The sequence below is a fragment of the Schistocerca cancellata genome, chromosome 1 (genome assembly GCF_023864275.1).
Source record: "Schistocerca cancellata isolate TAMUIC-IGC-003103 chromosome 1, iqSchCanc2.1, whole genome shotgun sequence".
Taxonomy (NCBI): domain Eukaryota; kingdom Metazoa; phylum Arthropoda; class Insecta; order Orthoptera; family Acrididae; genus Schistocerca; species Schistocerca cancellata.
In genome coordinates, this window is record NC_064626.1 from 211206835 (window position 1) to 211278923 (window position 72089).

Below are 72089 nucleotides of genomic sequence, written 5' to 3' on the forward strand. Positions count from 1 at the left end.
CTCTTCAGCGGCGGTTACTGCAAGCTGTAGTGGAGAGGGAGAAAACCCGCAAACTACTTTATCTCAATGTGATGAAGGACTAAGACCAGTTCGATCATTGTAGCGTGACCGAGTCAAGTACATGGTTGCTGATAAGTAACTCCAGGGTTATAAAGGACGACTGCGACAAAACTACACTGTTAAAGGCAAAAAATTACGACGACTACCCACCGCGAGGCTGTATGTTGCCTGGTGATGTTGCGGGTGCCTGACTCTGTAGCAAAAATATGTAAGTGGAGCAGAGACAGGGGAAGGATCGACCCAGCGAAGATCCGTTGAGATAAGCTACTTAGACAAGAGGCAAATTACACTAGTAGCCATTAAAATTGCTGCATTATGAAGATGACTTGCTACAGACGCGAAATTTAACCGACAGGATGAAGATGCTGTGATATGCAAATGATTAGCTTTTCAGAGCATTAACACAAGTTTGGCGCCGGTGGCGACACCTACAACGTACTGACATGAGGAAAGTTTCCAACCGATTTCTCATACACAAACAGCAGTTGACCGGCGTTGCCTGGTGAAACGTTGTTTTGATGCCTCGTGTAAGGAGGAGAAATGCGTACCATCGCGTTTCCGACTTTGATGAAGGTCGGATTGTAGCCTATCGCGATTGCGGTTTACCGTATCGCGACATTGCTGCTCGCGTTGGTCGAGATCCAATGACTGTTAGCAGAATATGGAATCGGTGGGTTCAGGAGGGTAATACGGAACACCGTGTCTGATCCCAACGGCCTCGTATCTCTAGCAGTCGAGATGACAGGCATCTTATCCGCATGGATGTAACGGATCGTGCAGCCACGTCTGGATCCCTGAGTCAACAGATACGGACGTTTGCAAGACAATAACGATCTGCACGAACAGTTCGACGAGGTTTGCAGCAGCATGGACTATCAGCTCGGAGACCATGGCTGCGGTTAACCATCACGCTGCATCACAGACAGGAGCGCCTGCGATGGCGTACTCAACGACGAACCAGGGTGCACGAATGGCAAAACGTCATTTTTTTTTGGATGAATCCAGGTACTGTTTACAGCATAATAAAGGTCGCATCCGTGTTTGGCAACATCGCGGTAAACGCACATTGGAAGCGTGTATTCGTCATCGCCATACTGGGGTATCACCCAGCGTGATGGTATGGGGTGCCATTGGTTTACCGAGCGAGGTAGCGCAGTGGTTACACACTGGACTCGCATTCGGAAGGACGACGGTTCAATCCCGCGTCCGGCCATCCTGATTTAGGTTTTCCGTGATTTCCCTAAATCACTCCAGGCAAATGCCGGGATGGTTCCTCTGAAAGGGCACGGCCGCCTTCCTTCCCCATCCTTCCCTAATACGATGAGACCGATGACCACGCTGTCTGGTCTCCTTCCCCAAACCAACCAACAACCATTGGTTACACGTCTCGGTCACCTCTTGTTCGCATTGACGGCACTTTGAACAGTAGACGTTACATTTCAGATGTGTTACGACCCGTGGCTCTACTCTTCATTCGGTCCCTGCGAAACCCTACATTTCAGCAGGATAATACACGTCCGCATGTTGCAGGTTTTGTACGGGCCTTTCTGGATACAGAAAATGTTCGACTGCTGCCCTGGCCAGCACATTTTCCAGATCTCTCACCAACTGAAAACATCTGGTTAAAGGTGGCCGAGCAACTGGCTCGTCACAATACGCCAGTCACTGCTCTTGATGCACTGTGGTATCGTTTTGCATGGGCAGCTGTACCTGTACAAGCCATCCAAGCTCTCTTTGACTCAATGCCCTGGCGTATCAAGGCCGTTATTACGGCCAGAGGTGGTTGTTCTGGGTACTGGTTTCTCAGAATCTATGCACCAAAATTGCGTGAAAATGTAAGCACATGTCAGTTGTAGTATAATATATTTGTCCAATGAAAACCCGTTTATCATCTGTATTTCTTCTTGGTGTAGCAATTTTAGTGGCCAGTTGTGCATTATTACGCAGAGCCTGCGAACGAGTATCTCGAACACGGCGAAGCTGGTCGAATATTAACGTGCTATTGTGAAGAGCAACTACAGAAAGAGGTAGAGGGACAGTGAAACTATCACAAGGCTTTAAATGGTTGGACTTCCGCAACTCTTAACAAAACAAGGGGTTCGGAAATGGCTGGCTCTGAGCACTATGGGACTTAACTTCTAAGGTCATCAGTCCCCTAGAACTTAGAACTACTTAAACCTAACTAACCTAAGGACATCACACACATCCATGCCCGAGGCAGGATTCGAACCTGCGACCGTCGCGGCCGCGCGGTTCCAGACTGTAGCGCCTTTAACCGCTTGGCCACCACGACCGGAGGGGTTCGGATGCTTGACTGCTCTGTTAACTAGGATAGATGATGATGTGTGGCATTTCTGCCGAAAAAGCACAATACTGGTGCAAGCACAAGAAGTTTCATCGTACATTGTACCTTGTTGAACATGGACCTCCGCAGCAGGCCGCCCCTAAATGTTCACATACTGACCCGACGACATCGTTAATTATTATTGCATTGGGCATGAGACCATCGGGATTCGACCGTCGATCAATGGAGACGAGTCGGTTCTTGGAGTGAATCACAATTTTTGCAACACCACATCGATGGTCGTCTCCACAAACACCGGTTCTAAACGTGCAGCGCACCATTGTCGCAGGCTAATGGGAGTATTATTACGCTATGGGAGACGTTCTCCTGCGCTTGCATGGGAGCTATGGTAGTAACCGAAGACACGCTGACAGCTGCGAACCACAGCTGGGAACCACCTGCATCCCTTCCTGCTTGATGTCTTCCCCGATGGCGATGTAATCTTTCAGCGGTATTATTGTCCGTGTCTCGGAGTCAGAACAGTGCTACAGTGGTTTGAGGAGCATTATAGTGAACTCCCTCCAAGTTTTTAACTCGGACTACAGATGCTCAGTGTGAGCACTATGCGCAGCACAGGCAACGACAATACATGCATACAATTCACTTAAGTCACTGACACGAATTGCTTGGGAAACTGGGACAGCAAGCCACTTTGGAAACCTGGTTGTTGGGCTACCTATCTGCAAGTATGGACTAATTCGATATAACAGTGAAGAACGGATGATTTGTCTGTATGTTCTGATACACTTGAGCCGTGCACGGCACGTGTTCATGCCATTTATTGTTTGTCATCTTCTCTTACGGTACTGCCGCCTCGTTTTCTTATTCCATTTACTGGCGTAACTAACTTCCTGACTTATTTTTCCGTGAGCGGCAGCAGCAGCGCGTATCGATAAGTGTACTGTCGTACCATCTCTGGAGCGACCGATAGTATTTCCGGGTCGTCGTGTGTCTGGCAGTCAGTTGGAGACGGACCAGCAGTGCAGTCGGGACGCAGCAGCAGTGAAGTCGGGGACGGAGCGCCGGTGAGGCGCCGACAGCCAGTGCTCGCCGACCTCTGGTGACACACATGAGCTGTCCGACGGAGGGGGATTGGAGTGGGTTCAAATGGTTCAAACGGCTCTGAGCACTATGGGACTTAACTTCTGAGGTCATCAGTCCCCTAGAACTTAAAACTACTTAAACCTAACTAACCTAAGGACATCACACACATCCATGCCCGAGGCAGGATTCGAACCTGCGACCGTAGCGGTCGCGCGGTTCCAGAATGTAGCGCCTAGAACCTCTCGGCCACCCCGGCCGGCATTGGGGTGGGACGACGGTTGGTCGGTCGTTCGTTCGGTTGGTCGTCTCATCGGCCGACGTATATTTGGTCCTTTCACCGTTTCCAGGCCTGGGAGTCGGTCAGTTGGCGTGGAGCAGTAAGGAAGTCTCCGTCCTGCATACTCTGGCCGGGGCCGCTGGCGGTGTGCACGTGTGGTTGGAGTGTGAGGTGCTGCTTGCGAGTGTTACGAAGTTCGTCGCCCGATCTTGGACATGAAAGTTGAGTCCTCACTTAACCTACTATCCAGCCTCAATGGTTTACCTTTCTTCGTTTGATCATCGTTGTCGCTTTTGGGACATTCCCACGAGCAACAATGTGTGTGTTTTTAAGTCGGCTAAGATTCCAGCCGTCTTCCTGGGGAGTTTAACTTAACTTATTCCCTGTTTTTGAAGTTGACCAGTGGTACCTTATGCCTTGTGGCCGTTGACGTTCCGGTTACCTCCCCTGGTCATTGATGTAATTTTCGGCAGTGTATTTTCCTCGTCATGTTCTTGCTGTCCAGTGCGGCGTGTAGTTCGACAGCTGAGGTGTTGTTTGTGGGCGCCAATATTTTGTGTGTCGTTGTAATGAAATCTTTTGGTCGTTTTGCTGGTTACGTGGAGCGAAATTGATTTTGTTGATTGGTTTGCCTTCAGATTAAGAAGTCGTTGGACAGACTGCCTGTCTCACCTAAACGTGCGTTAGTGTTACAATCCCAGGCCGACCCTTGGAAACTTCTGAGCGCAGTTCCTTGTGTGTTACATAGTAATTTCCCTGTTTAGGTTTTAGTAATTTCGTTGATGTGTGGCCTTCAGTTGAGTTTCTATGTCTCTTAAATTAACGTTCTTGTCTTGCCCTTAAGGCATAAGACTGTTATGCTTTTGTATGGGTCCTTCAGCCGAATTTGCATGAAATGTTTTCAGATGAGGCCTTCTGCCTTTTGATTGAAACTCTTCTTATTGCTTAATATGCGGCCTCCAGCCACGTTCCATTAAAATTAAGTTGCTAAGGACTTCAGCCTGTTTAGATTGAAGAGTGTGGCCTTCAGCCGATCTAAAGTTAATCATAGGAGGTCGATTAAAGTTTTGAGTGGTTTGCATCCTTGTTGTAATATTGTGTGTGTGGTGTCACCGCCAGACACCACACTTGCTAGGTGGTAGCTTTAAATCGGCCGCGGTCCATTAGTACATGTCGGACCCGCGTGTCGCCACTGTCAGTACTTGCAGACCTAGCGCCACCACATGGCAGGTCTAGAAAGACGGACTAGCACTCGCCCCAGTTGTACGACGACTTTGCTAGCGACTACACTGACGAAGCATCGCTCATTAGCCGAGCAGATAGTTAGAATAGCCTTCAGCTAAGTCCATGGCTACGACCTAGCAAGGCACCATTAGCCTTACATAGCAATTGATAATTATCGCCTAAAGCATGTCTCAACAAGAACGATGTATACCAAAAGGATGGATTAAAGTTAAGTATTCCCAAAGCAACGTACTTTTCTTTATAGCATTCATTGAGCGTCCTGTTTCAGACTTCACGATATTCTGGGTGAGCTTATAGCGTGCATATCGGACCCCTCAAAATAACACTGTGTCGGCACTTCTGTCGACACATCAGTGTGTTGATAAATAAAGTTTGTATGTTGAGGGCAACTGACAGAAACTTATTTTGGCACCTTTCCACAACCTAACCCGCTCTGTCCTGCTAGCTCAGGCATTTCACTGTCTTTGGCTTGGATGTTACATTTACAAACAAAACACGGCATTTCTGTGTAGCCAGATTGTTGAAAAAGTAACGTACCGGCTACTTTATAATCCCCTCATATTGTTCAAGGATGTTTTTCTAAGTTCACGTGGAGCCTTGAGGTTTCTATATGTCTCCGCGTGGTATATTGAATGGGCAATAGATACGGAGCCAAACTTTCATTATGTAAAAGCACATCTTCAGGCTACTTCTTGACGAATCTATAAACAAGCTCCACTGCTTTGGATCACAAGTCACTTTGAGATTTAGTATACCCTCAGTGTCAAAAAAGTATTTTTTTCTTCTTTAAGGAATTTTATTAATTCTTTTTCTTTGTCCATTATAATTATCCGGGCTGTTATGCCGTGGTCGGTTGATGAATTCTGTGTTAATTCCCAACGTTTCGTCTCCGACTGCGGGAGACATCTTCAAGGGGGTCCGTCGCTCGATTGAAGGTCCAACACACCGACTGGCTCGCTACTGACTGCCGCTAAATTCCGTGTCCGCGCGCTCCCACGCCGCGGCGTGACGTCTCGTGTTTTGAAAACGTCAGTCCAATTGGCCGCTGTCCGTCGCCGTCGATCGCCGTTGCCATCACCCAGTAGTAGACGGGTGGTACACATCTTCTTTAGCACCGGCATCCATATCCGCTTGTGGCCGCTAGTACTTGCGTCTCCTCGAAACGAATATTTTTAAAATCTTTACCAAAAAGAGTCAAACACCTAACAATGATTAACCAGTAATATATAGCAGTGCCACATACTGCGTGTATTACAAAACTGAATGTCATGTTGTCACGTAAAAATCATTAAACGTGAATCCGTGCAACTCTAAAATAAAATTAATACTTTTTAAATCCATTACCAAAAACTCTCAACTATTTAAAACCACTGAAAAGTAAAACAAAGTTGGATGCCATATAGACACGAATAAATCTCTAAAAATGAACAGCAACCTTAGTATTAAAAGAAAACAATAGGAAATTAAAAATCTTGATCACTTCCGACCATTTACAATCATAAAAATTTTTAACGCCCAAACATTACAAATTCCGTGCACATAAAACAACATTTTCATAATATGTCCCACGTAAAAACAAACATTGAACCAGAAGTTGTCATTTTTCAAGGCACCGAAGATGTACATGCCTTTCAGAGGAAGACACTGCATAACCATACTCATGGGCTTGTAAGGTGGGACTACGTTTGTAGGGGGAGGGGGGGAAGAGGAGAGGGGGGAGGATGGAAACTGGGAGGGGAAGGAGGATGTAGATGAAGGGGCCAAGAAAGGAAAAGGTTAAATGGACAGCACGGCATGAATGTAAATGTGCCATCTCTTTACAGTCTAATAAATAATAACTGCCATCTTCAATAGAGAAACCATATGTTACTCAGGAATAATCGTACAGATAATATATACTAACAAATAGGAATCCAAACAACTTTTTAAAATAATTTAGTGGTGAAGACCACATAATTAACAAGTAACCGAGCTTCATAATATGCCGTACATATCAGACTACATAAGCAGCGTAAATGCACAACAAACACGGAAACTTTATTTTCCAACTAGCAGCAGCCTACAGACACCACAGACAACAGTGCATACTTAAAAAAAAGAGCTGTACTCCTCAGTGTATCAAAAACAGGATGTAACAACGATGCAAGAACCGATCCACATACCGTAAAATATGCAATATATTTTTACGAAATGAGAAAATGAGGTGGCAAGGGCGAAGGGGCGGGGGTAGTACAAGTTGCACGCGGTAACTAGATAGATAAAAAAGCTGGTACCTGAACCGAAGTACATGACAATGAACCTACAAAGCAAAATGTGGTTATGAGAATATTATAAAATGAGTAGAAAAGGGGGGGGGGGTGGAAATGGAGGAAGGAAAGGGTATGAAAGAAACAGGGCCGGCAGTGAAATATTTGCAACTTGGATTGGTTTTACTTTCTACTGTTTAACAGAAGTTACTGACCCAAGCTACTACAGCATGCTGGAAGTTCGTATGACTTTGCATGTTTCCACAAGTTTAGCTGTTCCTGAAGAACTTCCTTGCCATGATTTCCGATCTTATATTAATTTTTTTCTATCATGTACAGTTTTCTCACAAAGAAAGTAAACTCATTTTCCATTTAAGCCTAAGTTCCACAAAGAGAGTCTAGTGAAGATACACAGTTCCATGAATATCGATGAAAAATCACCATCACTTTGAATCTTGATTTGCTCATTCTCTTGGTGGAGTTGGGTCCTTCCAGTGCATTGATTGAGGCTTAGTTTCTGGATCATAAGTGAAAAACAAAGATTCGCCACATGTTATCACTCTTTCCAAGAAATTAGGACCATTTTCAATGGTATTCAAAGTATCAGTACGAATATTTTCACGAGCTTCTTTTTATTCGACCACGAGAATTTTCGGCACGAGTTTCACCCACAATTTTCTCATGTTAAATTGGTTATATAAAATTTTCCACAAATACTATTTGTGAATCCCTAATTCCTACAGTTTCAACAATCGATCGAATATTCAACCGATTGTCAGACCGAAATAGTTACCTACATTTTTTATATTTGCATCCGTTTTTTACGTTGAAGAGAGCTCCGAGCGTGAGTCATCTTCCTCGGCTTCTTGACCATTTTGGAAACGCTTGAACCACTCAAAAATTTGCCTACGTGATAAACATTCCTCAACATTCACTTGTTTTTAGTAAAAGATAGGTTTCAGTAGTAGTTTTTCGAGCTTCATGACAATGCGTTTCAGTATTATTCACGTATCATTTTCCCCACGAAACAAGATAACAGCTCTTACGCAAACGAAGGCCACGGCCAATTGGTTAGTTTACAGACACTAGAGATGCCGCATTCGCCTGAGAAAGCTTCGCGCTTCACAGCTATTGGTCGTTGCTCTTTGACGCATGCGTACTTACTCTGTGACAGCTTCGATCCCGTTAGTTTGTAGCCACACCTTTTAAGTTGTAAGTAAAAATGGGAAGAAGAGATCAGTGCTTTTCGAAATTCCCATGGTCTGGAGGGAGCCGCAAAATTGTGTATAAGATTGTTGTTTTTGTATGGTTAACGTAGAACGGCATAACGCAAAACCTAAGAAGGGTGTAAAACGTCCTAACATGTCTTCGGCCTGACCATTTACTCAGAGGCCACCTACCATCCTTGAATATCTGCGAAAGAAGAGCAGCTCAGAAGATGAATGCGATGTCGGTGATGATTTTCAACCCAGAAGAATATTCTGCACCAGAATTATTTAGTCAAAATGAACTAAGTGATTTAACTCGTGACTTCAGTCTGTAAAAAGCTGCCACCGATTGGTTGGGATCAAAACTAAAAGCAACAGGGCGCTTCTACCCGGAGTATCATTTTCTTCGTACAGAAGCAAAGAAGAATTCGACACATTTCATCAGCAGATTGAATGGCATAGTGGTCCAGCCGGAGGACGTATTGGTCAGCTTCGGTGTGGTATCGCTGTTTACCATGGTTCCACTTTTCTTTTCATACTAGTTTTTCTGTTCATATTTAATGTCTACGTGCCAACGTGGCATACATGTGTATTACTGTTCAGTGATTTTAAGTATTTGACATTTTTTGGTAAATACTTTAAGAAGTATTCATTTTATTCTGGACTTGAACGGTTAATGTATGAACTGTTGTAATACTGATGGCTGGAGAACATTTTAATAAATGTAAAGGTTTCCGATATCCTGACAGGGCGCCTCCTTCTCTAGGTTTCCTTGCGCCAGTTATCTGTAAGCACTGTAAATGTACATCACGCATTTTTGTCATCTTCGGAAATGCCATTTTCGACTTTGCTATGTAAATTTAAAACGATACGTTGTGAGTCTTTGGCGTATGCTTAAGAATTTGGTAATAACTGTATTATGCATGAGTGCAATATACGTTTTCTGCCCTGTAGCCGGATTTGAAAATGGGTATCTCCCCAAAACTAGTCATCGAATGAATAAAATGTAAAATATTTTCAACTTGGACTGGTATTTCGTTCTACGGATGAAAATTCATGCAATGTTTTTAATGCAGGAAAGTCTGAGAAATTTGCTTTTTTGGTAAAACCACACTTTAATAATGCGTTTCTTTGGCATATGTGATCAGTAATAGCGGCTTCTCCTTATTACAATCTGATCCCGAAGCAACGAATTTGATCGTTGTTCGTTTGCCCAGCACTCGCTAAAACTGCTGATACTATGGGATGATCACAAGATATTTAGTGCCCAACTTGGCATCTCGCAAAATGTACCGTAACATAACTGTTACCCACAATGGGGCCAGGAAGGGTAACCACTACGGTGATCACGCAGCTGTAGGATGTCTTAGTCTAGTTCGCGAAAGGCGGTACGAAGTGGAAACCATCTCGGGAATAATAATTACAATTCCACGGATATTACTAGGACGATTTTAACCTGTGTTTAACATCTGGACATGTAGAGAGCTATTTTTCAAGTTCCCCTCAGATGACCAAAAATATCGTCAGAACGTTTCGTGGATGAAGCGAACGCACTTCTAACGATACTGCATAACGCACATTATAATGTAGTACTTTATTAATTGTCTTTTATCGAAATATGGCTATTTAAAAACATTCTGTGTGCTATAATTCATATATATATATATACAGCATTACACAACGTGATCTGTATTTGTTTTCCTTCTCGTTTGATAGAACTAGAAAGATAATCCTTTATTGATACAGAAGCGTGGATTTGTGCTAAAGCGTAAAATGAATTAATTGTAAACCTAGGTGTGTTTGTTTTATGGTTCACTTAACTACTTCACTACTGTTCCCGTAATGTATGTAATGTAAGTTATCGGAGATTACCATTTATCCTCCTTCCACCTTCAGTAATTTAGTGCCATCATACATCTTTCCTTCCTGATGCCAGTCTTCTCATAACTGCCATAAATTCCAATTAAATCGGCAAATGATAGATAAGGTGAATATGAAATTCGTCCGAAATATCGATAGCAGATCACAGCTTCGTGTAAATAAAGTGCTACGTAGCTCCAGGTCAGGGGCTATGGGTCAAACGCGAGTTAAGTCTGAAAGTATCGTCGTGCAGTCAATGTCATCTGCACGTTGCTCAAATTAAAGCGACTGCCTTGTTCCTAGCTAAGCTAATGCATTCAGACTGTCTCGCAGGTGTGTGGCATACACTAACTAGGACGTGCAGAACTGCGCCGAAATGCAAGGTGTACTGGAAGCAACAAGCAATTACCTATTTTATCCGATTATCTGTACGAATCTGTAACGGCCAACTTAAATATCAAGCTGATAAAAGTGTGTGACAAATCTGCTAAAAACTTCATTCTGGTATTTTACAGTCTTCACATAGCGATATCAATAAAACAAGAAAAAAATTCTGCCTTTCTAATATACACACTAAAGGCGAATGGGACGGAAATCGGTAGATTTGATCTACATGCTCGAAAAAATGGTTACAGTTTCAGAAAAATTGATAGCTTATTTAAGACAAAGAGCTTCACAAATTGAGCAAGTCAATAACGCGCACTGGACTTAACATCGATAGTATGGCTACATGTCCTCCTGAGGTATAAAGTGACAAGTTCTGTCCAATTGGTGCGTTAGGACGTCAAAATTTCGAGCTGGTTGGAGGGACCTGCCCATAATGCTACAAACGTTTCCAGTTGGCCAATGTAGGGATGGGAAGCACGAAGACAAGAAGTAGAAACTTTCGCCTTGTGCGTGCGGCATTATCTTGCTGAAATGTATGCCCAGAATGGCTTGCCGTGAATGGCACAAATGAGGCGAAGAATATCTTCCAGCTTCCGATGTGCTGTAGGGCTGCCGCGGAAGATAACCACAGGTGTCCCTCTATGAAAAGAAAAGGCAGTCCATACAGTCACTGCTGGTTGTCGGACCGAATGGCAGGCGATAGGCTGGTTGACATCCCACCACTGTCCTAGGCATGTCCAGACGCGTCTTTCGTCTGGAATCTCAATGATTGCCAGGAAGTTTCTCACCAGCGCACACTCGACTGCAGAGTAAAAATCTCATTCTGCAATAGACTTGGGTTTACAAGGTGTATTTAAGTTCTAAGGCCTCCGATTTTTTTTCTCTGGACTGGAAAGAGATAGAAACATGCGCATTGTTTTAAAATGAGGCTGCGTTCATTGTCAATACGTCCCAGAGACGGCAGCACCATACGGCAGATTGACTTTTACCGCCAGCGGCGAGAATGAGAACTGTTTTAAATGCTTAAAATGGCGACGTTTCCCTTACTTGAACAGCGTGCAATCATCGTTTCCTGAATTTGCGTGGTGTGAAACCAATTGAAATTCATCGACAGTTGAAGGAGACATGTGGTGATTGAGTTATGGATGTGTCGAAAGTGCATTCGTGGGTGCGACAGTTTAATGAAGGCAGAACATCGTGTGACAACAAACCGAAACAACCTCGGGCTCGCACAAGCCGGTCTGACGACATGATCGAGAAAGTGGGGATCGCCGAATGACTGTTGAACAGATCGCCTCCAGAGTTGTCATTTCTGTGGGTTCTGTGCACACAATCCTGCATGACGACCTGAAAATGCGAAAAGTGTCATCCAGGTGGGTGCCACGAATGCTGACGGACGACCACACGGCTGCCCGTGTGGCTTGTTGCCAAGCAATGTTGACGCGCAACGACAGCATGAATGGGACTTTCTTTTCGTCGGTTGTCAGAATGGATGAGACGTGGATGCCATTTTTCAATCCAGAAACAAAGCGCCAGTCAGCTCAATGGAAGCACACAGATTCACCGCCACCAAAAACATTTCGGGTAACCGCCAGTGCTGAAAAAATGATGGTGTCCACGTTCTGGAACAGCGCGGGCGTAATCCTTACCCATTGCGTTCCAAAGGGCACTACGGTAACAGGTGCATCCTATGAAAATGTTTTGAAGAACAAATTCCTTCCTGCACTGCAACAAAAACGTCCAGGAAGGGCTGCGCGTGTGCTGTTTCACCAAGACAACGCAGCCGCACATCGAGCTAACGTTACGCAACAGTTTCTTCGTGATAACAACTTTGAAGTGATTCCTCATGCTCCCTACTCACCTGACCTGGCTCCTAGTGACTTTTGGCTTTTTCCAACAATGAAAGACACTCTCCGTGGCCGCTCATTCACCAGCCGTGCTGCTATTGCCTCAGCGATTTGCCAGTGGTCAAAACAGACTCCTAAAGAAGCCTTCGCCGCTTCGCCGCTGCCATGGAATCATGGCGTCAGCGATTTAAAAAATGTGTACGTCTGCAGGGCGATTACGTCGAGAAGTAACGCCAGTTTAATCGATTTCGGGTGAGTAGTTAATTAGAAAAAAAATCGTAGGCCTTAGAACTTGAATACACCTCGTAATGATGAGTCCTTCCTCGAACTGGGTCCCGATGACCAGCCCCAAAGAGGAAAGGAAAGCAGCCTTACAGGACAGCCCTACATCGGTGATTTTTTGCGAACCGTTTTGTCGCCCTCCATGACAAGCCATCCTGGGCTTACGTTTCAGTGATATAATGCCCGCACGCAGATCGGTATTTTTATGATATAACGCTGCAGTTGGACAGAATTTGGCACTGTATCGCTTAGGAGGACCTCCAACAACTGCGTCAGTCAATGCCAAGCCATATAACTACCTGCATAGGGGCAAGTGGTGGACCAATGCCATGTTGACTTAGCCGGCCGAAGTGGTCGTGCGGTTAAAGGCGCTGCAGTCTGGAGCCGCAAGACCGCTACGGTCGCAGGTTCGAATCCTGCCTCGGGCATGGATGTTTGTGCTGTCCTTAGGTTAGTTAGGTTTAACTAGTTCTAAGTTCTAGGGGACTAATGACCTCAGCAGTTGAGTCCCATAGTGCTCAGAGCCATTTGAACCATTTGAACCATATTGACTTACTGAATATGAGAAATTCCTTCTCTTGCATAAATCATCCAGTTTTTCAGAAATTGTAATCGTTTGTCTGTCTATACGTTTACATCAGCCTCCCTCCCCCGCCCCCCCCCCCCCCCCCACCCCCCCCGGTTTCCGTCCTTTTCGGATAATTCCTTCGTGGTATGTCGATTTTTATTTGTCTTTCTAATATGCTTCGATATGGAGCAATGTAACTGGTCTGGAAACTGATTATGATGACAGGAGTGCAGCAGCACTCAACATAGGCGATCGAAATTATGCGTAAGTTTAATTGAAAGAGTAAATAAATAAATTAGAGAGTAATCAGATGCGTCCATCTGGAAACACTAAACTTTTAATAATTCAGTTTAAACACTGGTCCTAGCATCGCAACAAGAATGTATGAAACTGTGTGTACGTTCCACGTGATCAAACACAGCCATCACTAATTACGCGCGAGAACGTATATTGCTAGTGTGTGGTTACATAATTAATGTGCGCAATCGCAAATGTTATCTGCATCGTTGAGCACAGGTGCCACGTTATTAACACTGTTTGTGAGTGACCTGTATCATTAGCAGCAGAGGAATAGATAAATATTTCTAGTACATAACACTATGTGATTATTTCGCACGTGTCTGGTTCGCTGACTCGGTGTTATGAGACTATATGATATGCAATACGGCACGTTGCAGTAATGGTCGCGCGATGCGATACTTAACAAACTCGTATTCTCATCGGGACGATATGACAAGCAACAAGACAGCACGTATTACGATTCTGCCTCAGTTGCAGTCGTTAGCCCTCTTCTGAAGAGGGCGTGCGTTATTGCGGCTTATCATTAAAGCACTGAAAACTGAAAAAGTTAAGGAAGTTGAGTGCATTCGCACAGTGCTGTAAATATCAAAGTTCGGCTCTTGTTTCTCCTCAGCTCTCTCTCTCTCTCTCTCTCTCTCTCTCCCTCTCTCTCTCTCTCTCTCTCTCTCTCTCTCTCTCTCTCTCTCTCTCTCTCTCTCTCTCCAAGAACTGAAATTTTCTTATTATTTCTCCGGTTGAGAAGCTACTCATTACAATACGATAACCTGGTGCAAGTGTTTGAAGATACCGTTGTGAAAGATTTTTAATAAGAGCGCCTAGAACAGTAGTTCATGCAGTGTATTACATATATAAATAATGGCTACAAATTAATAAAGATAGTATACTGTTTCTACAACTGTTGAATTTCACTAGGTAACAGCGGGTACTGAAAAGTAATACCTCCGCATTTTTTAGTCTGTTCTCAATATCGGCTGAAGTATTACACATCAAGTATATTACTCGGGCGGCTTTCCCCACTCTGACGCAAATTGCAACCCTCTGCCGCTGGGTTCCGAATCGTAGCATGTAACATGGCGGTGTGTAAAATAGCTACGTTAGTGCTTGAGAAACAGCGTTCTGTAGTCGATATTGTAAACGCAGAGAACGTGCCAAGAAGTTCGTCCTCTCCTTCAGCATGACAATGCCAGACCACACACGAACGCGGCGGCATCTGCAACAATCCGATATCTGATATCGATCATCGATCATCCTCCATACACTGTCGACATGGCCTCGTGCGATTTTCACCTTTTTCCAAAATTGATACAACACTGAGCCGTGGATGGTTCGTCTTATGCTTTGCATTAAACCTTGGTTGCTATTCTGTGTTTAGTCTTCCATGGTTATCGTGATTATGCTGCTATCCTCTCTCTCTGAGAATGGCAGCGGCAGCGTGTATCGATATTCGCACCCTTGTACTATCTTCGGCCTCGTGCTTATAGTTTCCAGCTGTGCCGTGTGCGGGCAGTTGGTCGATTGCCGTGGAGCAGCGAGGAAATCGCCGTGGTGCGTAGTTAGGCTGCGACCGCTGGCAGCGTCCACGCATGGTCAGAGTGTGAGGTGCTGTTCTCATTGCTACGAGGTCCATGTCTCACCGATCCCGGACACGAAAGTTGAGTCTTTACTTAATCTACCAGCCAGCCTCAACGGTTCACACTGTGTCGTTTGAATTTCGTTGTGGGCTGTTGGGACATTCCCATGAGCAACAGTGTGTGTTTTCAAGTTTTAGAAATTCTTGCTGCCCTCCTGTGGAGTTTAACTTAACTTGATTATTTTTGAATTGAACTGCACCAGCGGAATCTTCTGCCTGGTGACCGGTAACGCTCCAGTTACCTTCCCTGGCCGTTGACGTAAATTCAGGCAGTGTATTTTCCTTTTCGTGTTGTGGCTGTCCAGCACGGCGTGTAGTTTGACCGCTGAATGTGTAATTCGGAGTGGGCGCCAATACCTTCTGCGTGTTCCGTTGAACTCCCTGTTGTGTGCTGGTCGGGTGGGGCAGAAGTTATCCTGTTGCTTGGTCCGTTGACTGTCTGTCGTTTGGGTTGCCGTCAGATTGAGAATTGTTGGGGAGACTGCCTGTCTGACATAAGCGGGCGTTAGTGTTTGAATTCCAGGCTGACCCTTGGAAACTTCTGAGCGCCGTTTCATGTACTGCCTTTTCTTATTTGTCCTTGCTGTTTTAGCTTCTAGCCAATTTTAAATTAAAGTTGTATGGCCCTTAAGGTGTGAGATTTATTGGGACTTGAGCCTGGTTTAAAGAAATTTTTAGGATAGGGCCTTCTGTCTTTTAAAATTCAAATTCCTGTTTTGAGCCTTAAGTTATTGGCCTTCAGCTGGTTTTAAATTAAAGTTGTTTTGCCTTTAAGACGTGATATTGTTTGGGTCTTAAGCGTAACTTAGAGAAATGTTTTAGGATAAGGCCTCCTGCCTTTTAAAAGTCAAATTCTTGTTCTGGAGTCTTAAGTGATTGCCGGCCGGGGTGGTCGAGCGATTCTAGACACTACAGTCTGGAACCGCGCTACTGGTACGATCGCAGGTTCGAAAACCCTAGTAAATCTCAAGTATCCGCCTTCCACCTCAGAAACAAACAAGCCAAACGGAAACTCCGAGTCATGTGGCACGGGGAAGAGCTGAAACATACAAACAGCCCAAAATACCTGGGAGTAACATTGGACAGAGCACTTACTTTTAAGCAGCACTGCCACAACACTAAAAAAAAGGTCTGTGCCAGGAACAACATACTGCGGAAGCTAACAGGTTCATCGTGGGGAGCTCAACCACATGTTTTGCGCACCACGGGTCTGGTGCTGAGTATCTCAGCAGCGGAATATGCGGCGCCAGTTTGGAGGAACTCTGCTCACACTAAGCAAGTTGACGTCACCGTAAACGAAACTGTACGCATTGCCACAGGATGCCTCAAACCAACTCCCACAGACATCATTTACCCCATAATAGGCATAGCACCACCCACTATCCGCAGACAAGTAGCCGCCGAGATCGAAAGATCAAAACAAAAGAATGATCCTCGACACCCGATGCATATGCACCGAAAACAACGTGTCCGGCTGAAATCCCGCAGGAGTTTCATTGAAACTACTGAAGAGCTCGCCACCAAGCCCGCCGCAAGGTGGCTATCTCTCTGGGAAGAAATGGTGCCACACTCCACAATGGAACTACTTGAGGAGGGATCTGCAGGATTTCAACTACCTTTTACAACTTGGAGGTCATTAAACCGGCTGCGCACTGGAGTAACTGGGTGCAAATCAAACTTATTTAAATGGGGTCACAGTGATGGCGACAGGTGTGAATGCGGAGCAATACAGGACTTGGACCACCTACTGATCTGCCCAGATATGTCTATAACATGCACTAAAGATGATATTTTGAAAGTCAATGACAAAGCAATCTACGTTGCTAATTACTGGGAAGGGAGGATATAATTGGTGCATTCGGACACGGAAGAAGAAGAAGCAGGTTCGAATCCTGCCTCGGGCATGGATGTATGTGACGTCCTTAGCCTAGTTAGGTTTAAGTAGTTCTAAGAGACTGATGACCTCAGAAGTTAAGTCCCATAGTGTTCAGAGCCATTTGAAATCTTAAGTGATTGGCCTTCAGCTGGTTTTAAATTAAAGTTGGTTTGCCCTTAAGGCGTGAGGTTGAATGGCGCATTTATCCGGGAATTAAGTTCTATAATTAATGTTTGGCTTGCTCTGTTTTTAATGTTTTCTTTACTCTTGTAATGTTTGTCAAATGAATAAACTAGTATGTTCGAGTATAACTGACAGCCACTCATTTTGGCCCCTTTCCACAAATTAAACTATGTGTCCTGTCCTGCGGGTATAGCAGGGGGTTCAAATGGTTCAAATGGCTCTATGGGACTTAACATCTGAGGTCATCAGTCCTCTAGTTTTAGAACTACTTAAACCAAACTAACCTAAGAACATCACACACATTCATGTCTGAGACAGGATTCGAACGTGCGACCGTTGCGGGCGCGCGGTTCCAGACCGAAGCGCCTAGAACCGCTTGGACACACGTGCCGGCTATAGCAGGGTGTTTCAAACACCTTCGTGGACTTCACTTTGATAGTGACGAAGCTGTGCAAGCAGAGGTGAAGTTCTGGCTCAAACATTCTATAGTGTCGGTATCAATAAACTGGTCTCTCGTGGTGGTGGATGTGTTCGTCGCCAGGATGACTATGGTGAGAAGAAAACATGTAAAAACTAAACGGAAGTAAACTAAACTAGATCTTAACAGGCCTTGGAAGATCCAACGATGTTGACCGATCGCCGAGTCATCTTCAGCCTGAAGGGGTCACTGGAAGCGGATGAGGAGAGGCATTTGGTCAGCACACCGTTCTCCCGACCGTTGTCAGTTTTCACGACTTGTTAATGAAGTAGCTCCTCAGTTTGCCTCACAAGGGCTGAGTGTACCCCGCTTGCCAACAGCGCTCGGCAGACCGGGCGGTGACCTATCCAAGTGCTAGCGAAGCCTGAGTGCGCTTAACTTCGACGATGCGATGGAAACCGTTGTTACCACTGCGGCAAGGCCGTTGGCAAATAAATATGTAAACATGAAGAATAAAAATTCAGAATATTAACAACGTTTGTTTTATTTAAAAACCTTTATGAGTTTACACATAAAAAGTCTTAGGCATTACTTTTCAGCACGCCCTCATAGTATACAACTTGAGGAGTACAGAAAAAACGTTGATGGATTTGAAGTGAGGTCGATGGTGTAGCTGTGGGTGGTGAACTCTGCTTAGGGGTAGTTAATTTGTTTGAAGAAATGAAAGAAGCCTACGGTGATAAGGAAAATCCGAACGTGTGCTTCTCGGCTTCGTCCAACTGCTTGTTCAGAAGCAAAAGGAATTTTAGTTCCAGATCTCTTTTACGCCTGTCACAAAGCTTGCTGTAATCAGGGACCATAGACTGAAAAAGACATTCAGTCAGCACCATCATCTGTTCCCTCATGGTGTCTTTTCATTTCAATAAGTTTTTTTTATTTCCAGCTTCAGTTTCTATCGGCAGCGTACGAAAAAGAGTAACATGAGGCAGGTCCGCACTCCCCATAGCAGGCGGCAATTTCCTCGCGTGTAGTGCATGTGGCACGAAGCTGCCAGCCCCCCGTTGCGAACGACCTCCGATATATCTTACGTATTTTCTTGAGAATGAAAAGAGGTTAAAAAAATTTCTATATGTTAACTACAATCTGTAAGCAGTAACGTATATCGTAAAATAACAAATGTAAACTCAGCAGTTACTACTTTCTTTACTGCAAACTTTTCAAAAATATGACCAGTATTTTAATTAGTTTCCAGGTATCAAAATACGTATCAGCATTAGCCAGCAGAAAAGAAGTCCGTTTTCAATCTCTGGTGTAGGACAATAAGAGATAACAAAAAATCCATTTCTTTTACCGAGCCGGCCCCTGTGCCCGAGCGGATCTCGGCGCTTCAGTCTGGAAGCACGCGGCTGCTACGGTCGCAGGTTCGAATCCTGCCTCGGGCATGGATGTGTGTGATGTCCTTAGGTTTGTTAGGTTTACGTAGTTCTAAGTCTAGGGGACTGATGACCTCTGATGTTAAGTCCCTAAGTCCCATAGTGCTTAGAGACATCTGAACCATTTTATTTTACCGAATATTTTCCTTAGAATCGAGTGAGAAAAACTGCACTGTGAAGAACACATACTAATCTAAAAACTGTGGTTTTTAATTTTTTCTAAAAAAGTAAAATCTTTGCTAAGAAATGGTGTAGAGAGACGAAAATATCTTTGCTTCACTTAAATAAAACAATTTTTTTCCAGACACATCTGATAACTGGAAATTTGAAGCGTACGGCAAGTTGCGTGGAGCAGCCTGCGCTTTCTGTTGCGCAGGGTGTCATGGAAGATACGTTTCGATGTCATATCGTTATCGTCCCAGTGCGAACCAGTTAAGTTATTTTCTACACACTCCACCAGAGCGGGTTGCTTCTGTGTTGCTTCGCGTGTCGCATCGCTTATCGTACAGCATTATCGAGTCGCCTCAGTGGGAACCGCGACTTAATGTGCCCACCTAGGATCTGAAGGTCTGTTGTTCTATTGCTGGTTAGCCCTTGGAATTTTATCTGTTACTTATAGTTTTTGTCATATCTGGCAGTGACAGTTGATGTAGAAACAACGTAGACTTGCTCCGTGATTCGGAGTCCACGTTCCACTGTCTGCCCCCTACAGCTGACTAGGTAAGTCAGGAAGTGAAACGGAGGAAGACAACGGATTCTGGCAGAACCGTGCCTAGTAAAATACTGTGGTGTTCAGACCAACCATCGAAATGATGATGGTTCTACCTTTATTTTACTTTCCGATTCGAGAATTCTCATGGTGGCATATGAAGTTGGAAGATCCCCTCTCGTTTTTGTAGCCACGAGACGTATGCTAGTGCTGCTTCCATTTCAACTCAAAATGATACTTGAGCACCCTTGTAGATTTACATCTACGTCTGTATCCCTCAAGCCAACCTTCGGCGTGTGGAGGACCCTACCAGCGTCACCGTTCCATTCTTATTCCATCACTGACAGTAACTGCGAAGAGAACTATAGCCCTCTGTACGGGCTAGAACTGCTCAAAGTTTAACGTTGTGGTCATTACGTAAGCTAGAGGAAAGGGCACGTTCCTGAACTGTTTGGATCTTGGGGGGTCTCGGAATTTTGTCAGCAGGGTTCTTCGCGATGCACAGCGTTGAGACAAAGCTGCTCTTGGGCAGCTATTGGTTCATACTGGCGAACCCGGCAAAGCTTCACAATTGCTAAATATGTATGGGAACTGGATAGTGGTCCTGATCTCCATCTCCCCCCTCTCTCTGTAAATCTCCTCCTCTCTTATCTCTACGACCATGCCCCCCCCCCCCCCTCTCTGACCATTTTCCTCTTCGCCCCCTACAGCTGACCTTGAGACTTGTTCATTGTTATACCCAACGAAGTCTGGATGGGGAACTTAACGTCGCTCAAAAGAAATGGGTATATCGGTCGCGATCTGTGAGGATAGAAGCTTCAGTGACAGTATTTCATATAACTTTAATCTGCGAAGGGATAAGAACATAAAGTTTCGGACGATTCAGATTTCGAAGTTGTATTCTAATCAGAAGCCGATAAAACATAAGCACAACGTTCCTGTTCTTGTTAAAACCGACCGCAAGGAAGAAAACAAAACGGCACGTAGTAGTGTATACGATTATTGTTTAAAATTACATGTAAGGAGAACGAGTACATGTGAGACAAACTATTAGTGTTACGGTTTAAGCGCCCTGCTGTCGTAGTTAAAACTGACTGCAAGAAAGAAAACGAAACAGCATGTTTTCACAGCACAGCATTTTCTTCCTCATGGTCGGTTTTAACAGAAAACCTGTTCAGTGTTGTTTATAAAAAAAATATGGAACCTATGTCCGTCGGAACTTCCATTCCTATGTGAAGTAAATCAGTCCAGAACATATCGAGATTTATGCTATCAACTTTTCCTTATATATACAGAGTGGTCCATTGATAGTGACAGGGCCAAATATCTCACGAAATAAGCATCAAACGAAAAAACTACAAAGAACGAAACTCGTCTAGCTTGAAGGGGGAAACCAGATGGCGCTATGGTTGGCCCGCTAGATGGCGCTGCCATAGGTTGAACGGTTATCAACTGCTTTTTTAAAAAATAGGAACCCCCATTCTTTATCACAAATTCGGGTATTGCGTAGAGAAATATGAATGTTTCAGTAGGACCCCTTTTTTCGCTTTGTGGTAGATGGCGCTGTAATAGTCACAGACGTATAAGTACGTGGTATCACGTAACATTCCGCCAGTGCGGACGGTATTGTTTTCGTGATACATTACCTGTGTTAAAATGGACCGTTTACCAATTGCGGAAAAGGTCGATATCGTGTTGATGTATGGCTATTGTGATCAAAATGTCCAACGGGCGTGTGATGTGGTTGGCAGGAGAGCCAACACTGTGTTACTAGAGCAAGCTGAAAGGCACGCGTTTTAGCTCACGCAGGCTGGCGTGAGGTCTGGTACAAGAAAGGAAATTAGAATTTAGGAAAAACAAACGTAGCTGGTGGAATACTTAACTTTAATCCATTAATGGTGAACGTCGCTCTTGACGGTACATGATTCACAGTATCAATAGTAACTGGTAATGGCGCCTTGCTAGGTCGTAGCAAATGACGTAGCTGAAGGCTATGCTAACTATCGTCTCGGCAAATGAGAGCGTATTTTGTCAGTGAACCATCGCTAGCAAAGTCGGTTGTACAACTGGGGCGAGTGCTAGGAAGTCTCTCTAGACCTGCTGTGTGGCGGCGCTCGGTCTACAATCACTGATAGTGGTGACACGCGGGTCCGACGTATACTAACGGACCGCGGCGGATTTAAAGGCTACCACCTAGCAAGTGTGGTGTCTGGCGGTGACACCACAATATGTATGCTGCTCGGTATCCTGGACGACATCATTCGAGTGTCCGGACCGTTCACCGAATAGTTACGTTATTTGAGGAAACAGGAAGTGTTCAGCCAGATGTGAAACGTCAACCGCGACTTGCAACAAATAATGATGCCCAAGTAGGTGTTTTAGCTGCTGTCGCAGCTAATCCGCACATGAGTAGAAGAGAAATGGCTCGAGTATCGGGAATCTCTAAAACTTCGGTGTTGAGAATGCTACATCAACATCGATTGCACTCGTACCATACTTTTATGCCCCAGGAATTGCATGGCTACGACTTTGAACGTCGTGCACTGATCTACCACTGGGCACAAGAGAAATTACGGGACGTTGCCAGATTTTTTGCACGCGTTCTATTTAGCGACGGAGCGTCATTCACCAACAGCGGTAAAGTAAACCGGCTTAATATGCACTATTGGGCAACGGAAAATCCACGATGGCTGCGACAAGTGGAACATCAGCGACCTTGGCATTATGGGAGGAAGGGTAATTGGACCCCATTTCATCGATGGCAATCTAAATGGTGCAATGAATGCTGATTTCCTACTTAATGTTCTACCGATGTTACTACAAGATGTTTCACTGCTTGACAGAATGGCGATGTACTTCCAACATGATGAATGTCCGGCACATAGCTCGCGTGCGGTTGAAGCGGAATTGAATAGCATATCTCATGACAGGTGGATTGGTCGTCGAAGCACCATGACGTGGCCCGCACGTTCACCAGATCTGACGTCCCCGGATTTCTTTCTGTGGGGAAAGTTGAAGGATGTTTGCTATCGTGATCCACCGGCAACGCCTGACAACATGCGTCAGCGCATTGCCAATGCATGTGCGAACATTACGGAAGACGAACTACTCGCTGATGAGAGGAATGTGGTTACACGTATTGGCAAATGCATTGAGGTTGACGCACATCATTTTGAGCATTTATTGCATTAATGTGGTATTTACAGGTATTAACGCTGTATCAGCATGCTTTCTCAGAAATGATTGGAACAACCGAAATAAAATGTTCAAACGAGCCTACGTTCTGTATTTTAATTTAAAAAAACCTAGCTGTTAACAACTGTTCGTCTAAAATTGTGATGCATCTATCACAAAGCGAAAAAAGTGGTCCAACTAAAACATTCATATTTCTTTACGTACTACACGAATATGTAATAAAAAATGGGGGTTCCTATTTATAAAAACGCAGTTGATATCTACTTGACCTATGGCAGCGCCATCTAGCGGGCCAACCATATCGCCGTCTGGTTTCCCCCTTCAAGCTAGACAAGTTTCGTTCTTTGTAGTTTTTTCGTTTGACGCTTATTTCGTGAGATATTTGGCTCTGTCACGATCAATGGACCACCCTGTATATATTAATTTATGACATACAGTCTTACAAATTTCCTTTTTCTGACGTACACTCGTCCAGATCGTCCGCTCTCAAAATTCTGCCATCTCTCTCCCCATATCTACCACTGCTGGCGGCTCACCTCCAACTGCCCAACGGTACGGGCTGTTCACATCCAACAGCCCTACACTACACAAGCGAATATTCCAACAGTGAGTACAACCAGCCACAAACTGCACACAGTGCACTCAGCGATTATCATACAGAGCGCTACGTGGCGTTACCAACATAAAAATCTAAACAGCTTACTTACAACTGTAATCGATAAATTTCATGTGCGCCTACTTTTGCAATTAAGAACCGTCACTTCTGATTCTACATTTCATTTGCGAAGTAAATGTAAACCTTTGTGTTCTAACGGTTGATTCTGATATTCAGACGTTTCATAAGCGTTGCAAATGTGACTGTACTATACAAATAATATGGCTAGATACAGATATTTCTGGTAAATAAGCTGCTTGTATGGTAACATAGTTTTCCGTTCTATATGGGATTAATCGTGGTAAGCCCCCAAACCACCGGTATGCTTGATTTCGGTGACCACCCTCGAACCCCGCTGTAAGGGTGACTGGTTTCGGTGTGTGATTCCATGCAACCGCCGTAAGTCTGGCGCTGACCACTGCGCGGCTTCCAGCGGATTACAATCCTCAACCATTGTAATAAGGGGACAAATGTCCATGGAGTAACGGTGACTGCACACTTGTAGTAGATACTGAAGTCCAGCACCAAAATAGTGAGATGCAACGAGACTCAACGAATCCCGGTGGGGTCTTATAATATCAATGGCAATATTTTGTGTCGCCAGTGTATGGGACAGTGCTCGAGATTTATAAATCAACGAATATTTTTCCAGAAATGACTTTTAACTGAGAAAAGACTTATTTTTATATTGACTTATTTTTATATTTTGACTCGTTATTATATTGTGAAATAACAACAATATCTTTTATTATTTTATAACCAGTTTCCTATAGAGAATAATCATATAACAAAAGATAAAACTACTAAAATAGTGTATTGGTTTTGTATTGTCTGTGGAATTCTTCCCTCTACTGGTCTTCTTCTCTATGATGTATGAATCGGATGAGATCGAAGATAAGCTAAGGTCTTTTCCTTTAAATATTGTAAATGTTAGTCATAACTGATCAAAGGAAAAACATAACGTAAAATTTACTAAATGGAATTCTAGTGTACGCAGTTTTATTTGTAACTAAATAACCAACTATGAACGTTTTAAGTTTTTTGTCCGGGGAAGTCCAGACTGTGCTTTGTTTACCGCCATTACGTGAGTGTATGGAGCGGCAATTTTAAACTGCAGAAATAGTCAGACACTAATTCTTTCGATCGTTATTACAATATGTGAACTCCGAGGACAAGAACCCACAGGAATTTGTTATTCTTTTATTGTAAAAGTGAAAATAACATTCAGTAGAACAACCTTAGACTTTACGTAAATGAAATAATGTTATGGCTGGTGCGTAAGTTTAAATTTTTCCCGAACTAATTCATCAGTGACTTAAAATAAAAGCCGCACGGGATTAGCCGAGCGGTCTCAGGCGCTGCAGTCATGGACTGTGCGCCTGGTCCCGGCGGAGGTTCGAGTCCTCCCTCGGGCATGGGTGTGTGTGTTTGTCCTTAGGATAATTTAGGTTAAGTAGTGTGTAAGCTTAGGGACTGATGACCTTAGCAGTTAAGTCCCATAAGATTTCACACACATTTTAACTTTTTTTTGAATAAAAATATTTACGACACCAGTGTTGTTCTAGGTAGAGGTTGTGGTGTGATATATTAGTTATTCTGTGCATACATTTTAATGTCAAGTATAGAATTATTGAAACTCGTTATAGTCAGGCTCAAGAGCACACATAGTCAGGCTCAAGAGCACATATATCAGAGTTTATTTATTCCCTTCATACACTCCTGGAAATTGAAATAAGAACACCGTGAATTCATTGTCCCAGGAAGGGGAAACTTTATTGATACATTCCTGGGGTCAGATACATCACATGATCACACTGACAGAACCACAGGCACATAGACACAGGCAACAGAGCATGCACAATGTCGGCACTAGTACAGTGTATATCCACCTTTCGCAGCAATGCAGGCTGCTATTCTCCCATGGAGACGATCGTAGAGATGCTGGATGTAGTCCTGTGGAACGGCTTGCCATGCCATTTCCACCTGGCGCCTCAGTTGGACCAGCGTTCGTGCTGGACGTGCAGACCGCGTGAGACGACGCTTCATCCAGTCCCAAACATGCTCAATGGGGGACAGATCCGGAGATCTTGCTGGCCAGGGTAGTTGACTTACACCTTCTAGAGCACGTTGGGTGGCACGGGATACATGCGGACGTGCATTGTCCTGTTGGAACAGCAAGTTCCCTTGCCGGTCTAGGAATGGTAGAACGATGGGTTCGATGACGGTTTGGATGTACCGTGCACTATTCAGTGTCCCCTCGACGATCACCAGTGGTGTACGGCCAGTGTAGGAGATCGCTCCCCACACCATGATGCCGGGTGTTGGCCCTGTGTGCGTCGGTCGTATGCAGTCCTGATTGTGGCGCTCACCTGCACGGCGCCAAACACGCATACGACCATCATTGGCACCAAGGCAGAAGCGACTCTCATCGCTGAAGACGACACGTCTCCATTCGTCCCTCCATTCACGCCTGTCGCGACACCACTGGAGGCGGGCTGCACGATGTTGGGGCGTGAGCGGAAGACGGCCTAACGGTGTGCGGGACCGTAGCCCAGCTTCATGGAGACGGTTGCGAATGGTCCTCGCCGATACCCCAGGAGCAACAGTGTCCCTAATCTGCTGGGAAGTGGCGGTGCGGTCCCCTACGGCACTGCGTAGGATCCTACGGTCTTGGCGTGCATCCGTGCGTCGCTGCGGTCCGATCCCAGGTCGACGGGCACGTGCACCTTCCGCCGACCACTGGCGACAACATCGATGTACTGTGGAGACCTCACGCCCCACGTGTTGAGCAATTCGGCGGTGCGTCCACCCGGCCTCCCGCATGCCCACTATACGCCCTCGCTCAAAGTCCGTCAACTGCACATACGGTTCACGTCCACGCTGTCGCGGCATGCTACCAGTGTTAAAGACTGCGATGGAGCTCCGTATGCCACGGCAAACTGGCTGACACTGACGGCGGCGGTGCACAAATGTTGCGCAGCTAGCGCCATTCGATGGCCAACACCGCGGTTCCTGGTGTGTCCGCTGTGCCGTGCGTGTGATCATTGCTTGTACAGCCCTTTCGCAGTGTCCGGAGCAAGTATGGTGGGTCTGACACACCGGTGTCAATGTGTTCTTTTTTCCATTTCCAGGAGTGTATAATACTGTCGTTCTTGCTGCTACATTTTCATACATTTTACAATAACACGTACACACCACCACTACAACATGAAATAGAACTCCATTACCCATTATAGACTAAAAAGTGATAGGTCCACATCGTTGTTCCAGGATCACTCTAAACGTAGGTTCTAGCCAGACATTGAAAGGGCCAACCATATTCTATATACAATCAAATTTGGAAGATACATATCAACCTTTAGAACACGTAGGTTTACATTTACACTGTAAACGAAATGTAGGGTCAAATTCGTCAGTTCTTAATTGCAAAAACATACATACATGGTATTTGTAATTACTGTGCCATACAGCACGAATGGGAAGCAATGGTTTGAGTAATCCGTAAGTATTTTTTGGCATAGAATGCGGATATGGAATGAAAATAGTGAATTTCCTTTGGAAGATACAAAGTTGACCCCACGTACTCAGGGGGGTGGTTAGGAGGTGGCCTGTTGTAGCACAGACGGATGTGCCCTTTACTAATATTGAAATTCCATCTTGGTCACTGTTTTCGTACGATGCGTCGTTTTCGAGGTATTTAGTTGTCTCAATTTACAACAAATATCATGTACACTGAGGTGACAACAGTCACGGAATAGCAATGCGCACATATAAACACATATAAAGTTGGTTGTAGTACCGCCTATGCAAGGTATAAAACGGAATTGCATTAGCAGAAATGTCATTTGTACTCAACTGATTCACGTGAAAAGGTTTGCGACGCTATTATGGCCGCGCGACGATAATTAATACACTTGCAGCACGGAATGACAGTTGGAGTTAGATGCATGGGACATTCTATTTTGTAAATCGTTAGGGAATTCAATATTCCAAGATCCACAGTGTCAAGAGTGTGCCGAGAATGCCAAATTTAAGGCATTACCTCTCACCACGGACAACGCAGTGGCCATTGAGCTTCACTTAACAACCGAGAGCAGCGGCGTTCGCTTACAGCTGTCAGTGCTAACAGACAAGCAACATTACCTGAAATAACCGGCAAAAATCGTTATAGGAACTACGACGAATGTATCCGTTAGGACAGGGCGAAAAATATGGCGTTAAAGGGCTATGGCAGCAGACAACTGAAGCGCGTGCCTCTACTAATATCATCGCCTCTACTAGGCCCTTGACCTTATCGGTTGGATCCTAGACGACTGAAAAGCGCGCCCTGGTCAGATGAGTCCAGATTTCAGAACGTAAGAGCTGGTGGTAGGGTGAAATGATTGAAATAACATAACATACCTTGTCAATCCATGAAATTTCATACCTTCATCTGATTGCTTTACTTTTCTTGTCACTTCTAGAAAGCGTGGAGATCATTCTTCCTTCACATGACGGATGCATTTTTTGTTCAGCTGAGGTGACCAACATAAGTTACAGCAAAGTTCTTCCCTTTTTGCTGATTTGAAACACTCTGAGTGTGTTGGAACTCGAGGATCTATACAGGGTGAGTCACCTAACATTACTGCTGGGTATATTTTGTAAATCACATCAAATACTGACGAATCGATTCCACGGACCGAACGTGAGGAGAGGGGCTAGTGTAATCGGTTAATACAAACCATACAAAAATGCACGGAAGTATGTTTTTTAACACAAACCTACGTTTTTTCAAATGGAACCTCGTTAGTTTTGTTAGCACATCTGAAAATATAAACAAATACGTAATCAGTGCCGTTTGTTGCATTGTAAAATGTTAATTACACCTGGAGATATTGTAACCTAAAGTTGACGCTTGAGTACCACTCCTCCCCAGTTCGATCGTGTGTATCGGAGAGCACCGAATTACGTAGGGATCCAAAGGGAACGGTGATGGACCTTAGGTACAGAAGAGACTGGAACAGCACACTACGTCCACATGCTAACACCTTTTTATTGGTCTTTTTCACTGACGCACATGTACATTACCATGAGGGGTGAGGTACACGTACACACGTGGTTTCCGTTTTCAATTACGGAGTGGAATAGAGTGTGTCCCGACATGTCAGGCCAATAGATGTTCAATGTGGTGGCCATCATTTGCTGCACACAATTGCAATCTCTGGCGTAATGAAAGTCGTACACGCCGTAGTACATCTGGTGTAATGTCATCGCAGGCTGCCACAATACGTTGTTTCATATCCTCTGGGGTTGTAGGCACATCACGGTACACATTCTCCTTTAACGTACCCCACAGAAAGAAGTCCAGAGGTGTAAGATCAGGAGAACGGGCTGGCCAATTTATGCGTCCTCCACGTCCTATGAAACGCCCGTCGAACATCCTGTCAAGGGTCAGTCTAGTGTTAATTGCGGAATGTGCAGGTGCACCATCATGCTGATACCACATACGTCGACCCGTTTCCAGTGGGACATTTTCGAGCAACGTTGGCAGATCATTCTGTAGAAACGCGATGTATGTTGCAGCTGTTTGGGCCCCTGCAATGAAGTGAGGACCAGTGAGGTGGTCGCCAATGATTCCTCACCACGGTCGCTGTCGCTCTACCTGTATGAGCCAGCAAGTATTGTCCACGGACCAGTAATGCATGTTCCGTAGATTCACTGCCCCGTGGTTTGTGAAACCTGCTTCATCGGTAAACAGGTAGAACTGCAACTCATTCTCTGTTAATGCCCATTGACAGAATTGCACTCGATGATTAACGTCATCGCCATGTAATTGCTGATGTAGCGACACATGAAACGAGTGAAAGCGGTGACTATGCAGTATGAGCATACACTACTTTGACTCAGTCCACCGGCTCTCGCAATGTCCCGTGTACTCATGTGTGGGTTCATGGCAATAGCAGCTAACACACCAACTGCACCCGCTTCTCCTGTGACGGGCCTGTTACGGACCCGTTTGCGTGCTACGACCATACCTGTTGCATACAGTTGGCGGTAGATGTTTTGCAATGTGCGGCACGTTGGATGCTCTCTTTCCGGGTACCGTTCTGCATACACCCTGCAGGCTTGAGCTGCATTTCGTCGACACTCGCCATAGATGAGTATCATATCCGCCTTTTCAGAGTTCGAATAAACCATGGTCACAGTTCCTACAACACTACACCATCTCAGACGTCTGGTAACACGGTGTACTACAGTTGGTCTGCGTGCGGAGACGAATGCAGAATAACAATAGCAGCAAGCGCTACATGCGTACACTGCGACAGCTAGACCAAACCACAACAGTGCACAAGAGCCACACTCGTAAACATGGTCGTCATCGTAAACATGTCCCTGCAGATGCTGCTCGCCGACCGTGGCCCGTGTTTGTTACAACACGCAACTGAACGTCGGAGGTTTCAAGCGTCAACTTTAGGTTACAATATCTCCGGATGTAATTAACATTTTACAACGCAACAAACGGCACTGATTACGTATTTGTTTATATGTTCAGATGTGCTAACAAAACTAACGTGGTTCCATTTAAAAAAACGTAGGTTTGTGTTAAAAAACATACTTCCGTGCATTTTTGTATGGTTTGTATTAACCGATTACACTAGCCCCTCTCCTCACGTTCGGTCTGAGGAATCGGTTCGTCAGTATTTGATGTGGTTTACGAAATATATCCAGCGGTAACGTTAGGTGACTCACCCTATATATATATATATATATATATATATATATATATATATATATATATATATATATATATACAGGGTGTAAATTGTAAGTTGACAAAGCAGAATTACTCGAAAACTAAGCTTCATACAAAAAATGTATAGAACCCAAAGTTGATTATTTTCGAGGGGGACATCAGTTGGTGCTAAAATTAGCCCGCCACCCCACCCCCTGGGGGAGGGGCGGGAGGCAACTTCAAAATTTGAAATGGGAACCTCCATTTTTTATTGCAGAATCTGATTCTACATAAAAAAACTACGTACATTTTGTGTTAAACATTGTTTTGATTCTTGGTAGTTGACGCTGTAGTTCGAGAAAATCCATGTTCTTATTTTTGCATGGAAAATGTTTACAGATCAATAAAAATTCTTATGTACTTCGTAAAACTAATGGTTCAAATGGCTCTGAGCACTATGGGACTTAATTTGTGAGGTCATCAGTCCCCTAGAACTTAGAACTACTTAAACCTAAGTAACCTAAGGACAACACTCACATCCATGCTCGAGGCAGGATTCGAACCTGCGACCGTTGCGGTCGCGCGGTTCCAGACTGTAGCGCCTGCAACCGCTCGGCCACTCCCGCCGGCGTAAAACTAATGTTTGTTTAGTTAGTTAGCTAGTCGGATGATTTGTTTGATAATTAAAAGTTGTGTGGCCTCATGACCACGAAGCAAACAAAACGTATCCGAATATGCGGAAAAAGATATTTGGTACAATATTTATAAAACTAATTCTTCTTTCTCAAACCCCACCCTATGGGGAGAGTTTTAGTTTTAACGAATCAAAATTTACGAAGTAATAAGTACTTTTTATTTATCCGTAACCATTTTACACCCAAAAATGGGAACATGGATATTCTTGAATTACAGCTTCAACTACCAAGAATGAAAACAAATTTTTAAAGCAAAATGTACGAAGTTTTTTATGTAGAATCTCATTTTGCAATAAAAATGGGGGTTCCCATTTGAAATTTTAAAGTTGCCTCCCGCCCCACTCCCAGGGGCTGAGGTGGCGGGCTAATTTTAGCACCAGCAGATGTACCCCTGGAAAATAATCAACTTTGGATTCTACACATTTTTTCGTGTGAAGCTTCTTTTTCGAGTTATTCAGCTGCTCGCACCCATCCGTAAGTGCAGCCTAATCTAAGGAACTGCTGTAGGGATTTTGATCCAGGTTTGACTAATAGATACATTGATTGACGAGAGAGGCTTCTGCATATTATTTATAAACATTTCGTACAAATTGCCTGAATTATGATGAATTAAAGTTGCGAAAAGGACGCCATTACCATCTAGCGAACAGTTGCCATAACTCGTGAGAGAGCAGCACCTCGAGAATGCAGCAAGCAGTATGTAATTCACAGTTGGTGCAGTGCCCTAGCACTACCGCTTAGCGCGTTGAGTAGCAGGTTGTCCCAGTTTCGCCTCTTAACGTAGCGCCTCGTGTCTTCGTTGTTTCTGTTCAGTGCTGCGTGAGTCCTTGTGGGTGTAGCAGCGCTGTTTCTCGTCTAGTGTGTGGTGTTTATGCAGCCGTGCCTGACGGAACATTATCTCGCGCCGTGACGCTTCCCACGTCTATTCCACGTACAGTTACTGTGAGCTTCAGGTTTGATAAATCCACACAGCATCTGCTGTCCGGCTCTTTAGAGGCACACGGCTGGTTGGTGGACAAGATCAGGGTTACTACGGGTCAGATGGATAATGTGTGCTTTGTTTAGGAACTGTACGTGTTTCTTGCTAAATTTTTTGACCAGCTTCAAGTTGACAGGATATTATTACGTTATGGTACTCAAATCTCCGTCACTCATTATGATGATTCTACCAGCATGGTTCTTTTGGCGAATTCAAAAGTGATCTATACAAATGTTTCGGTTTTTAATCGTCTGCCCGAGGTAGGCAGCGGTGTTCGGTCGGTAGAAATGGTGATTAAAATAAATATTCTCTCTCACCTGCAGATACGTGGCTATTGGGTTCATATTACTTATTGCGGCCAGGAAGGAACTTGCTTTATTGGTAATCAAAACGGCCAGCTCCGTACAAATCGTCCGCTTCATGTGGTGGTATTAAAATCCCCTTTCGAACAGCGTGGAAAACAGATTTTAGCCGATCTTCTCCCATAGGGTTTTGCAGCTAAACAAGCCCCGGTTATTGAGGATCAAAGTGGATCTTTGCGTGATAATGCTCGAGATTTTCTCCCGCTGCTCACGCGTTAGGACATCAACGCCGTTACTCCTGTGATGCCGGCCCTGGTTATTCAAACCAAGCATCCAAGAACGCAGGACGATTATACAACTGACGAGTCTTTTTCCCTTGGCTCCCTCAGCGGATAACCCTCCATTTAATGTTCCTCTTCCCTGGGCTGTTTGAGGACGAGTACGCCATGGGTGCTTCTGCACCAGTTTAGGTGGTTACTGGTAAGTCATCTGGCGAGTTTCTCGTCATCCAGGCCACGTCGTCGGCACCACCTATTAAGGAATCTGTTTCATGATACCACTTGTCTCCTTGTCTCTATCGAATATCTCTCCTGTTGTCTAAGATTACTAAACCTACGCCTTCTTCGCTGTCAACACCTCACAACCTCTCGTTGCTCAGCTTGATTGATTGTCAAGGTTATGAGGACCCATCGTTACTAAACAAATTCCCACAAGCGAGCCCCTGTCTGGGTGATGTGTGCAAATGTCTCTACGCCCCAGCTTGAAACGGATGTCGCATAAGGTAGCGGAAATTCCAAGGAGCCACAGGAAAAAAAAAAAATCTTCCTTCATGAGTGAGTCGCATCACGAAAGAAAAAAATAAAAATGTAGTTGGAAGATTGAGAGATGTTCACATTTGTTCTCCCTCCATTTAGTCCAATGATTCTGCCATGGATACTGCCAAATAGCTCCGTTGGATTATGGTTTTGTAATTTTGTACTTTTGTTCCGGTTCAATCGTTTATGCAAGCATACGTGAAACATGGACAGCAAACAGTTTAGACCAGAAGAGAATACAAGCATTTGACATGTGGTGCTATAGAAGAATGCTGCAGATTAGATGGGTAGATAACGTAACTAATGAGGAGGTGCTGAATGTAATTGGGGAGGACAGAAATTTGTGTTGCAATCTGACGGGATCGATTGGTAGGGCACATTCTGAGATCAAGGGATGAACAGTTTAGCACTGGAGGGATGCGTGGAGGGTAAAGATCGTACAGGGAGGCCAAGAGATGAATACAGTAAGCAGATTCGGAAGGATGTGTGTTACAGTAGTTACTAGGAGATGAAGAAGATTGCACAGGATAGAGTAGTATGGAGAGCTGCATCAAACCAGTCTTTGGACTGAAGGCCACAACAACAACATACTTTTTTCACTTTGAATATTAACAGGGTTGCTTTTGAACTCAGTTTCGCCGCTTTGCGACAGTTTGTATGTACCTCTGGTGCAGATGTTATTTTTATATGGGACGTATTATTTGACCAACATTCAGTTCTTGGGTTCTCGACCTTTTTAAACGTGGATTCCGAACTTTCCACGGGCACTGTGTATTTTATATGGAAGGAATTTCATTACGAGATTTCGAATTTCTCTATGATGGCAGGAGTATAGGATGCACCTTTTGTGATATCACTTTACTTCTTCTCTATGCCCCTTCTGGCTCTGGTCATTCTATGGAACTTACGCGTTTCTACAAAGAGGAATTCATTTACCTACTTCGCTAATCCCTTACAAAGTTAATATTTGGTGGTGATTTTAATTGTTTTCCGGACGGTGGATCAGTCTGCTAAGTTTAGTTTTAATAAATAACTCGATGACAAGTTGCGCTCCTTGCACCTACGAGAGGCTTTGTCGGTATCCAACACTTGTCCGATAACTTATTTTACTGCCACCTCTAGCAGTCGACCTGATGGCTGTTAGCTTTCTGAAACCTTGTGCGGGCAGCTTTTGGACGTTGACGATATACCAGCTTGTTATACTGATCACTGCGTCGCAGCTCTCACATCTCATTATGTGCGGCAACCTGTGAAACTGTATCATCTTCTCTGGATGCTCAGTGTAGCCTGTATACAAGACCATTCCCTTGGTGTTTTCATTAAGGAAATATGGGCCCGTTGTTCTCGCGCTATAGAACGGTACTCTTCTATTGTGGACTGGAGAACACTGCATCTCAAGCCACAAATTCGTAAAGTTCTCATGTGTTTTGGTGTCTTGAAGGCGGCAGACACCCGGCAAGCCCAAACATTTTCTTACTCCGTGTTAAGTCGACGTTACAACAGCGTTATGCAAGTTTCTCTACGGACTCCTCAGGGTCTTCAACCACATTTGGCTCACAGCTGCTTTTCCATAAAAATAGCGGGAAAGTATAGTTATCCCCGTCCTTAAGTCTGGGAAAAACCCAACGTCTCTAGACAACTACCGCTCAATTTGTCTGACGAATGTACTTCATAAACTGCTCGAAAGGATGGTCAGATTATGTTGGGTACCGGTACTCAACTCTTGGGGCCTTTTGTCCCTGTGTCAGTGTGGCTTCCGGGCAGGGCAATCTCTAACTGGCCATTTACCCCCATTGTAATCAGACCTGACAGGCTTTTACTCACATACATAAGGTGTATGACGTGGCTTGGCGCCATTTTAGTTACCCTCCATGACTGGGGCTTCCGTGGTCCCGATTTCCATCCACGAGTTTTTATCTCACCAGCTTTTCTAGGTTCGAGATGGCACTTCACTCAGCGCCCCTCAGATTCAGGAGAATGGTATCACACAGGGTTATGTGCTAAGTGTCACACTCTTCATTGCCATGAATGGGCTTGTGACCTCTGGTAACCCCGGCATTGTACGTCGACGTTTTTTGCGTCTGGTGCAGCTCCCACTCGGTAGCATCTGCTGAGTGCCAGCTCCAAAGCGCCAAGCAACGGGCCTTTGTGTGGGCCAACCCCCTTGGCTTCCAGTTTTCTCCCTCCAAAAACCGGATTATGCATTTTTGTCGTCGACACACAGTATACACTGATCCAGAAATTTATTTAGGCAACGAGCTCCTCAATGTTGTAGCAGAGTCCCGTTTTCCAGGCCTTCTTTTTAATAGCAAGCTGACATGGCTGCCCCACATTCGCCACCTAAAAACCATGTGTATGCGGAAGCTTAATGCTCTCTGCCTCCTGGCCCACACATCTTGGGGTGCAGACCATTCCACTCTTCTCCATCTTTACTGTGCTCTGGTCTTGTCCAGATTAAATAATGGTAGGTTTATGGCTCAGCAGCTTCTTCCACTTTGAAACTCCTTCACCCTGTCCATCATTGTGGGATGCATCTGGCTATTGGTGCCTTTCGCACTAGTCCTGTTGATAGTCTCCTCACGGAAGTGAGGATTCCCCCTCTACACATCCGATGGAGCAAACACCTTGTTTCTTACACAATCGCCATTCGCCAATTCCCTGACCATCCTGTGTGCTTTTCGCCAATGAGGGATGACTCCTTCCTAACACCTGCCCACTGGTGGGATTGTCGGTTGGCATGCATCTCACTTCCCTGTGTTGGGATCTCCATTTCCCCTCGCTGGACTGCACCCCATGTCTTACCTCCAATACCCCCACCCCCTCTTGGATGTTACCTAGACCACAGATTAGGACCAATCTGTTCCAGGGTCCTAAGGTCTTTGTTGCTCCCATGGTTTACCAGCATCTTGACTGTGCCATCTTGGCAGAGTTCTAGGGTGCCACCTTCTTTTACACTGATGATTCTAAGACAATCGATAAAGTGGCATACGCTTTTGACGTTTTCTAATGGCTACGTACACCATTTATGGCAAAGATCACGTAATGTGTTCACGGCAAAGCTTCTAGCCATTCACAAGGTTCTCCTTTTTACTTCTCAGGCCTCCCCTGACAGTGTTTTAATTTGCTAAGACTCCATAAGAAGCCTTCAGGCTATCAACCGATGCTACTCTCGTCACCCTTTGGTCGCTGCTATCCTTCTCTGTGCCCTTGTGCGTGCCGCCTGTTTAGTCGTCGTTCCATGGGTCTCAAATCATGTGGGCATCCCAGGGAACGAACTGGTGACCGTTCGGCTAGAGAAGCAGATACCTACCCCCTGTGATCCTTTCATGCTTCCAGCTGCAGATATCCGGATCTAAGTCAAATCTCTCTTTGCCAAAAGTGGAATTCCATCTGTAACGCTACTAATCATAGTAATAGACTTCACACAATGAAAGAGTCTACTGCAGTTTGGCGCTCTTCCTTCAACTCCTGTCGGAAGGAGTCCACTGTTTTATGGCGTTTACGCATTTGTTCTACCCAGCTCACCCATTGTTTCCTCCTGCGTAACGACCCATCCACACAATGTGGTCATGGAGCCCGACTGGCGATATCTCACGTATTGGTGGACTATCCCCTTCTTTCCGTCCTTCGTGTTAAATATAGCCTTACCGATTCCTTAAATTTAATATTAGCAGACGATCCATGAATGGTTCAACTGATCCTCAGTTTCCTCCGCGAAAGTGGTTTTTATTTCCAGATATGAGGTTCTACTTTAGGAGCAGGGGCAGGTTGGTTGTGGTTGGGATTTCTTTTACAGTCTTCTCGGTCTGTGACCGCATGACCGCCCCCCGTCCCCGTTTCTCCAGTTTTTAGATTTGGTCTCACCCTTTGTGCCTTTACTGTGTTTAATGTACGTTATTCTATAATTTGACTCCCCTGACTAGATCCGTTCACTTTTAGCAGATCCTCTTCCTTCTGTGACTCACTTCGGAATAGCAAGACTGATGACCTCTCCGTTTGGTCCCATAACCCCTCTCAATTAATCAGTCAATCTGTCCCACGGGGTCTACCTCAGGGATGTTTCTTACACCTGTCACTCTTTGTTTGTTCCTCGAACTCTTGATTGGGTGTATTGTCATGTAACTACGTGGCTGGACTATATTGGGGGAACGATTTCCGGTCCCCACTTATACTGATGACGTCGTCGTTTCAGTTTGAAATTCCGACGATGTTTCCGGGCACAAGGATACCTTGAATTCCTTTCCTCGCCTTGGTGGAGCCCATATTAATGGTCGCAAATGCACGCTCCTCCCAGTATGGGGCTTTAACCAAGTGGTAATTCCTTGGGCGACGGCGGTCTATTGCTACATGACTTTAGGGATCGTAGTTGATCGCAACCCGACCAAAATGGCGGCACTCAGATGGCGAGAGGTTACGATTCGTGTTGAGGGTGCGATTCTTGAACACAATTTTGGTTTTCTTACCCTGCTTCACCATGTGACGGCTATAAAAAAATGGTTCAAATGGCTCTGAGTACTATGGGACTTAACATCTATGGCAGGGGCGGGCAAACGTTGCACGCGGCTCGTGAGCACACAGCGCTGCACGTGTGCTGCTCGCGTGCAATCGTCGAACGGGACAGTGCCGACAGCCTGCAGGTTGCGGCAGTGTAGTACCAGGCTAAGATGCGGACGTTGAAGCGAAGCGTTCACTACGTAGTGAACGTTGTATTTCAATAACCGGAAAATGCAGAGTGAATGAAGGAAACGGAGAATTGGAGATTTGTTATCTTTTAAAAAGGAATGGGAGAATCATTTGTTCTCTGTGGAAAAACGTGAAAATTGGAAATGTATAATATGTGACAGTATTGTCGCTGGTGAACGGAAGTTTAATATTGAACGCCATTATAATAAATTTCAGTATGTTGCCGTTCTTAGTGCAATAAAAGAGGAATTTCTCAAGCGATTTGGGGATATATCTTACTTATCCCAAGGTTTTGAATAGTTCTAGAGAGCATCTGATTTCTGTAGATGATATTCATCTCAGTTTGCAAATGGAATTAATAGATCTACAGTGTAATTCTAGTCTGAGAGACAAGTTCCTTTGGCAAGACGTCTAATAGATTTTTATCACGACTTTCCACAGCAAGAGTTTCCTCGTCTCCATCGTAAAGCCATGAAGATAGTCAACATACTTTTGTGAGAGATTTTTTTCTGTTATGAAAATTAATAAGTCTCGGTTAAGAGCAAACATCAGTAATGAAAATTAACGTAACTGTTTGCGTTTGTCTGTATGTAGAAATTTTGTTCCAGACATTAAACGTATTGTAAACTCCACCTGTGATAATTAAATAAAACGTATCGTAGGTAATAGGTACTCTTTCAAACCATGATTTCTGTCAAGCACTCCTACTAACCTTATTCCTTCATTTAATAAAGCAGGCCAGGAAACAAAACGCATTACAGAGGAAGAAGCGGAGAGACGGTATGGTGGGGAGGGGTGAGAAGCGGGTGGCCAGCTTGCCCCTGTGTGCACGCAGAACACATGTTAACTGCACACGTGCATGTGCACCGCACACGTGCAGAATTCCTGCCCGCCTGATCTAAGTTCTAGTGGACTGATGACCATAGAACTACTTAAACCTAACCAACCTAAAGACTTCACACACATCCATGCCCGAGGCAGGATTCGAACCTGCGACCGTAGCGAACACGCGGTTCCAGACTGAAGAGCCTAGAATCGCACGGCCATGTGACAGCTATATTTTCAGTAAAGTGTGTTAGATTGTACAGATATTCCTGCTACCCGTGATGATGGCCCATGGACTCAAGCAACTATCCGCTCGTTCCTCGTGGCGACGACTCACCTTCCGTGTTCAATACGAAGTGGTGGCCGGGCCCCGCAAGTCTTTCCGTCCTTAACGTGAAGCCGTTCATATTTTTGTATGACGCAATGTCTTAACATGTACACAGTCTCCGTATTCCTACAAGTCTCGTTTTCTTTCCTGTCTCCAGCCGGTCATTCTGACTTTTCCCGTTCATATTGGACAGAGTAACCCTAAATTACGATATATCCGTGAATATTTTATAATTGTCAGTTTCTTAGGTACTGATATCCTTTCAAAGACGCATCTCACTACCGGGGTTCTTGCTATCCCGTGGGGCAATTATCTTGCCTCTCCTCCACATACACACACACACACATACATTCTTGATTAGCATACAGTATTTACATTGATTAAAATACACTCCTGGAAATTGAAATAAGAACACCGTGAATTCATTGTCCCAGGAAGGGGAAACTTTATTGACACATTCCTGGGGTCAGATACATCACATGATCACACTGACAGAACCACAGGCACATAGACACAGGCAACAGAGCATGCACAATGTCGGCACTAGTACAGTGTATATCCACCTTTCGCAGCAATGCAGGCTGCTATTCTCCCATGGAGACGATCGTAAAGATGCTGGATGTAGTCCTGTGGAACGGCTTGCCATGCCATTTCCACCTGGCGCCTCAGTTGGACCAGCGTTCGTGCTGGACGTGCAGACCGCGTGAGACGACGCTTCATCCAGTCCCAAACATGCTCAATGGGGCACAGATCCGGAGATCTTGCTGGCCAGGGTAGTTGACTTACACCTTCTAGAGTACGTTGGGTGGCACGGGATACATGCGTACGTGCATTGTCCTGTTGGAACAGCAAGTTCCCTTGCCGGTCTAGGAATGGTAGAACGATGGGTTCGATGACGGTTTGGATGTACCGTGCACTATTCAGTGTCCCCTCGACGATCACCAGTGGTGTACGGCCAGTGTAGGAGATCGCTCCCCACACCATGATGCCGGGTCTTGGCCCTGTGTGCGTCGGTCGTATGCAGTCCTTATTGTGGCGCTCACCTGCACGGCGCCAAACACGCATACGACCATCATTGGCACCAAGGCAGAAGCGACTCTCATCGCTGAAGACGACACGTCTCCATTCGTTCCTCCATTCACGCCTGTCGCGACACCACTGGAGGCGGGCTGCACGATGTTGGGGCGTGAGCGGAAGACGGCCTAACGGTGTGCGGGACCGTAGCCCAGCTTCATGGAGACGATTGCGAATGGTCCTCGCCGATACCCCAGGAGCAACAGTGTCCCTAATTTGCTGGGAAGTGGCGGTGCGGTCCCCTACGGCAGTGCGTAGGATCCTACGGTCTTGGCGTGCATCCGTGCGTCGCTGCGGTCCGGTCCCAGGTCGACGGGCACGTGCACCTTCCGCCGACCACTGGCGACAACATCGATGTACTGTGGAGACCTCACGCCCCACGTGGTGAGCAATTCGGCGGTACGTCCACCCGGCCTCCCGCATGCCCACTATACGCCCTCGCTCAAAGTCCGTCAACTGCACATACGGTTCACGTCCACGCTGTCGCGGCATGCTACCAGTGTTAAAGACTGCGATGCAGCTCCGTATGCCACGGCAAACTGGCTGACACTGACGGCGGCGGTGCACAAATGCAGCGCAGCTAGCACCATTCGACGGCCAACACCGCGGTTCCTGGTGTGTCCGCTGTGCCGTGCGTGTGATCATTGCTTGTACAGCCATCTCGCAGTGTCCGGAGCAAGTATGGTGGGTCTGACACACCGGTGTCAATGTGTTCTTTTTTCCATTTCCAGGAGTGTATGTTTCATATATCGCCATGTACTCACTGCTATGAGATGTCCCTTCAAACGCCAATTCAATATGAATACATAACGTTCACGCCTCCACACAACTGCCGGCCGCGGTGGCCGTGCGGTTCTGGCGCTGCAGTCCGGAACCGCGGGACTGGTACGGTCGCAGGTTCGAATCCTGCCTCGGGCGTGGGTGTGTGTGATGTCCTTAGGTTAGTTAGGTTTAAGTAGTTCTAAGTTCTAGGGGGCTTATGACCTAAGATGTTGAGTCCCATAGTGCTCAGAGCCATTTGAACCATTTGAACCTCCACACAACTCCTCTGTCGTGCACTGGTTACATAGCTTAAGTTACATGGAAGTGGTGATATGCAGCTAATTAACATTGTTCTCTGAAATTTGTTCATAAGGCTGTGCATTGGCCCGCAAACAAAATACACTCCTGGAAATGGAAAAAAGAACACATTGACACCGGTGTGTCAGACCCACCATACTTGCTCCGGACACTGTGAGATGGCTGTACAAGCAATGATCACACGCACGGCACAGCGGACACACCAGGAACCGCGGTGTTGGCGGTCGAATGGTGCTAGCTGCGCAGCATTTGTGCACCGCCGCCGTCAGTGTCAGCCAGTTTGCCGTGGCATACGGAACTCCATCGCAGTCTTTAACACTGGTAGCATGCCGCGACAGCGTGGACGTGAACCGTATGTGCAGTTGACGGACTTTGAGCGAGGGCGTATAGTGGGCATGCGGGAGGCAGGGTGGACGTACCGCCGAATTGCTCACCACGTGGGGCGTGAGGTCTCCACAGTACATCGATGTTGTCGCCAGTGGTCGGCGGAAGGTGCACGTGCCCGTCGACCTGGGACCGGACCGCAGCGACGCACGGATGCACGCCAAGACCGTAGGATCCTACGCAGTGCCGTAGGGGACCGCACCGCCACTTCCCAGCAAATTAGGGACACTGTTGCTCCTGGGGTATCGGCGAGGACCATTCGCAGCCGTCTCCATGAAGCTGGGCTACGGTCCCGCACACCGTTAGGCCGTCTTCCGCTCACGCCCCAACATCGTGCAGCCCGCCTCCAGTGGTGTCGCGACAGGCGTGAATGGAGGGACGAATGGAGACGTGTCGTCTTCAGCGATGAGAGTCGCTTCTGCCTTGGTGCCAATGATGGTCGTATGCGTGTTTGGCGCCGTGCAGGTGAGCGCCACAATAAGGACTGCATACGACCGACGCACACAGGGCCAACACCCGGCATCATGGTGTGGGGAGCGATCTCCTACACTGGCCGTACACCACTGGTGATCGTCGAGGGGACACTGAATAGTGCACGGTACATCCAAACCGTCATCGAACCCATCGTTCTACCATTCCTAGACCGGCAAGGGAACTTGCTGTTCCAACAGGACAATGCACGTCCGCATGTATCCCGTGCCACCCAACGTGCTCTAGAAGGTGTAAGTCAACTACCCTGGCCAGCAAGATCTCCGGATCTGTCCCCCATTGAGCATGTTTGGGACTGGGATGAAGCGTCGTCTCACGCGGTCTGCACGTCCAGCACGAACGCTGGTCCAACTGAGGCGCCAGGTGGAAATGGCATGGCAAGCCGTTCCACAGGACTACATCCAGCATCTCTACGATCGTCTCCATGGGAGAATAGCAGCCTGCATTGCTGCGAAAGGTGGATATACACTGTACTAGTGCCGACATTGTGCATGCTCTGTTGCCTGTGTCTATGTGCCTGTGGTTCTGTCAGTGTGATCATGTGATGTATCTGACCCCAGGAATGTGTCAATAAAGTTCCCCATTCCTGGAACAATGAATTCACGGTGTTCTTATTTCAATTTCCAGGAGTGTACGTCATGCCACGCAAGTCGCTTGGCATAGATACTTGATGTTACCAGTGCGAGCCGTCCGCTGTGGTCGAGCGGTTCTAGGCGCTTCAGTCCTGCTCCGGTCGCAGGTTCGAATCCTGCCTTGGGCAAGGATGTGTATGATGTCCTTAGGTTGTTAGGTTTAAGAAGTTTTAAGTTCTAGGGGACTGATGACCTCAGTTGTTAAGTCCCATAGTGCCTCAAGCCATTTGTACCATTTGAATACCAGTGCGATGCCGGGCCGGGTCGTTACGTCTTCTCTGGTAGTTCGTTCTATGTACCAAGGACAAAAATATGATAGCTCGACACTACTTGAGTTTTGATAGTTGAAGATCGGACGAGACATTTACACTAATGAGAAAGTGGTGGAATATCTCATAATATCTGTCGGACCCCCTTTTGCCTGAGGTAATGCAGCAACTAGACGTGGCGTGGGCTCAAAAAGTCGTTGGAAGTTCCCTGCAAAACTGTTGAGCTATGCTATAGACGTCCACGACATGTGAAACTGTTGCCGGTGCAGGATTTTGTGCACAAACTGACCTCTCGATTATCTCCCATAAATTTTCGGTGAGATTCATGTCCAGCGATCTGGATGGACAAATCAATCGCTCGAATTGTCCAGAATGGAATGTTCTTCAAATCCAACGCAAACAACTGTGGCTCAGTCACATGGCGCATTGTCACTAATAAAATCGCCATTCCAGAATGAGATTTTCACTCTGCAGCGGAGTGTGCGCTGATATGAAACTTCCTCGCAGATTAAAACTGTGTGCCCGACCGAGACTCGAACTCGGGACCTTTGCCTTTCGCGGGCAAAATCGCCATTGGTGTCTCGGAACATGAAGCCCATGGCTGCGTGCAGATGAAGCAGCCGAACATAATCATTTCCAGTTGAATATCTGTTCAGCTGGACCAGAGGACCCAGTCTATTCCATGTAAACAAAGACCACCCATTATGGAGCAACCACCAGCTTACAAAGAGCCTTGTTGACAGCTTGGGTCCATAGCTTCGTAGGGGGCTACGCCACACACGAAACCTACCATCAGGTCTTACCATCTCATATCTGGGCTCATGTGATCAGGCCACGGTTTTCCAGACATCCAGGGTCCAATCGATATCGTCACTGGCCCAAAAGAACCGCTGCTGCCGACGTCATGCTGTTGGCAAAGGCTGCTGCCAGAGCCCATTAACGCCAAATTTCGCCGCACTGTCCTAACAGATACGTTCGTCGTACGTCCCACATTGATTTCTGCGACTATTTCACTCAGTGTTGCTTGTCTGTTAGCACTGACGTTTCTACTTAAACACCATTACTCCCGGTCGTAAAGCGAAGGCTGTCGGCAATTGCTTTGTCCTTCCAGAGAGGTAATGCTTGAAATTTGTGTTTCCGGTACACTCTTGACACTTTGGATCTCGGATTATTGACTTCCCTAACGATTATCGAAATGGAATGACCCATGCATCTAGGTCTAACTACCATTCCGCGTTCAACGTCTGTTAATTCCCGTCTTGGGATCACAGTCACGTCGCACACCTTTCCAAATAATCACCTGAGTACAAATGACACCTTCGCCAATCTAGCGCCCTTTTATACCGTGTGCACGCGATAATATTGCCATTTGTATAGTTCATATCGCTAGCCCGACTGGTAACATACACAAGAGCAAGCAGTCAAACTGATGTGCGAGGGGATCCATGTTTCTGGAAAATTATCCATGGTTGATATTCATCTAACTGTGGGTTCAAATGGTTCAAATGGCTCTGAGCACTATGGGACTTAACATCTATGGACATCAGTTCCCTAGAACTTAGAACTACGTAAACCTAACTAACCGAAGGACATCACACAACACCCAGTCATCACGAGGCAGAGAAAATCCCTGTCTAACTGTGGGGCAATGAACTGTTGCAAAACGTCTAAGTAAATGTTTAGTGGTAATGGATTTTTCCGCGAAGAAAAATGGTCCATAAACCTTGTTATTCATGAGGCCGCACCGAACATTAACTTCTTCGCTGTCTCACTGTGACTGTGGAGACTGTGGAGACTCTGAACCCCATATACGGACATTATACCTATTTACCATTCCACTGACATGAAAGGTGGATTCATCGGTAAAACATATGCCATTAAGTAATTGTTAGCGCCATAAATCCTGTTGAGAATCTCAGTCGCAAATTCAGCAAGTGTCAGCAAATCATTCGGTTGCAAGGCCTGCACAATTTCCACTTTGTAAGCATGCATCCTCAGCCTTTCATGAAGAATCTTCACCACACTTGCTTGCGCTATTTCAAGTTCACGTGATGCTTGACGAGTTGATCTAGACGGACTCCGTTGAAACGATTCGATCAACAGTTGCATCACTCACACGAGGTCTGCCACTTCCAGGACGATCTTCATCGCTAGCCGGCCTTTGGTAGCCGAGCGGTTCTAGGCGCTTCAGTCTGGAACCGCGCGACAGCTACGGTCGCAGGTTCGAATCCTGCCTCGGGCATGGATGTGTGTGATGTCCTTAGGTTAGTTAGGTTTAAGTAGTTCTAAGTTCTAGGAGACTGATGACCACAGCTGTTAAGTCCCATAGTGCTCAAAGCCATTTGATTTTGTTAAGTCCCATAGTGCTCAGAGCCATTTGAACAATTTGAATCTTCATTCGTTAAACGTTGCATAGCATCGGCTTATTGATTTAATTTCCGTAAGAAGCCCAAAATTTACGCTGAACACTGATGGGCGATTTCGTTTCGTGAAACCAAAGCACACATTGCGCTTTCTCCTGCTTCAACGCTATTTCGCCAGCAACTAACGTGACCTAACAGACCGAGACGGTTTTGTGGAGAACTATCGCCATCTATTGGTCACAACAACTAGTAACACTAGCCTATGTAACGGCATCAAATGTAACTTATTATGTCAAACGGTTATTCTGTTATAAATTTTTATAATCAGGGCAAGACTTTGTGCTCACCCTGTATAATGTAGTCAAGTGTTTTTATTTTAAGAAAATAATTTAAAGTTGGTGTTATGCGGTTTCCTTGCAGGGTCGGAACTGGAGATTTTTATGGCGATTCGTCTTCCAAAATATGAAAAATATTCCACACCTCAGGTCTATCGCCCGACCCCTCCCATTTTTTTTGGTCATCAGTCTACTGACTGGTTTGATGCGGCCCGCCACGAATTCCTTTCCTGTGCTAACCTCTTCATCTCAGAGTAGCACTTGCAACCTACGTCCTCAATTATTTGCTTGACGTATTCCAATCTCTGTCTTCCTCTACAGTTTTTGCCCTCTACAGCTCCCTCTAGTACCATGGAAGTCATTCCCTCATGTCTTAGAAGATGTCCTATCATCCTGTCCCTTCTCCTTATCAGTGTTTTCCACATATTCCTTTCCTCTCCGATTCTGCGTAGAACCTCCTCATTCCTTACCTTATCAGTCCACCTAATTTTCAACATTCGTCTGTAGCACCACATTTCAAATGCTTCTATTCTCTTCTGTTCCGGTTTTCCCACAGTCCATGTTTCACTACCATACAATGCTGTATTCCAGATTTACATCCTCAGAAATTTCTTCCTCAAATTAAGGCCGGTATTTGATATTAGTAGACTTCTCTTGGCCAGAAACGCCTTTTTTGCCATAGCGAGTCTGCTTTTGATGTCCTCTTCGCTCCGTGCGTCATTGGTTATTTTACTGCCTAGGTAGCAGAATTACTTAACTTCATTGACTTCGTGACCATCAATCCTGATGTTAAGTTTCTCGCTGTTCTCATTTCTACTGCTTCTCATTACCTTCGTCTTTCTCCGATTTACTCTCAGACCATACTGTGTACTCATTAGACTGTTCATTCCGTTCAGCAGATCATTTAATTCTTCTTCACTTTCACTCAGGATAGCAATATCATCAGCGAATCGTATCATTGATATCCTTTCACCTTGTATTTTAATTCCACTCCTGAACCATTCTTTTATTTCCATCATTGCTTCCTCGATGTACAGATTGAAGAGTAGGGGCGAAAGGCTACAGCCTTGTCTTACACCCTTCTTAATACGAGCACTTCGTTCTTGATCGTCCACTCTTATTATTCCCTCTTGGTTGTTGTACATATTATAAAAAATGGTTCAAATGGCTCTGAGCACTATGGGACTCAACTGCTGTGGTCATAAGTCCTCTAGAACTTAGAACTACTTAAACCTAACTAACCTAAGGACAGCACACAACACCCAGCCATCACGAGGCAGAGAAAATCCCTGACCCCGCCGGGAATCGAACCCGGGAACCCGGGCGTGGGAAGCGAGAACGCTACCGCACGACCACGAGACGCGGGCGACATATTATATATGACCCGTCTTTCCCTATAGCTTACCCCTACTTTTTTCAGAATCTCGAACAGCTTGCACCATTTTACATTCAAGAACGCTTTTTCCGGGTCGACAAATCCTATGAAAGTGTCTTGATTTTTCTTTAGCCTTGCTTCCATTATTAGCCGTAACGTCAGAATTGCCTCTCTCGTCCCTTCACTTTTCCTAAAGCCAAACTGATCGTCATCCCTCCCATACAAACTATCATGTGGGCGCCCTTGTACCCTCGTTGATGTGTGCTTTAGAATGTGAGTGGCCGTGGTTGCGTGTAGGGGTGTGCGGCTAGATTTGCGGGGAGCTCTGGGCGCTGTTGAACGATGCTCTGGTCTTAGCCGCGGGGGGCGACCGGCGAGGCGTAACGAGGAGCTAGTGGGGCTGCGTAATCCGGGGCCACAGCGGGGGATTACTGGGTGTCGGGCGCCGCTCCAGACCACGCACTGACCCCTGGGGTGCGCACAGAGCGCAATATCGAAGAGACCCGCGGCGTGAGCAATAACGGCGTTCTGCGTCATCACTGCCACACCTGCAGTGGTTGGAATGCATCCGTCACCGAGTAAGTGGGCGAATTGTTAAAATATGAGACTTGTATTAGGAGGACACGAGCTCAGGTCCCTGTCTGGCCACCCGGATAGCTGTTTCCCGCCGTTTGCGTTAGTCGCTTTGAAACGCCCTCTTAGGAAAATTTATGAATTACTGTGCTGATAAACGTCTTACATTATTTGATTTTCAAACAATGAGCAGAACAGAACGTACTCAGACATTTCGCTCTTTACCTATTCTGATCAACACTAAACTGACACACAATACTTTTAGCGCAACGCAATCTGACTTTCAAAAATGGTTCAAATGGTTCAAATGGCTCTGAGCACTATGGGACTTAACATCTGAGGTCATCAGTCCCCTAGAACTTAGAACTACTTAAACCTAACTAACATAAGGACATCACACACATCCATGCCCGAGGCAGGATTCGAACCTGCGACCGTAGCAGTCGCGCGGTTCCGGACTGAAGCGCCTAGAACCGCTCGGCCACCACGGCCGGCCCACTTTCAAAAATCCCTACAAAAGAATGGCCCTCACTAACAATAACCTATAACTTTCATGAATCACTTACCTCACAAAAATCTTCGTTACTGAAACTACTGCAGTACAGCGAGCGCCAATACTGCCAGCTAAATAAAAGATTCTAACTACTGAAGGCACTAACAAGTAGGCATAGTTAGCAAATGAAAGATTTCGATAGAGAACAAACAATGTATTTACCTTAATAGTGTTCAAAAGTCATAATATATATATCAGTTCATGACATCCAGTCTTACAAATTTACTCTCTCTGATGGACACACGTCCACATCATCCGCTCTCAAAACTGAGCCATCTCTGTCCCCACATCCACCACTGCTGGCGGCTCACCTCCAACTGCGCAACGCTACGTGCTGTTCACATCCAACTGCCCAACACTACAATAGCGAATATTTCAACAATGCCAACCAGCTACAGACTGCACACAGCACAGTCAGTGATTTTCATACAGAGCGCTACGTGGCGTTACCAACATAAAAACCTAAACAGTCTACTTACAGCTTTAGGCAAATGACGACACGGTTGCTCCAAAAAGGACACGGATGGTATCCATACTAGGTCAGTTATTTTATTTCATTGTACTGATATTTGTCATACTTACCACACATCCAGCATCATATTATAGGGTGATTCAAAAAGATTCATCCGAATTAAAACACTGTGCACTACCTCATCGAATGTATCTCGGCACTCCTGTGTAATGCGCACTGGATCACTATGTGGTTGATTCTTTTATGTGTTTGTCAATTTTTGTTTGTCTGTTGTCGATGTATTATGCTCGCAGTAAAAGGTCGTAACAACGTGACAAAATTGTCTCTGATAGTGCTGTTAAAAGAATTACTATTTGTTGCGCGTATGAAGAGTCTTGGGAGAGACGGCTGGATATTTTTAGCAACTATTCATACATGAGATTGCAGGTTCGAGTGCTGTTGTCCACGTCTCTTCCCGTACACGTTGCATTCAATCTGAAACAATTCTATTATTTCAATACTTCCAAAGGTCGTGACGTTCACATTTGTTCTCATGAAATAATAACGGTTTATTGTGTCTCTTGTACAATTCTCCACATAACATCCAAAGAAGCGAACAGTTAACTCTAGTTACCCCTAGTTATGAGTAAACCACAGAGAAAATAATATTCCGAGTCAACGGTATGATTATCATAGAGTCTGTCAGGTAACGCCTTTGCCAGTTAGCTTTCTCACAGTCGATTCAGTACATTACATATTTATCGACAGGCGGGTCCCCTCCCCAGGTAGAAAAGGAAGCAGAGAGTATTGCGCTGTCTGTAGATAGTTCAAATGGCTCTGAGCACTATGGGACTTAACATCTATGGTCATCAGTCCCCTAGAACTCAGAAATACTTCAACCTTACTAAGAACATCACTCAACACCCAGTCATCACGAGGCAGAGAAAATCCCTGACCCCGCCGGGAATCGAACCCGGGAACTCGGGCGCGGGAAGCTGTCTGTAGAGAAACAGTAACGGTTGAGTGGCAGACAGGCAGCGCCGAGCACTGCAGAAAGTGGTTGTGAAAAAATAGCATGAAATCAGCGAATGGAATCACTCGTGATTTCCAAAGTGCTACGAGCAATGCAGCTAGCACAACAACCATGCGTAGGTAGTTAAAAAGACTGGTATACAGTGTTCGAGCAGCTCCATGTAAGCTACAAATCTGTGTAGTCAGTGCTGAGGGATGAGGTGGTGCAAAGTGAGACGCTACTGGACAGTGGATGATTGGAAGAAAGTGATTTGGAGTGATGAATCATGCTATACCTTATGGCAATCGGATACAAGGTTTTGGGTTTGGTGAATGCCTGCAAAACGTGACCTGCTATCATGAGTAATGCCGACAGTGAAGTACGAAGGTAGTCATGTTGCGGTATGGCGTATTTTTCGTTGTTAGGCTGTGGTCCATTTACTGCGCTTAAGAAGAAGCTAAATACGGAATAATATAAGAAAAAAAAGTTCAAATGTGTGTGAAATCTTATGGGCCTTAACTGCTAAGGTCATCAGTCCCTAAGCTTACACACTACTTAACCTAAATTATCCTAAGGAGAAACACACACATCCATGCCCGAGCGAGGACTCGAACCTTCGCCGGGACCAGCAGCACAGTCCACGACTGCAGTGCCTTAGACCGCATATCAAGACATTTTACAGCATTGTGTACTGCGTACAGTACGGAAGTATTAGGGGCGATGACTATGTCAGCATGACGATGCCACCTGCCATAAAGCTGCTGCATGCGTAAGGCAATGGCTTGTGACAGTAAAATCCCTGAAATGGATTTGCCTGGCCACAGTCCACAGCTGAACCAAGTAAAACACCATCGGGGTTCCTCTTCTCTTTCTATAATACTGTCCTCAAGCTTATTCCCCTTATATAGAGCCTCTGTATAGTTTGTTCCAAAAAAAAAACACTGACAATGGGCAGAAAGACACATTGACCGGTTTTTAAGAAGGAACCCATATCTGGAAACGCGTGGCTTGGGAGCTGGGAATATCATAGACTGAGATAGGCGTGCTTTCCACTTTACACCAATAAACACAGCGGGAGTAGCATTGCGCAATCTACATTACAAACGAGCTTCGAACTGCGTACCTCCTACGTCAATGCAGAGCCTACATCGGCGGTGCTGAGCCTCATCCACATGAGCCAAGAAGTGCAGTTCTGTTTGCAGCATTTCAATCATTCCGCGCCGCGCGGGTAGCCGCGCTGTTTAAGGGGTCTTGTCCCGGACAGCGCGGCTCCAACCGTAGGTGATTCGAGTCCTCCCTCCCTCCCTGTGTTGTTCTTAGCATAAGTTACACTACTGGCCATTAAAATTGCTACACCAAGAAGAAATGCAGATGATAAACGGGTATTTATTGCACAAATATATTATACTAGAACTGACATGTGATTACATTTTCACGCAATTTGGGTGCATAGATCCTGAGAATTCAGTACCCAGAACAACCACCTCTGGCCGTAATAACGGCCTTGATACGCCTGGGCATTGAGTCAAACAGAGCTTGGATGGTGTGTACAGGTACAGCTGCCCATACAACTTCAAGACGATACCACAGTTCATCAAGAGTAGTGACTGGCGTATTGTTACGAGCCACCAGTGACCAGACGTTTTCAATTGGTGAGAGATCTGGAGAATACGCTGGCCAGGGCAGCAGTCGAACATTTTCTGTATCCAGAAAGGCCCTTACAGAACCTGCAAGATGTGATCGTGCATTATCCTGCTGAAATGTAGGGTTTCGCAGGGATCGAATGAAGGGTAGAGCCACGGGTCGTAACACATCTGAAATGTAACGTCCACTTTTCAAAGTGCCGTCAATGCGAACAAGAGGTGACCGAGACGTGTAACCAGTGGCACCCCATACCATCACGCCGGGTGATACTCCAGTATGGCGATGTCGAATACACGCTTCCATGTCGCCAAACGTGGATGCGACCATCATGATGCTGTAAACAGAACCTGGATTCATCCGAAAAAACGACGTTTTGCCATTCGTGCACCCAGGTTCGTTGTTGAGTAACCGCATCAAGGGTAACCGCAGCCATGGTCTGCGAGCTGATAGTCCATGGTGCTGCAAACGTTGTCGAACTGTTCGTGCAGATGGTTGTTGTCCTGCAAATGTCCCCATCTGCTGACTCAGGGATCGAGACGTGGCTGCACGATCCGTTACGGTCATGTGGATAAGATGCCTGTCATCTCGGCTGCTAGTGACATGATGCCGTTGGGATCCAGCACGGCGTTCCGTATTACCCTCCTGAACCCACCGATTCCATATTCTGCTAACAGTCATTGGATCTTGACCAACGCGAGCAGCAACGTCGCGATACGATAAAACGCAATCGCGATAGGCTACAATCCGACCTTTATCACAGTCGGAAACGTGGTGGTACACATTTCTCCTCCTTACACGAGCGTTTCACCAGGCAACGCCGGTCAACTGCTGTTGGTGTATGAGAAATTGGTTGGAAATTTTCCTCATGTCAGCACGTTGTAGGTGTCGCCACCGGCGCCAACCTTGTGTTAATTCTCTGAAAAGCTAATCATTTGCATATCACAGCATCTTCTTCCTGTCGGTTAAATTTCGCGTCTGTAGCACGTCATCTTCGTGGTGTGGCAATGTTAGTGGCCAGTAGTGTAGTTTAAGTAGTGTGTAAGTCTGGGGACCGATGACCTCAACAGTTTAGTCCCTTAGCAATTCACACACTTTTTTTTATATATTGCTCTTCCTGTAATACCTGGTCTTTCTGCAGACGGTGTAGATGGAACTGGTGTTCATGAGCAACATGCCCACACAGGACTTTTGCCCTAGTGCAGTGCCTGTGTCACAGGCTGCGTGCTGGTGGCTGGGTGCTCTGTGAACATTGTCAGCACGTCCTCCTCCAACTGTACTGTTCGAGGCGAGCAAGGACAAACCGCATCACGTTTCGGTACCTACATGGTGCATGTCGCACGGCTGTCAACAACGTTGCTGCACTGGCAGAACACACAATGTCCGCAATAGGATGCGCACAAGGGATGTGTGGGGAAATGTAGAGCATACCCAGGAATTGTACTAGGTTCAGGTCGCCCAGCAACCGCAGTGCATGGTTGGCTAAAGAGCTGCATACCTTTCGTATTCAGATAACTAATCGTAACAAACAGTCACAACCTTTAGTTCTCAGACTTCAACGCTGTCTAGCGACCAAGCCGTTCGTTTCCAAATGTGTGTGCCTTCTTGGAAACCGATCTGTTTGCCTTCCCACACAACATGCTAAGCGTTGTCTTTTTTTAGGACACCCTGTATACTTCTTCCGCCTTTCAGCTTTCTCTTCTTTCCTTAGCACTGGTGTGGCATCTGTAATCTTGATTTCATACAGCTGCTTCTCTTTTCTCCAAACGTCTCTTCACTTTTCCTACATGTGTCATCTGTCTTTACCCTAGTTATGCATGCTTCTGCAGGCTTGCATTTGTCACGTAGCCATCCATTCCTGCTTAGATGTCTGTTTTCTGTGTCGCCTGCTTCATGTACTGATTTCTTATATTTTCTCCTTCCATCAATAAAATTCAGCATCTCTTATGTTATCCATGGATTTCTACTAAGCCTTGTCTTCTTATCTATTTATTCTCTTCTGCCTTCTCTGTTACGTCTCTCAAAGCTGTCCATTCCTGTTCTACTAAATTCCTTTTGCCTGTTTGAGTTAATCGTGCCTAACGCTCCTTTTCAAACTCTCAACTTTCTCTGGTTCTATCAACTTACCCAGGTCCCATCTTTAATTTCCTACTTTTTTCAAATTTCTTCACGTTTGATCTGCTCTTCATAAGCAATAAAGTATGAAGAGAGTCCACATATGCCCCTGGAAATGTCTTAAAATTTAACAGCTGGTTTCTGAATCTCTGCCTTACCATTATATACTCAATCTGAATTTTTAGGAGATTCCTCAAAGACATGGACTGGATAGATGTTTACAATAATTCTGATTCAAATGGGAAATACAAAAAATTCGTTGTTAAATTTATTTCTTCATTTGAAAATTGTTTCCTTCTAAATGAAAATGAACCATGAATTACACAATGAATAAGCGTATCATGTGGGACAAAAAGGAAAATGTATCTATCATTTAGGGACAACTCTGATGTTAGTATTTTAATGTATTACAAAGAGAACTGCAAAATATTGAAGCAAGTAATCCAGAACTTTCTGAAGCTTCATTATGAGAAAAAGATAATTATATTATGCAACAAAACAAAAACTGTGTTGGATATAGTGAAGAGGGAAACAGGTGTCTCAAGGAAAGAAGACGAATAGATAGCTCTAAAAAGAAATGAAACATAGGTAACAAGTGCTTACAGTGTTGCAAATCTTTTGAGCAAATACTTTGGTTCCGTTACTGACAGCTTGGGGTTATCAGGTTTTGTAAATAGTGCAATGGAATATCTGAGACCAGTCTCTACAAATAAGTGAAATGGAAATGACACTCACTTCTCCCAAAGAAGTAACATCCGTTACAAAATGCTTAGAATCAAAGTATTCTAGTGCTTACGATAAGATATCAACGAAGTTAATCAAAGAATATTCATCTGAGTTGAGTTCTGTCTCAAGCTATTTGTGTAATCAGTCTCTTATCAGCGGAAGATTTCACTATTGACTAAAATATGATGAAATTAAGGTTCTTTACAAGAAGAGGGATAAAGAGATACCGTCAGACTATCGACCAATTTCACTTTTGCTGGTTGTTTCAAAAATATTAGAAAAGGTTTTGTTCAAGCGTCTTATTAAACATCTGACTGCAACCATTATATTGTTCAAATTACAGATTGTTTTCCTTAAGAGTTCTGATATAGAGAAGGCTATTTATACGTACAGTGAGAATGTACTTAATTAATTAGATAAGAAATTGCCGCTACTGGCACTTTCTGTGATCTGTGAAAAGCCTTTGACTGTGTGAATCACAGTGTTATCTTACCCAAATGACAATGTTGTGGTATCACTGGCGGTGCCGCAAAACGTTTTAGTCTTATCTAACTAACAGGAAACGAAGGGTGTCGTTGCGAAATACCTGTGGATCAGTGTTCATTTGATTAGGAATTAGTCACTATTGGTGTTCTTCAAGGTTCATCTTTGATCCGTTGCTTTTTCTTGTGTACATTAATGACCTCTCTTGTGTTATATTGCCAGATGCTAAGTTTGTTTTGTTTGCAAATGATACAAACATTGTGATAAATAGCAAATCAAGCACAGATTTAGAAATGGCTGCTAATCAAATTTTCACTAACATTAAGAAATGTTTTAACGTTAAAGACCTACTGTAGGCAGTTCAGAAGCTGTAAGAGATTTCCTTCCAGAATGTGTATTACATATGAAGACATACAGATGGAATAGGTCGACAGTGTTAAATTTCCGAGATTACAATTCGACAATAAATTCTGTCGGGAACGGCATACCACGGAATTGCTGAATCGCCTAAACAAGTTTATATTTGCAATGCGACTAGTGCTAGATGTAGGCGATATAAATACAAAATCTTGTATACTTTGCGTACTTCCGTTCTATTGTGTCATATGGGATCGAGGTTTTAGGTAACTCGTCAAACTAAGCAACATTTTTTAGAGAGCAAAAACGTGTAATTGACTCATTTGCGGTGTAAATTCAAGAACATTGTGTAGAAACGTGTTCAAGGCATTCTAGCGACTGCTTCTCTGTATATTTATTTCTTAATGAAATTTGTTGCAAATAATATATCTCTATTTCAAACCAATAGCTCAATACGTTGTACCCATGCTAGGAATAAGAACAAACTGCATAAAGACACATTACAGACACTGACTACGAGTGAGTGAGACGTGCCGACCGCTGTGGCCGAGCGGTTCTACGCGCTTCAGTCCGGAACCGCACTGCTGCTATGGTCGCAGGTTCGAATCGTGCCTCGAGCATGGATGTGTGTGATATCCTTGGGTTAGTAAGGTTTAATTAGTTCTACGTCTAGGGGACTGACGAGCTCAGATGTTAAGTACCATAGTGCTTAGAGCCATTTGAACCATTTGAGTGAGACGTGATATTTACAGGTATTAAGAAAAAAGTGGAAGGGAGGACCTAGCAATGTAATAGTCTTTTCATACAACCTGTGTATTTAACAATACATAATCATAAATTTGTTTTCTTTACATATTAACAAATTTGTGAAATGAAGAAGTTTTTACCAGAGAAATGAAAACAAGAACAACATGACAATAATTACAAGGGCACGGATCTGCAACCTATCCGTTATCGGGTGTTTACTACTGCGCTGGACACAGTTTCTCCCATAAAAATGCCCTTCTGCAACACGTGAAAACATATAAGCAATATAGCTGCCAATAGTGTTTGAGTTACTCCAACAAATGACGTAAAATGTTATTTTTTATTTGGAAACTGTATGTCGAAAGGTTCAGGATTATGATGCGCACATATACTTAAAAGTTAATTAAATTAGGAAACAATTATGACAATAATAAGGCTTGCTTCAAAGCGAGCAACCTTTTCATTTCAGTCAGCAACAAGGTGCGACTGGATCCCTTTTGACAATCTTCTTCTGGCTAAAGCTCTGGTGACAGTTGGCTGTTAATATGTCAAAAGTTAAACTGCTTATCGGTTATGAAGGCCGCTCTGAAGGAACATTTTAAAACATTAAATATGAGCACCTATTACAAGAGAACTGACTCGGCGGAACCACAAGATCCAGTTACAAATTCACAAATAATGAACCGGTCTTTCAAAGACAGGAACGCGCAGCGTAGAACTACAGGTAGTTCAGACTATCTAAAATCAATTACAATCAAGGAACTGAACCGGTTTACATCTAAATCTAATCAAAAGGCCCATGTTTGTTTAACGGCAACCTGTGCCTTGGTACAATTGTTCCGAATGTTTTTCGGAGCTAGAGCTGATTCATGAAAACATTAATGATCGGGTATGAACTAGAAAGGAAGGACAATATAATATCAGAACAAATTTTCAAACGACAGCTAGTACAATATTACGGTCTATATTTACGACCAAAGAGCCGACTGAGTAGAACTCTGAGGGTCGGGTACAAACCAGAAAATACACTCCTGGAAATTGAAATAAGAATGAATTCATTGTCCCAGGAAGGGGAAACTTTATTGACACATTCCTGGGGTCAGATAAATCACATGATCACACTGACAGAACCACAGGCACATAGACACAGGCAACAGAGCATGCACAATGTCGGCACTAGTACAGTGTATATCCACCTTTCGCAGCAATGCAGACTGCTATTCTCCCATGGAGACGATCGTACAGATGCTGGATGTAGTCCTGTGGAACGGCTTGCCATGCCATTTCCACCTGGCGCCTCAGTTGGACCAGCGTTCGTGCTGGACGTGCAGACCGCGTGAGACAACGCTTCATCCAGTCCCAAACATGCTCAATGGGGGACAGATCCGGAGATCTTGCTGGCCAGGGTAGTTGACTTACACCTTCTAGAGCACGTTGGGTGGCACGGGATACATGCGGACTTGCATTGTCCTGTTGGAACAGCAAGTTCCCTTGCCGGTCTAGGAATGGTAGAACGATAGGTTTGATGACGGTTTGGATGTACCGAGCACTATTCAGTGTCCCCTCGACGATCACCAGTGGTGTACGGCCAGTGTAGGAGATCGCTCCCCACACCATGATGCCGGGTGTTGGCCCTGTGTGCCTCGGTCGTATGCAGTCCTGATTGTGGCGCTCACCTGCACGGCGCCAAACACGCATACGACCATCATTGGCACCAAGGCAGAAGCGACTCTCATCGCTGAAGACGACACGTCTCCATTCGTCCCTCCATTCACGCCTGTCGCGACACCACTGGAGGCGGGCTGCACGATGTTGGGGCGTGAGCGGAAGACGGCCTAACGGTGTGCGGGACCGTAGCCCAGCTTCATGGAGACGGTTGCGAATGGTCCTCGCCGATACCCCAGGAGCTACAGTGTCCCTAATTTGCTGGGAAGTGGCGGTGCGGTCCCCTACGGTACTGCGTAGGATCCTACGGTCTTGGCGTGCATCCGTGCGTCGCTGCGGTCCGGTCCCAGGTCGACGGGCACGTGCACCTTCCGCCGACCACTGGCGACAACATCGATGTACTGTGGAGACCTCACGCCCCACGTGGTGAGCAATTCGGCGGTACGTCCACCCGGCCTCCCGCATGCCCACTATACGCCCTCGCTCAAAGTCCGTCAACTGCACATACGGTTCACGTCCACGCTGTCGCGGCATGCTACCAGTGTTAAAGACTGCGATGGAGCTCCGTATGCCACGGCAAACTGGCTGACACTGACGGCGGCGGTGCACAAATGCTGCGCAGCTAGCGCCATTCGACGGCCAACACCGCGGTTCCTGGTGTGTCCGCTGTGCCGTGCGTGTGATCATTGCTTGTACAGCCCTCTCGCAGTGTCCGGAGCAAGTATGGTGGGTCTGACACACCGGTGTCAATGTGTTCTTTTTTCCATTTCCAGGAGTGTAATTAGGAGGTCGGGTAGACAATGAGACGAATCACCACGACGATTACAGAATGTTACTCCCCTTTATCATCAAGCAATTCCATGGATCCACGGCACGTCGCGGTGGTCACTGAGTGGTGACGGCGACAGCCAGGCAGAAGCAGGCAGCCAGGCCACGAGCTGTTGCCAACCAACCGACGGGATGTCGGACTGCTGCTTGTATTCGAAGCTGACCCTGTGAAGTACTCTGGTATCCTTCCTCTGCGCAGGCCCATCTTGCGTAGCTCGTGGCTTCGGCCGCTCGGAACTCGTGACCGCCTCTTGTCGCGAAGCTACCGCCAATACCCAGACTTCGTGCCTCCACTCCTTCGGGCTTTTTTCCCCCCTTTATTGTAATTTCAACACCTGTACAACAGGTAGGCTGGCAGCAGCACCTTATGCTGCTCTTCAGCCTCAGAGTGAACAATGAGAAACCATATAGAAGAACACAAAAGAGATTGAACAATTTGGCGGGTAAAAAACAGTAGACTCAGTAACATAAAAAACATGAAGCCGTTCAAACTCGACGAGTAACCACACTACAAAACTGTCGACACGACGCACAAACACTGATGATGTCCTTCGGGCCGGTTAACCTCGTATATATATATATATATATATATATATATATATATATATATATATATATATATATATATCGGCAAGCAAAGACCTTCTAAGGACACAACCCACAGATGACAACTCTTCCTCATAGGTATTGGCAATGGGGCCGCAAGAGGAATAGTCGACACTACACGTGAGCCAGTGGCGCCAGATAGGACAGTCTACTAATTCAACGGCGCTTCGGCTCAGCGAGCATTGATTAAATAGTGTGTGGATAAGTTGAGAATTTGGGTTGGACGGGAGCCGTACTAGGGTAGACTGTACAGTTGCCATGGGCACTGTCTTCGGATGGCTTAATGGTCAGAACATATGCCTAGTAAGCAGGAGAGACTATGGTTCAAATCCCAGTACGGCACAAATTTTCGACTTTCTCCACTGATTTCAGTCGATGCCCACTCGCAGCCAATGTCTGTAATTCCATTGTCACTTGATCTCAAAAATATTTCTCCGTTCACCACTTTTCTGACAGCATCTAAGAATGCCAGTTGGTTCTAGGTTCAGTAACACTGTACTGTCAATTCGTTACTTTTTTTCTAATGCTATCAGTCGGTGTCAAAAACTACTACAATTGTGAATACAACGTTCTCATGTATTTAGAGGTTGTCTCCCTGACAGTGAAATAGTATCAGCAAAACTTACACAAACTATAATCAGGAACATACTAGGATAGGTACCTATTATAAAGTGGTAGCATTCGAGAGCATGGTTAATAACAAACACAGTTTTCCAACAGATTTGAGTTTTACTTTATAAGAATTGCGCTTCGTTCCCTCTATTCCCCTACTGGCATAAAATCAATGGTTTGCCTCCTTTCTTAGTTTAGATCTTGCTTACACTCTTCACAACATCTGAAGTTTTAACAAATTACGTAAGTACACATAGAGCTCATACTAGCTCATAACGAACCACAGCAACATTTCAGTATAATGGGGCAACGAATACAATCCATTTAGATTAATCTGGAGAAAAGGTACACACACACACATACATACACACACACATGAGCCGTGGAAAAATTGCTGTTTTGAAGAGCGCGCCGCAGCGCGTAGTGTAAAGCAGTCGCCCTCCGTTTCTGGCGGTGGCGCCGCTGTGGCAATCGCAGCTTTGGTGCCTGTCTCTGGTGTGAAAGGGGCTAGGTTGCCTCTTGAAGTGCATTTAAGGGGCGCTATCCGCTCGGCAGGCGTGGACCCCTCATCTCCAGACCGTCCAGCAGAAAGCCCATTCCAGCCTCTGCCTTCTGAAACTCCTGTCTGGCCGGACATGGGGATTGCATCCTTTTACCATCCTCCACACCTACAAATCCCTCATCCGTCCTATCCTCTGTTATGCCAGCGTTGCCTGGATCTCCGCCCCCACCCGCTTTTACAAGGCCCTCCAAATCCTTGAACGCCATGCGCTCTGCCTTGCCTTCCGTATCCGCCTTCCTTCCCCCACACGGCTCCTGTATGAACTGATCCCCTTCCCCCACCTCCTCCTGTTCCTCCAACATCTCCACATCCTTTACCTTGTCCACAGGCTTGATCCCCCCCACCCTCTGGTTTCCTCCTTCCTCTCCATCCCTCACCCGTTGCCGTGCCTCTGTCGCTGTATCCCTCCCTCTCTCCACCTCCACACCTTCCATCTCCTTCATCAGGGCAAACGCCTCCCCCTCCCGGATGACGAACTTCACCATGACATCTACCCTTCCTTCCAACTATAACCTGGCCTTGTTCCCCCCCCCCCTCCCCAGGGCCCCCTTTTTCCTCTTCCTCCTTCTCCCCGAGCGGATTTTCCTCCTTTCCCCCTCCCATACTTGCCTCTTTCCTTCCCACATCGCTCCCTACCTGGCCCTCTTCAGCGCGCCCCCCGCTCATCTCCCCCATCTCTTCCCCTCCCTCCTTTCTTCCGGTCATCTCCTTGCACCTGGCAGATCCTCCATTTTGATCATCGTCAGTGTGCCACATCAGTGTTGTGTTTAGTGCTGTTTCTCCTGTGCGTCAAGAGGTGTAATTTTAATTGCGTGCTGCCTTGAGGTTCGCCGTCAGTGTTTGTTATGTGCTACGCCATCCGTCGATACCTTTTATGCTCCAGTCATACTGTGCCTTGTGTTCTTTTAATTGTCGCAGTGTGTGGCTTTTTGTATGTGCTACTTTTAAACAGTTTTTTATCTCCATTTTACAGTCACCCCGTTTTTTGTCTATTGCCTTCCATGATGTTCCCCTTTTTTATATCTATGTTCACCATATTCTCTCCCTTGTTATTTTTAATGTCTTCTATTGTTCGTTCTATGTCTTTCGGCTGAAGAGCAGTGCATATGCTGCTGCCAGCCCGCCCCAATGGGGAATTGAAATACAATAGAGGGGAAAAAAAACTCGGCAGGCGGGCATTCAGTTTGTCGGAGGCAGTTAGTCAGCCAGGGCAGTCTGTCAGTCTGGGCGAGTCTGGTCAGTCGGTCAGCCAAGTTAGTCTGGGTCTGTCTCTCGTCAGCATTGGTGAGGCGGTTAGTGTCGGTCGGTCGTCCGGAGTGCTAGCATGTGTTAGGCCGCCAGTCTGCTCGAGTTTGTCCAAGCAATGGGCATTGGCGGTTGGATCGATCGGTTGGTCGGTCGCGCACTGGGACACAAAATGCCTTGTCTGCCTGGAGCGTCGGTGCATGTGAGGTCGCCTCGTGAGTCCAGTGGCCGCCCCGTATAGCGAGGCGTAGTGGCTTCGCGGCCAACACGAGAGCAGCAGGAGCCAACCACGACATCGGGCTGGCCGGCGTAAGCTGCGACGCCGTGAGACGGGATATCGGCGCGCCTTCCTGCGTCCGTTGAAGCGGCTGGCAGCGGACGGTTGGGGAGAGCGTTTTGGGGGTGCTGCACCGGGTCTTTGACAGAAATCTCAGTTATTAGAAATTAAGTGATTAGTGATATGTTGTTTCAGTTACATGTTAGATTCTCTCGTCCCCAGCTTGCTCATCCGCATTTGTTAGGCAGTTAGTGTCTGTCTGTCTGTCTGTCTGTCGGTGTCCCGTATGTTAATAGCTGCCTCTGTCATGTTTGTTGTATTCGGTGTTAACGAATTTATTGCTTAAAGGCCGAATTCTTGAAATATGTTTTTATCTTGCCTATCGTCTTGCGAGGTGGTATATGTGTAATGTAGAGCCTGTAGTACATTTTACTTAAGTCTGCATTTTACAGTAATACAAATTTTATAATAATATAAATAAAGTAAATTCTTTAAGATAAGGTTTTGAAAGTGTAAATCCACGGTTCAACACATTTGTTTTGAAGTGAGACTACGGCATTACCTAAAAGGGAAGGATTCGTTGATACTTAAATAAGGCATGTCCGTGGTAAGATGCAGATCGTCTTGGGAACAGATACTCAATCACTGTAAACTCGATGTCACGTACCCCCACAGGACGTGGTAGTGGTCAACACTGGAAGAAAGGATCCTATAATGATATGGCCGGAAATCAACACCTGGTCAGGTATGAGCCAATCTGAAGACAAATCATCTGCTTCGTGTTGTTGAGCTGAATTAGTTCACGCCTGCAAACAGGCAACACAGCGGGTTCTGTTGTTGCCACGTCACAAACGGTACGCGTATGACCTATTTTGTTTGTGACAAGCAAGTGTAGTATTAGCATAGCTCCCCGTACACTACGTTAGCAGAACAAGGTTAGTGAGGGAAATGGCAGACATGGTACTGTGTTATGCGTTAGCCGAAGACAGTAATCGCCGTGCCCGTCAACTGCATCCCGAACGACATCAACAACTCTCCATTTGACAAACTGCCTATTGGCTTCTGTCTCGGGTTCTTCAGCCGACGTTCATCTAATGATTTTTCTGACGTTTCGCTAGCACGAGTGACTGGCATTGTCAAAGCTTCACCCTCCATTGCCGGTGGCGAACTGGAGCCGAACTCGCGGCCGCAGACTATATGTACCTGGCGCGCCAACGTACGAGGGCTTCTCCGCGGTCATTTCCGGTGCGGTTCTCCTCTTGCTACCTGCGACGGTCGTGCGCTGCAGTACGGGAAGCCAGGATCCGTTTACCTTAGGCTTTCCTCTTTCTTGTTCAAACTGTTCGCGTGTTTTTGTATTTCTAGAGCTTCTCTGAACATGCGCGTGTGATAGTGCTTCTCTACAGCCAGAACTTCCGTATCAGCGAATTTTATTGCGTGGTCGGTCTCATTCAGTGCGTGCTCTGCCACTGCCGATTTCTCCACCTGCCCCAACCTGCAATGTCGCTTATGCTCTTTGATCCTGGTGTTAATGGATCGTCCAGTCATTCCGACATAAGCTTTTCCGCATGAGCATGGTATACGGTATATTCCCGACATTGCAAGTGGGTCTCTTTTCTCCTTCGCCGATCTAAGACACTCTTTGATCTTCCTTGTCGGTTTGAAAATCGTCTTTACGTCATGTTTGCGCAATATACGGCCGATTCTGTCCGTCACTCTGGGAATGTATGGCAGAAAGGCCGTACCCGACATTTCTTTTTCTGGTTCCTTACTTCGCCGAGTGTTTGGCTCTGTTACACTTCTAATATAATTTCTTGAGTACTCATTGCTCCTCAGGACAGTTTCCAGGTGTTGCATTTCTCGTTTGAGGTGTTGCGGCTCACATATTCGTCCTGCTCTCGTTACGAGCGTACTGATCATGCCTCTTTTCTGGCTCGGGTGGTGGTTTGACAGTTTGTGCAGGTATTTCATCACCTAGAATGTTCGTCAGGCTATTTTCAGCGACTTTCAGGCACTGGAGCATTCGCAGTAAGGACAGCAGGCAGCGGTACGCCTCACACAGCTCGCATTCTGGAGATGAAGGAGCAGGTATCGCGATATGTGGAATACGAGCCTGAAACAGGTGTACAAATAACAGGAGCTGCGTGGTCCGTTCTGCACGAGCAGTTTCTTTATCCCTGTCACATGCAGTGTGTGCAGGTTCTTTGTCCAGTAGTCCACCGTGCCCGATAACAGTTCTGCCAATTGGCCGGCCGTGGTGGCCGTGTGGTTCTAGGCGCTTCAGTCTGGAACCGCGTGGCCGTTACGATTGCAGGTTCGAATCCTGCCTCGGGCATGGATGTGTGTGATGTCCTTAAGTTAGTTAGGTTTAAGTAGTTCTAAGTTCTAGGGGACTGATGACCTTCGATGTTAAGTCCCATAGTGCTCAGAGCCAGTTCTGCCAATGGCTTGTACAACATATTGCCGAAGCTCAGCAGTCCACAGCCTGCATTCCATTTCAGATAAGGCAAAGTTCACAAGAGATGGTGTAGTATATTACTACAATACATAGCTGTGGGGTATAGCGAATCCTCAAGTAATGATGGAGATTCGGTATCAGTGTCGCTTCAGTTCAATTAATTGGCAGGAATTTTATATTAACAACTGCTGTGTATCACCGATTTCTGAGCGACGAATTACCAGCTCTATTGCAGAAAGACAAAGCTGTGGTTTTTGTGTGATGGGCCACCAACCCGTTACGTACGTATCATACAATAGTATCTCATCGCAACATTTCACAAACTTGAAATAACTAGGATCGCTTTACAAACAGAATTCCTCTTCACCATACCTCATATTGGTCGAGGGTGTCTGATAGCACGCGCTGCCCCTTAACCGGACCTGAATGTGTGTGGTCCATATGCTCAATACATCTACAATGTGCAGCTGTTACAGGAACGTGTGACCAATGCGTACGATGCAATCAGGATGGGGTCGGGTTGTTGTGGGTTGGCAGGAGAGCCAACACCGGTTTACTAGAGGAAGCCGAAAGGCACGCGTTTTAGCTCACGCAGGCTGGCTTGAGGTCTGGAACAGGTCAAGGAAATTAGACTTTAGAAAAACGGACGTAGCTGATGGAATACTTAACTTTAATCCATTAATGATGAGCGTCGCTCTTGACTCTACATGATTCAGTATCAATAGTAACTGGTAATGGCGCCTTGCTAGGTCGTAGCAAATGACGTAGCTGAAGGCTATGCTAACTATCGTCTCGGCAAATGAGAGCGTATTTTGTCAGTGAACCATCGCTAGCAAAGTCGGTTGTACAACTGGGGCGACTGCTAGGAAGTCTCTCTAGACCTGTCGTGTGGCGGCTCTCGGTCTGCAATCACTGATAGTGGCGACACGCGGGTCCGACGTATACTAACGGACCGCGGCCGATTTAAAGGCTACCACCTAGCAAGTGTGGTGTCTGGCGGTGACACCACACGGGTGTATTTGAAAGAGTGCGTGAATCACTGCGAAGAGGACTGGAGAATGTATCAAAATGTGTCGTAAGCACATGCAGTATTGCCTATAGTGCCTACATCTATGTTCAAGCAGAGGTGGAAGAGAGGATAGAGTCGCCAACGTCTCAACGCGCTTCTGTCTCCGGAATATCATTATAGGAACTTTTCTGCTAGTTTTGACCAATACTACCTCCTGCAAGAATTTGTAACGCATTTTTTTAAATCCCATTACATACAGGCTACAGCCTTATTAAAAGTCGGTTATTTTGTACTTTTAAATTAATTTATTTTATTTTTTATGAGGAATTAGTAGTGTCTCATCTTAGTGTCTTGTACAAAGTGGTGCGTTCTTCGCGACAGCCGCACGTTGTAGCCGTGCGGTTTAGGGCGCCTTGTAACGGTTCGCGCGGCTGCCCCAGTCGGAGGTTCGAGTCCTCCCTCGGGCATGGGCGTGTGTGTTGTCCTTCGCGTAAGTTAGTTTAAGTTAGATTAAGTAGTGTGTAAATTTAGGGACTGATGATCTCAGTAGTTTGGTCCCATAGAATTTGCCACAAAATTTTTTCATCGTGACAGTCATACTGTCATCTTAAATCGTACAAACAAGTTTGTGCAGTTCTACTGCCTATTCTGTGGAGGTGACATTTACAGTTACCTGGATGGGAACGTATTCATCTACCGGACGTTAGATATCGCCTGCTGTATGTCTTATTCGTAAAGCACGATCTATCGGTGGGAACAGATTTGCACACTGCAGAAACATAGGCCTATCAGCCACCATGCTTCTTCCACTCTTGTTTCAGTCCTTTAAATGCCATCGTTTTACGTTGAAGAGTAGTGGTGGATGCACTGAAATAGGGGCTAAGTGAAGTGCCGGTTTTGCGCTGCGTCCATTGCGCGGAGGCTCACATTTTTGTTTTCCTGGAGTTCTTGGTGCACCGGAGCCCAAAGAACTGTCTTCGAAGTTCCGTACCGCTGCAGGCGACTTCTGCATTATGTTCACACGACGAACGGCTATGGTTTCAATTTGAGTTCGCAGGTGTGTAATAAGTGGAGAGAATAATTACAAGGATCAGGCATGATCCATATTTTGTTCAGTCGGAGCATCCTGTCAGCATGGAGACTTTCTGAACTTGCGGTCTGTCTCTAATGACACTGTAGTAGACTGGACATTAAACCATAAGCTTCCTTCATTCCATCCTTCGCTACGCAGTTTATAAAAGAAGACAGTGTGAATTAAGGAAGCAAAATTTGTTAACATCGAAAGCAAATCTGATGATAGGAAGACTTTTGTGAAGATATTTGTTTAGGATGATGATGATGTTGATGTTTGATGTGTAGGGCGCTCAACTGCGCGGTCATCCGCACCTGTACAAAGTCCCAATTGTTACACAGTCCATTTTCTTTTCACAATCCAGTCTAGTCACTCTCACAAATGATGATGATGATAAAATGATGACAACACAAACACCCAGTTCCTGGACAGAGAAGGTCCCCCAAGCTGGCCGGGAATCGAACCCGGGACCCCGTGATCCAGAGGCAGCAACTCTAACCACTAGACCACGAGCTGCGGATTTGTTTGGAGTGTAGCCTTGTACGGAAGTGAAACGTGGCTGGGAGGATGCTGATTATTGGGTAAGTGGATCGGATGGTTAATGACAAAGTACTGAGTCGAATTGAGGAAAAATGATTTCTGGTAATGAAAGTGGACAGTAGGTGCCGCTTTCACTGATATCGTGCGTAACTGGTGCCACAGCTTTTTGCCTGCAGCTAACTAACATAATTTTTTTCTTGGCGCTGTAACTTAACAGCCCAGCCTATGGTGAAGCAGAATTTACATGTGTACATTCATTTCTTTCTCTCAGCGCAGTCCGTTTTGTCTTCCATTTCCTCCTGTATGAATCTATAACTGGGAGTATAAGCATGTCCTCTCCACCAAAATCAAAGAGGGAGGTAGTGCAGTAGGATTGTGATACCAACATAACTTTTTCGCCGCCTTGTGGTAGATCGAAAGACGTGACTTTGTAACAAGAAATGGTCGCTCCACTCACCAGTGACATGCAGGCAGCGGTAAGTAGAGCCTCTTCCTCCTTCTCATGAACCGTTCGTTTTAGGCGTGCTTGGACGCTATGCGATGGGCTCAGTTTTGTCGTGGGGTCAGTAAGTAACGCACGCATTTGGCTCGCCCTGCTGTGAATTGTTGAACAAAGTGTGTTGCTAGTTGGGATTAGCAACATATTTCTGTCTGTTAAATTCCTCCGTTTATCGTGAGAATGTGTAGTGTGGACGAATCGCAATTATTTAACAAATTTTGGTATAAGTTTGTGAATAAGTGAGAATTATGAACTTTGCTTTGTTCTCGAAAACGAGGTTCAGTACTAGCATGTGAAGTATGGTAAGAGGAATTCTGTTTGTAAAGCGATTCTAGTTATTTCATGTTCGTGAACTGCATTTTGTTCGCTTTCTTGATATAAATTCTGATAGTACGAGGTGCATTCAAGTTCTAAGGCCTCCGATTTTTTTTCTAATTAACTACTCACCCGAAATCGATGAAACTGGTGTTACTTCTCAACTTAATCGCCCTGCAGACGTACACATTTTTCACAACGCTGACGCCATGATTCCATGGCAGCGGCGAAGGCTTCTTTAGGAGTCTGTTTTGACCACAGGAAAATCGCTGAGGCAATAGCAGCACGGCTGGTGAATGTGCGGCCACGGAGAGTGTCTTTCATTGTTGGAAAAAGCCAAAAGTCACCAGGAGCCAGGTCAGGTGAGTAGGGAGCATGAGGAATCACTTCAAAGTTGTTATCACGAAGAAACTGTAGCGTAACGTTAGCTCGATGTGCGGGTGCGTTGTCTTGGTGAAACAGCACACGCGCAGTCCTTCCCGGACGTTTTTGTTGCATTGCAGGAAGGAATTTGTTCTTCAAAACATTTTCGTAGGATGCACCTGGATGACACTTCTCGCATTTTCAGGTCGTCATGCAGGATTGTGTGCACAGAACCCACAGAAATGCCAACTCTGGAGGCGATCTGTTCTACAGTCATTCGGCGATACCCCAAGACAATTCTCTCCACTTTCTCGATCATGTCATCAGACCGGCTTGTGCGAGCCCAAGGTTGTTTCGGTTTGTTGTCACACGATGTTCTGCCTTCATTAAACTGTCGCACCCACGAACACACTTTCGACACATCCATAACTCCATCACCACATGTCTCCTTCAACTGTCGATGAATTTCAATTGGTTTCACACCACGCAAATTCAGAAAACGAATGATTGCACGCTGTTCAAGTCGCCATTTTAAGTATTTAAAACAGTTCTCATTCTCGCCGCTGGCGGTAAAATTCCATCTGCCGTACGGTGCTGCCATCCCTGGGACGTATTGACAATGAACGCAGCCTCATTTTAAAACAATGCGCATGTCTCTATCTCTTTCCAGTCCGGAGTAAAAAAATCGGAGGCCTTAGAAGTTGAATGCACCTCGTATTTCTGTGAGCAACTGGTATACTTGGGCCTCAACCACCACGTGCTCACAAACTCCAACCTCACTCTCCTCCTCCGTCCAAAGGGGCCCCAGAAGGCCCAACGGTAGCGACCGACTGACCTCAGCCGTTAGGCGTCACTGGATAGGGATACACAGTGGAACGTGCTTCTCAATCAAGCGGCACTTTAGTTGGCCTCACAGTGGCTGAGTGCATCCCGCTTTCCAACAGCGCTCGGCAGCCCCTGACTGTAACCAATACACAAGTGCTAGCGCTTAACTTCGGAGCTCTCACGGTAAATCTCTGCTGCCAGGACTTCGGAAGCCTAACTCTGCTTTACTATAATAAATGCAAAGAACTTGTATTCGTGAGCTGAATGAAGTTCGTAGGTATGAGTAAGGTGAATATTTGCAGAGTTACAGAGTTCTGCATCAGTGACTGTTTTTAGCACTTAGCCACTACGTGTTCCTAAATTAAATTAATTGTGCAGATGTTTTCTTTCTGGCCTCATTTCTGCTATGTAGATTTGTGTAAGGTGAATACTTTGCAAATTTTAAGACTCTCAGGTTGAAAAGATTTTGGGGCGCGCCTGCCATGTGTGTTTTGGTGTGAACCACAAGGCACGGTACCAATTCGATTCTACACAGAGTACGCGAAAGAACTTGCCCCCCTTCTAACAGCCGTGTACCGCAAGTCTCTAGAGGAACAGAAGGTTCCAAATGATTGGAAAAGAGCACAGGTAGTCCCAGTCTTCAAGAAGGGTCGTCGAGCAGATGCGCAAAACTATAGACCTATCTCTCTGACGTCGATCTGTTGTAGAATTTTAGAACATGTCTTTTGCTCGAGTATCATGTCGTTTTTGGAAACTCAGAATCTACTATGTAGGAATCAACATGGATTCCGGAAACAGCGATCGTGTGAAACCCAACTCGCGTTATTTGTTCATGAAACCCAGAAAATATTAGATACAGGCTCCCAGGTAGATGCCATTTTCCTTGACTTCCGGAAGGCGTTCGATACAGTTCCGCACTGTCGTCTGATAAACAAAGTAAGAGCCTACGGAATATCAGACCAGCTGTGTGGCTGGATTGAAGAGTTTTTAGCAAACAGAACACAGCATGTTGTTCTCAATGGAGAGACATCTACAGACGTTAAAGTAACCTCTGGCGTGCCACAGGGGAGTGTTATGGGACCATTGCTTTTCACAATATATATAAATGACCTAGTAGATAGTGTCGGAAGTTCCATGCGGCTTTTCGCGGATGATGCTGTAGTATACAGAGAAGTTGCAGCATTAGAAAATTGTAGCGAAATGCAGGAAGATCTGCAGCGGATAGGCACTTGGTGCAGGGAGTGGCAACTGACCCTTAACATAGACAAATGTAATGTATTGCGAATACATAGAAAGAAGGATCCTTTACTGTATGATTATATGATAGCGGAACAAACACTGGTAGCAGTTACTTCTGTAAAATATCTGGGAGTATGCGTGCGGAACGATTTGGAGTGGAATGATCATATAAAATTAATTGTTGGTAAGGCGGGTACCAGGTTGAGATTCATTGGGAGAGTCCTTAGAAAATGTAGTCCATCAACAAAGGAGGTGGCTTACAAAACACTCGTTCGACCTATACTTGAGTATTGCTCATCAGTGTGGGATCCGTACCAGATCGGGTTGACGGAGGAGATAGAGAAGATCCAAAGAAGAGCGGCGCGTTTCGTCACAGGGTTATTTGGTAACCGTGATAGCGTTACGGAGATGTTTAACAAACTCAAGTGGCAGACTCTGCAAGAGAGGCGCTCTGCATCGCGGTGTAGCTTGCTCGCCAGGTTTCGAGAGGGTGCGTTTCTCGATGAGGTATCGAATATATTGCTTCCCCCTACTTATACCTCCCGAGGAGATCACGAATGTAAAATTAGAGAGATTAGAGCGCGCACAGAGGCTTTCAGACAGTCGTTCTTCCTGCGAACCATACGCGACTGGAACAGGAAAGGGAGATAATGACAGTGGCACGTAAAGTGCCCTCCGCCACACACCGTTGGGTGGCTTGCGGAGTATTAATGTAGATGTAGATGTAGATGTACTTCTGGCCAGAGTATAGTGAGATGTTTCCTGTGACTAACATGATTAATTACATGTACGGCGAGTTTTTGAAGATCAATCAATTGTATATTTCTACCACCTTGCCTTTGGTAATGACGAATTTCCACACTATACCCATGCTAACCTTCCTTTTGCTGTGGAACATTCTTAGGGTCTGCCCAAAGCCTTTCTGTTACCTCGGACCATTGTAGATGAGTTCTTGCCTGCTTTCCCTCGGTGTGTATAATGGACGATTCTTACTTTGATGCCCTCTTATGACATATAAACGTGACAATACGGACTGCACTTTGTTGAATTATAACACCACTGCTTCTTTGCTGACTACTGAGTAATATTAACTGAATGCCAAGTATATTTCAGGTTTGTGTTAAATGTTAGTGGAATAGGAAAAAGATCCCATTGAATGGATGTAGTAAATCACAAATGTCGTCAAATGACTTGGAAGTGACTGATCTAACCCATAAATTATCGATTGGCGACTCCATGTTGTCTTGTGCACTACGACCAGATAACAGGTATACTTGAAAAAAGAGACAGCATTGGTCGTATATTTTTACTATCGCAAAATCGATTTTCTGTCACTGAGGGACCATCTTCAGTGCTATATTGTATAACTTAAATTAGGACGCACTGTTGTCACTCAGCTTACGGCAATCACGTAGACTCTCTGTCACTCAGTGACAGAAAATCGATTTTGCGATAGTAAAAATATACGACCAATGCTGTCTCTTTTTTCAAGTATACCATAAATTATCACTAATCCCCAGTCCCCTCCCATCGGATGATCATGAAAACCTTGAGCTCTGATAATTAAGGATGAGCCCCCTTCGACATTTTTATCAATCTAATGCACAACTCTCTAGTTATCTTTGAAATGAGTCTGTAGGCCTATCGTGTGTTAAATAGCATCATAAACTCGTTATGCGTTGCGCGATAATAATTCTAGATCAGTTAACTTTGGGGCTATTTCTGTTAAACACTTTGTTTGAATGTGATCGATCGACATGCAGACAACGAAAGTGCGAGCGTCTACGCCGATCAGAGTACAAATGCAAAGCGTAGCAGGTTCGGTTAATGACCAACAGTAGTGACCAACAGTAGCTGAGATTAGTCCTACATACACAAATCAAAAAGACTTTTGCATTACCTCGGTTCCGAGAGTTTCAGAACCTGTACAGAAAATTGGTATAGAGATCAACATAAACATCATTTTCGCCCTTTCTAATGCTCATGAAAACCACGCATTTCATGTTTTACCACCATACAGAAACCTTCAGAGGTGGTGGTCCAGACTGCTGTATACACCGGTACCTCTAATATCTTGTAGGACGTCCTCTTGCATTGATGCAAGCCTGTATTCGTCGTGGCATACTCTCCACAAGTTCATCAAGGCACTGTTGGTCCAGATTGTCCCACTTCTCAATGGGGATTCGGCGTAGATCCCTCAGAGTGGTTG